At 51.0% G+C, this 70729-nt stretch overlaps 2 protein-coding genes across 2 annotated transcripts; both read right to left on the bottom strand.

Moving 5' to 3' along the window:
- Positions 1 to 34578: 34578 nt before the first annotated feature.
- On the bottom strand, positions 34579 to 46861 carry WNT10A (Wnt family member 10A). The gene is made up of 4 exons (XM_032857229.1): positions 46329 to 46861; positions 45023 to 45285; positions 37715 to 38094; positions 34579 to 35198 (listed from the first exon to the last, which is right to left on the bottom strand). Exons 1-4 carry the CDS (start codon positions 46439 to 46441, stop codon positions 34701 to 34703), a joined length of 1254 nt encoding a protein of 417 aa, XP_032713120.1. The 5' UTR covers positions 46442 to 46861; the 3' UTR covers positions 34579 to 34700.
- A 6725-nt stretch (positions 46862 to 53586) lies between these two features.
- Positions 53587 to 66430, bottom strand: WNT6 (Wnt family member 6). The gene is given in 5 exon segments (XM_032857958.1): positions 53587 to 54161; positions 55854 to 56057; positions 56059 to 56189; positions 56411 to 56631; positions 66329 to 66430. Coding segments are annotated over 5 exon segments (1098 nt in total). The 5' UTR covers positions 66409 to 66430; the 3' UTR covers positions 53587 to 53699.
- Between the last annotated feature and the right edge of the window lie 4299 nt (positions 66431 to 70729).

Here is a 70729-nt window from a genome sequence, read left to right as displayed (position 1 = left end):
GGCATGTACCAAGCAAAACTCTGGGGTCCAAATTCAAAAATAGAGGGAAAATGGGTATTGGGATTCAACTAAGACTCTATGCCACACAAGGTTTTCCACTGATTTTTATAAAAGTACTTTACATGTCTCTTGGCTTTGCCTTGCCAAGTTCCAGTCTCACCTCCTAACACACCTCTGTCACTCTCTACCCTCCAACCACACTGATGTTTCCAGTTCTTGAGTGTTCTGCTCTCCTGCCCCGCAACACTCTGGGCCTTTGCAAGAACTGTTCCTTCTGCCTGGCACACCCTTCTCCCACATCACTTAGTTAACTTTCACTCATTCTTCAGAGGTTTGCTCAAATGTCACTTCCTCAGGCAGGCCTTCCCTGATCCCACTCTGATATAGATAACCACTCTTATCTACCAGGAACCCTTCCTCTGTAATACTCAGCTCACTTGTAATTATACACCTATTTGACAATTATTCAATTGCCACCCCCTGCTCTAGATTACAAATAAGACTAAGGCCATTTCAGTTTTGCTCCCCACTGTATCCTTAGCACCTAGCAGAGTACAGCGGGAAAATACTTGTTTTTCTTGGAAGAAAAAAAAAAAAGGACAAATGAGTTACAGTGAGTCCTTAAAATTGTTTGAATGATACCAACAGGGCAATTTCAGCTATGTGGACAAGTTCTCAGACCACATGGCTTGGTCGAGACTTATCACCTCTGCAGTCATGACAGCAAGTCTGGATTATCTGGGTCCTCCTGTGCACAGAGAATGGTGGTTCGAATTCCATGGCGTAAGGTTTGATATAAGGTATTCAGTGCATTGCCCTCTTGCTCCCTGACTGCAAATAGATTCTACCAGGCTTTTAACGTTTTTGCTTTGATCAGGTTGTATTAAGAAAGAAAGCGGGCAGGTTGAACCCTGCCGGATAGTATTTCTGCACAGGAATCCCCACAGCTTTATCATGCGAATGACTGGCTTTGCTCAGAGGTCTGGAGTTCAGAACACCCAGATCCAGACACCAAGGAAGCACTTGGGAGTTCCCACTGAAGTTAAAATAAAATATCTGCAAGTCACAGATTTAACTCCCTCTTCTGCAGTATTCCAGGTCCTCTGGAATAAAGACCTCTGTAAACCTCAGAATTACGTGTCTGGATGCTTTTGGCTACAAGTCACAGAACGCTCCTTCTCAGCTGGCTGAAACAGGAAGGAGTTTCTCATCCCACATCACAAGAAGTCTGGAGGCAGGAAGTCCAGGGTTCTTTATTCACTGGAACACTCCACAGAGGCCTCGAATTCTTTCCATTCCCATTATACAGGAATGGTTCTGTCCCCTTGTTTTTTCATTTGACCATCATTGTAAACAGTATGCTGATGGCCACTTTATTTCTTTTTATAACAATGAAGAGTATCTCATTTTAAGGAGATATCATAATTTATTTAACCAGTCTCCTCTTGATGAATATTTGTTTCCAGTATTTTGCTATTACAATGATGCAATACATACTTGTGCTTAAGTTATTTCATGTGTGAGTGAATGCATCTGAAGATAAATTCCTAGAAGTGAAATTGCTGGATCCCAAGATATACACAGCATTTGTAATTTTGACATATGTGGCCAATTTGCCTTCCATACAGGCTGTACCGATTTATAGCCCCCTCCCCTAATGTGTACAACAGCGCTTGAAATCTTTCTGACACTGGAAGTTAGAGTGGAAAAACTATGGTAGATGTCTGAATGGTTCTTGCATAGAGAAACAGTAAGTGGGTTGCTTATCGACTCAGTCGTTTTAACTGGTAGCAGCATAAGCCTTGATACTTCTTTCCGATAAATCATTAATCCCTGTGGACGCCCCCACCTCCCCATTGTCTGTGCAGGCCAGGCTGTCCCTGCGCAGTCCCTGTTTCTGCACTTAGCCCTAAACTTGGCCGTTCTGCCCACAAATGACTCTTCCCTAGTCTTCTCCCCAGCTCCACCTGGCCATATCCTAGTCCTCCACTAAACATTATGTGACACCTGCAGACAGAATGAGTCACCCTTCTCTGCTCCTAGACTTTTGTTCACACCTCAGGGATAGCACGAATCACCTACAATGTAATCATCCACTTACCTGTCTCCCACACTATGCTCAAGGGTAGAAACTTCGCCCTCATCTTTCAACCAGCATCTCCCCACATGGTACCTGGCACATAAGGGGTTCACAGTAAAGGTAGGCTGAAACGAAATTCGGCAAGGACACAGTGAGGGAGTACCCACTGGCAAACCTAACAGTATTTGTCTTTCTCCTTTTCTGATAGTGTTGCCGAGAGGGTAAAAATACAGATTATCTGAGTATTTCTTTATTTTTATGTTTCTGGATTTCCTCCTTCTTCTGGAATCTGTTCTGTTCTCTGCTGTGTCCTCAGTGACTCGAACAGTGCTTGGGAGAAAACAGGCCTTTCATAAGCCAGTTGGGAAGGAATGGTTATCTCGGAGCAGAAGGAGCATCCACAGGGCAGCTGATACTTTTGTCCCTGTATCGCAGGTATGCCATCTCCTTTTCTGGGCGGTGCTCAGTCCCACAGTTCTTCTGGTTGACTGGAAAGCGTCAGCTGGTTCTGGAGTTGGGAGCATCACCAGGAGGTGACCATGAAGGTCCTGCTCTTCGCTTGATGCCCTCCTGCCTGAATATATCTATATCATTCCCGTAAAAATGTCTTCCTCTGATCCAGTCCTGAGAGCTGAAAGTAGGCTGTGGGAAAATATGGTGGCCCACTCTCTTTGACTATATTCGTGCCCATTGACCAGTATTTGGCTGACACTCCTAGGTGCCCCAATTCTGCTGAGTCTGAATTTTCACACACTCACTTGTGACTTTGTTCTGTAAACTTCTTCTGGGGACCTTTATCTGAAGTAGCAACTATGAAAAAAAAGTGGCAACTAGGGATTCTCCTTACTGATCCATTTTTGTGCATGTAACTCAGTTTTATTAAACAAAACAATATGTGGCAGAGGAATACAGAGGTGTTAAAATTATGAAGATAATTGTAGATGCTAGAAGATAACTAACATAGAAGACAGGTAGAGGTTGTCTTTGTGGAGGGAGGAGGATATGATCGCAGAAGGGCCCACAGAGAGCATATAAGACCCTTTTGGTATTCAGTTTCTTTTTTTTTTTTTTTAAGATTTTATTTATTTATCTGACAGAGATCACAAGCAGGCAGAGAGGCAGGCAGAGAGAGAGGAAGGGAAGCAGGCTCCCTAATGAGCAGAGAGCCTGATGCAGGGCTCGATCCCAGGACCCCAGGATCATGACTTGAGCTGAAGGCAGAGGCTCTAACCCACTGAGCCACCCAGGCATCCCAGTATTCAGTTTCTTAACTTGAGTCGTGGATGCATGGACATTCATTGGGCTATTAATCCTTAAACTGTACATATTCATGTAATATGCTTAAGTGTACATGATGTATTTCTTTTTTTTTTTTTTTTTTTTAAGAAAACCACTATAAAAGAGAAAGGAAGAGAGAAGGGAGGAAGGATGGAGGGACTGAGACGGGGAGGAAACTGGATCAGTTCATGGGAAAGAGCACGTCAATGTCGAATTCCCATTTTTGGCTAATATGATTCAGCATCTAGGAGGATAATCTCAACAATTATTCAGTGGATCAGTTTATTTAATTTATGAACTATGCATTAATTCATGCTCAAAATCAAACATTCTAAGCTTCTTTCCTCAGAATATCTTCCACACTAAAATTATCTATGCTGTGGTTTTAGGGAACAGAATTTCCTACAGAATCTTCACCTTATTGTAGCTACTCCTGGAGCAAGGGTGGGACAACCATACAGACATCAACTCTTTAGTTTTCGTCTTAAAATTAACTCTGCTCCCCTTCCCCCCTCAAGTTAACTATCACCTTCTACACATATCCCAAGTATAGACACTCTTGCTGACAATACAAAATATCATTCTCTGAATACTAGGGTTCTTTTAAGATTTTATTTATTTGAGAGAGAAAGGGAGCACAAGCAGGGGGAGCAGCAGAGGGAGAGGGAGAAGCAGCCTCCCTACTGAGCAGGGAGCCTGGTGCAGGGCTCAATCCTAGGACCCTGGGATCATGACCTGAGCCAAAGGCAGATGCTTAACCAACTTAATTCAGGTACCCCACAATACTAGGGTTCTTAATTTTGAATTACTTTCAACCATTTATATCAAAGCCTTGCTGAAACAAATTATTTTTAACCCCAGAAGTGGCCAAGGGGTAGAGTGCATGGTATGTCAATAGCCTATGGTTTCTTAAATATAGATCTCTGCCCTGTTACCACTCTATAACCTTGTCCTCACTCCATACAAACAGAGCTATTAGATCAGGATTGGGTACCTACCTTATAGATAGACAATCTAGAGGTGGGCTAGTGGCCTTTCCATATTTGTTAAATAAATGAATGAATGGATGGCTATGATGTAGCCTGGCACAAGAACTTTGCCCAAGAGAATCAACCATGTCTGAACTCGATCAATCATTCACTCTCTTGTGGAGCTGATACTGACATGCAGAAGTTGGAAGCTGATGACAGTTGAGAAACTGAGTGAACACACAAAGAGGTAGCAGGTCAGCACTTTTGAAGCCACACGGAAGAAGTCATGAGTAGGCAAAACCAAGAACAAACAATATTCAGAGAAGAGTTTGAAGAGGTTGGTTGCCAGCAGGAGTAGGAGAATTTAAAAAAACAAGGTAAGTTTCCACAATGTCAAGGAACGGAAGCCTTTCTGATATTGTAGGTATGACAACTATAATCTTGTCACAAATTTTACTTAAGGTCCAGTCACTCTGTGGTGCCTGGGTGGCTCAATAGGTTAAGCCTCCAACTTTTTATTTTGGCTCAGGTCATGGTCTCAGGATAGTGAGATCGACCCTGACATGGGGCTCTGCACTCAGTGAAGTGTGCTTGAGAAACTCTCTCCCTCTGCTCCTCCCTACCTTGCACTATAAATAAATTAATTAATTAAAATCTTAAAAAAAGAAAAAGAAAAAGAAAAAAAGGTCCTAAGTCACCTTGTAGTTCTCAAAATATGTCCTAGGCTACATAAGGATCAGCTCTTCTTAGTTTCTTATGAAATGTTCACTTATTTTCTTGCCCTGTGTAGTCTTAGAATAAAACATCATCCAACAGACAGAATGGGAGAAGATATTTGCAAGTGACATATCAAAGAGCTAGTATCCAAAATCCGTAAAGAACTTATCAAACTCAACATCCAAAGAACAGATAATCCAATCAAGAATTGGGCAGAAGTGAGGTGCCTGGGTGGTTCAGTGGGTTAAGCCTCTGCCTTCGGCGCAGGTCATGATCTCAGGGTCCTGGGATCAAGCCCCACATCAGGCTCTCTGTTCAGCAGGGAGCCTGCTTCCCCCTCTCTCTCTGCCCGCTTCTCTGACCACTCGTGATCTCTCTCTCTCCGTCAAATAAATAAATACAATCTTAAAAAAAAAAATGGGCAGAAGACATGAACAGGCATTTCTGCAAAGAAGACATCCAAATGGCCAACAGACACATGAAAAAGTGCTCAACATCACTCAGCATCAGGGAAATACAAATCAAATCCACAGTGAGATACCACCTCACACCAGTCAGAATGGCTAAAATTAACAAGTCAGGAAATCACAGATGTTGGCAAGGATACAGAGAAAGGGGAACCCTCCTACACTGTTGGTGGAAATGCAAGCTGGGGCAGCCACTCTGGAAAAGAGTATGAAGTTTCCTCAAAAAGTTGAAAATAGAGCTACCCTACGACCCAGCAATTGCACTACTGGATATTTACCCTAAAGATACAAAGGTAGTGATCCAAAGGGGCACATGCACCTGAATGTTTATAGCAGCAATGTCCACAATAGCCAAACTATGGAAAGAGCCTAGATGTCCATCAACAGATGAATGGATAAAGAAGATGTTATATATATATATGTGTGTGTGTGTGTGTGTGTGTGTGTATGAATATTATGCCACTATCAAAAAAATCTGACCATTTGCAACAACGTGGATGGAACTAGAGGGTTATGTTAAGTGAAATAAGTCAGTCAGGGAAAGACAATTATCATATGATCTCACTGATATGAGGAACTTGAGAAATAAGACAGAGGATCATAGGGGAAGGGAGGGAAAAATGAAACAAGACAAAACCAGAGAGAGAAAAAAAAACATAAGAGACTCAATCTCAGGAAATAAAAGTGAGGGTTGCTGGAATGGAGGGGGGTGGGAGGGATGGGCTGGCTGGGTGATGGACATTGGGAGGGTATGTGCTATGGTGAGTGCTGTGAATTATGTAAGACTGATGAATCACAGACCTGTACCCCTGAAACAAATGATATGTTGTGTATTAAAAAAAAAAAAAAGAACAAAGTGTCATCATCAGAATAAACCTATGGTGGAGGGAGGGTCCCCAACCCTTGCAATCAGAGGAGACTAACACAGATTTGAGAAAGATGATCTGAAGGATATGCTTGTCCTTTGCTCATTCCAAAAAAAAAATAAATAAAAAACCCTCTTGTACTGTACTAGTGTGGGAAACCCTAAATATCCTCTGTATGTCTGGTATAGATGACAGAAAACAGTTATAGTGCAACATGATATCTGATATAGAAGGGGTGAACCAAGATGCAAGAGTGGAGGTAGATCCTAGAAAACTTCTGAGTCAACATGAGCTGAAACTTAAGGGTCCTCTTTGCCATAAAAATAGGAGAATGCTGGAAACAGGCAGAAGGAACAGCATGAACAAAGGCATAAAAGTTGAAAATAGTTGGTTGTGTTTAGGGAACTATAAATGTATGCTTTTTTATGCTGAGTGGAAAGAGCCAGAAACAGGGGAAAGATTAAAAATCCAGGAGAGAAACTCTGCTTCGGGCTATGATGAAGTATCAGAAAAACTCTCCCACTGAAAATAAATATATACTAGATAAAATACAAATCATAGTTGTTTGATGACACCAAAGAAAAACAAAGGCAACCAGGACAATGGAGCAATCGTTTCCAGAAAGAAGGAAAATGCAGAAAGAATGAAAAGCAGCAGAAAAGTAAATTTGTCAGTAAATTTCATTGAATAATAACTATTCAGAACAAAAGTGATCTATTTTGAGGTTTATATTAAAACAAGATATATGACAACAATAGTATGAAAACAAGGTAGGTGCTAAATACAATGTGTTGTAAGGTAAGGACTAGGAAGGGGTAGAAGTATTAATTTAAAGGAGACTTTACTAAGTCATGAGTGTATGCTGTATCTAGGGTAATGAAATAATGAAAATAAATAGATGGATAGGTAGATAACAGAAAAAGAGTAAATAAAAATATTGGTTAATCCAAAAGGCTAGAAAGGGATTAAAAACAAAAAGCAGTCTGTGATCAACGTTGAGTTAATTTTTGTGAAGGGTATAATGTGTCTAGATTCATTTTTTACATGCAGATTGTCCAGTTACTCCAGCACCATTTGTTGAAAGACTATTTTTTCTCTATTGTAGTATTGCCTTTGGTCTTTTGTCAAAGATTAGTCAAACTATATGTGGATCTGTATCTGGGCTCTCTCTTCTATTCCATAGATTTATTTGTCCATTGACATACCACACTGTTTGGATTCTTGTAGATTTACATAAGTCTTAAAGTTGGATAGTGTCAGAAGAATGATTGTTCCCCTTCAATATTGTGTTGGCTATTCCTCTTTATAAACTTTAGAATTTCCTCTAATCTTGTGTTGGCTTTTACCTCTATATAAACTTTAGAATCAGTTTATCAATATCCACAAAATAACTTGCTAGGATTTTGACTGGGATTGCTTCAAATCTATAAATCAAGTTAGGAAGAACTGACATCTTGACAATATTGAATCTTCCTATCCACAAACATGAAATAAATCTCTCCATTTATTTAGTTTTTCTTCATCAAAGTTTTGTAGTTTTCTTTATATAAATTTTATACATATTTTGTTGGATTTATACCTATGTGCTTCATTTCAGGGAGTGCTAATGTAAACAGTATTGTTTTTAATTTCAAATTCCACTCGTTCATTGCTAGTATAAAGGAAAGTGATTGACTTTTGTATATTTACCTTGTGTCATGCAACATTGCTGTAATTGCTTATTCATTGAAGGAATTTTTGTCATTGATTTTCAGATTTTCTACATAAACCTCATGCTATCCTTGGACAAATGTTTTATTTCTTCCTTCCCAATCTGTGTATCTTGTATTTCCTTTTCTTACTGCATCAGCTACAACTTTCAGTACAATGTTGAAAAGCAATGGTGAGAGGGGACATTTTTGCTTTGTTCCTGATGTTAGTGGGAAAGATCTGAGTTTCTTACCATTAAGTATGATGTTAGCTGTAGGTTTCTTGTAGATATGACAGATATTATTTATCAAATTGAAGAAGTTCCCCTCTAGTTCTAGTTTGCCAAGAGTTGGGTTTTTCTGTTGTTTTTTAATCATGAATGGACATTGGATTTCAAATGCTTTTTCAGCATCCATTGATATGAACATGTGATTTTTTTCTTCTTTAGCCTGTTAATGTGATAGACTACACTGATTTTTAAATGTTGAGCCAGCCATGCATAACCAGGATAAATCTCACTTGGTCAATGTGTATAATTATCTATACATTGTTGGATTCAATTTGCTAATATTTTATCAAGAATTTTTGCATCCATGTTCATGAGATATTGGTCTGTCATTTTCTTTTCTTGTAGTGTCTGTCTGGTTTTCCTATTAGGGTAATGCTGGCCTCATGGAATGCTGCTTCTATCTTTCAAAAGAGATTGTAGAAAATAGGTATAATTTATAATATTATGGAATTCACCAGTGAACCCATCTGGACTTGGTGTTTCAGTTTTGGAAAGTTATTATTTATTGATTCAATTTCTTTAATGAACATAGGCCTATTCTCATCTATTTCCTCTTATGTATTGGCAGATCGTGTCTTCCAAAAAACTTACCTATTTCATCTAGGTTATCAAATTTGTGGACATAGAGTTGTTCATATTATTCCTTTATCATCCTTTTCTATTTATTTTCTTTTTTAAAGATTTTATTTGAGAGAGAGAGAGAGAACAAGAGTGGGGGAAGGAGCAGAGGGAGAGGGAGAAGCAGGCTCTCCACTGAGCAGGGAGCCCAAATGGGCTGAATCCCAGGACCCTGGGATCACAACCTGATCTGAAGACAGACACTTTTTTTTTTTTTTAAGATTTTTATTTATTTGACAGAGAGAGAGAGAGAGAGAGAGATCACAAGTAGGCAGAGAGGCAGGCGGGGGTGGGGAGCAGACTCCCTGCTGAGCAGAGAGCCTGATGCAGGCTTGATCCCAGGACCCTGAGATCATGACCTGAGCCGAAGGCAGAGGCTTAACCCACTGAGCCACCCAGGTGCCCCATTATCCTTCTTTTTAAAAGATTTTTTAAAATAATATATTTGAGAGAGACAGAGAACACAAGTGGGGGGGCAGCAGAGGGACAGGTAGGGGGACAAGCAGACTCCCTGCTGAGCATGGGGCTTGATCCCAGGACCCTGAGATCATGACCTGAGTTGAAATCAGATGCTTAATCAACTGAGCCACCCAGGTGCCATGCTTTATTACCCTTTTAAGGTCCATGGGATCTATAGTGATGTCTCCTTTTTCATTTCTGAATTAGTAATTTGTGTCCTTTCTCTTTTTTTCTTGGTTAGCTTGACTAGAGGCTTATTGATCTTATTAATCTCTTCATTTTTAAAAAAGATTTTATTTATTTATTTATTTGAGAGAGAGAGAGAGAGAGAGAGCATGAGCAGGGAGAGTGGGAGAAGAAGCAGACTCCCCACCGAGCAGGGAGCCCAACAGAGGGCTTGATCCCAGGACTCCGGGACCATGACCTGAGTCAAAGGCAGATGCCAAAATGACTGAGCGACCCAGGCACCCCCTTATTAATCTTTTCAAAGAAACAACTTTTGGTTTTGTTTATTTTCTCTATAATTTGTTTTCAATTTCATTGTTTTCTGCTCTAGTTTTTTTCTTTTTTTCCTGCATCCTTTGGATTTAATTTGTTCTTTTTCTAGTTTCCATCATCTAGCCTAGATGATGATTTTTAGATCTTTTCTTTTTTATTAATACATGCAATCAATATCTTTAAACTTTCTTCTAAGCACTGCTTGCACTCCATCCTACAAAATAAAAATGTGTTTTCATTTAGATCAAAATATTTTAAAATTTCTCAATTCTCTTTCTGTTGTTGATTTTTAACTTAAGTCTATTGTGGTCTAAGAGCAGACACTGTATGAATTCTCTTTTAAATTTGTTAAAGTGTATTTTATGGCAAAATGTGGTCTAATCTTGGTGAATCTTCCATATGAGTTTGAGAATGTATATTCTGCTATTGTTGGATGAAGAAGTCTATAGATATCCATTATTTCCAGCTTATTGATGGTGTTGTTGAGTTCAACTACATCCTTACTGATTTTCTGTCTGCTGGATGTGTCCATTTCCCATAAAGGAGTGCTGAAGTGTCCAACTATAATAGTGTATTCAACTATTTCTCTTTGTAGTTCTATCAGTTTTTGTCTCAATTTGACACTCTGTTGTTAGGTGCTGTTATGTCTTCTTGGAGAATTGACCCGTTTATCATTATGTAATGCCCCTTTTTATTCCTGATGACTTTCTTTGCTCTGAAGTCTGCTATGTTCTATCTGAAGTTAATATAGCTATCCTTATTTCTGTTTGATTATTGTTAGCATGGTATATCTTTCTCCATCTATTTACTTTCAATTTATATGTATCTTTATATTTAAAGCATGTTTCTTATAGGCAACATGTGGTTGAGTCTTGTTTCTTGATCCATTCTGATAATCTGTTTTAATTGGTACATTTAAACCATTAATATTCAAAGTGATTATAGAGTTGGATTAATATCTATCATATGTTACTGTTTAATATTTGTTATCCTTATTCTCCATTCCTATTTTCTGCCTTTGTGGTTTTGAGCATTTTATATGATTTCATTTTATCTCCTTTTTTAGTATATTATTTATACTTCTTTTATTTATTTATTTTGCCTTTTTTTAGTGGCTGCCCTGGAGTTTCCCCCATCCCTTTTGTTCTTTTCTCTCTTTTTTCTTCTGGTTTTCCAATTATGTTTATATTACACCTCTTGTAGTTGTCCTACAGTTTTGGATAATGTGTTCTGGCTTTTTCAGTCTTTTTTCTGTTTGCTTTTCAGTTTTGGAGGTTGCCATTGAAATATCCTCTAGCTCAGAGATTCTTTCCTCAACCATGTCCAATCTACCTATAAGCCTATCAAAGTATTCATTTCTTTTTTAAAAAAATTTTTAAGTATAATTTAAGCATAACGTGTCATTCTTTATTCCTAATACAATGTGTTTTTTTTTTTTATCTCTAGTTATTTCTTTTTGGTTCTTTCTGTGAATTCCCATCTCTGTTTACATTGTGCCTCTGTTCTTTCATCCTATCTGTTTTATTCATCAGAGGTCTTAGCATATTAATCATAATTGTTTTTAATTCCCAATATGATAATTCCAACATGTCATATCTGAGTATTGTTCTGATGCATACTCTGTTTTCCAACTGTGTTTTCTTTTTAATATGTTTTATGATTATGATTATTATTATTTTTTTGCCCAGGCACGATATAGTGGCTAAAAGGAACTAATAAATAGTCTTTAGTAATGTGTTAAGTTGTAGGGGGAGGTGAAGCATTCTACAGCCCTATGATTAGGTCTCTGAGCCTGTGCTTCTAGACTGAGGACTTCACATGTCCTTCTCAGTCCCTCCTACCCCACTTAGGTGGGACAGGATGGCCAGAGGGAGCTAGTGGGTATTTCCCTTCCCCCAGGTCAGTTAGGCTCTGATAAACCCTAGCAAGTTAGACTCTGGTTAAATAGTTTCTCTGGCAGCAGACTTTGCTAAGACAAATGTTCTGGGGTATTTCAAAATGGATCATTTTCCTCCTCCCCCTTCCAGAAGCATGCAGAACATTTTCCATTTATTCACTGTGAGATCCAAGTAGAACTACAGAAGGTAAAACTCACAAAAGTGTGGGGACCACTGGATGACTAGGCTCCCCTGGAGTTTTTAACTCTCAGGATTTTCTGTACTGAGGTCCCAGCAATTCATAAATTGCAGTTCATGTTTCCATACCCTAGCATTGTTCCTACAGAGGTTTCAGCTCATTGGGTTCCTGCTGCTGTCAGCCTGTTGGTCTCTTCAATGCAGGAGGCAACAGCTTGCCCTAATGACTTCATTTCTCTTACAAATCAAGGAAGAGTTGCTGATTCTTCAGTTTGTTTAGCTTTTTATTTGTTGTTAGGACAGAGTGGTGACTTCTAATAATCTTATTATTACTGATTTCCAAGTTATTTGTCAGATTTTAATCCTATAAAATTTGCAGAGATTTCTGTTATGGCCTAGCTTAAAACAAGACTCAAAAGGTTCAAACTGTTACCAGGCAACTTAAGTGCATCCCAGAACAGAGCTCAAACACAGGAATATTCTAAAGGAAGAAAAAATAACCCAACACCCAATAAAGTAAAATTCATAATGTTTGGTACCCAAGCAAAGATTACTTGGCTTACAAAGAAGCAGAAAAAATATCCTCTAAAAGGAAGAAAAAAATTTAATCAAAACCAACCCAGAACTGATATGGATTTTAGGATCAGCAGACAAGGTCATTAAAAGCTATTGTAACTGGGGTGCCTGGGTGGTTCAGTGGGTTAAAGCCTCTGCCTTCGGCTCAGGTCATGATCCCAGGCTCCTGGGATCAAGCCCTACATCATCGGGCTCTCTGCACAGTGGGGAGCCTGACTCCCCTCCCCTTCTGCCTGCCTCTCTGCCTACTTGTGATCTCTCTATCAAATAAATAGATAAAATCTTAAAAAAAAAAAGTTATTGTAACTGTATTACATATGTTCAATGGTTAAGTGAACACACAGAAGAAAGTTTTTTTTCCCCCCAAAGATTTTATTTATTTGACAGAGAGATCACAAGTAGGTAGAGCAGAAGGCAGAGAGAGGGGGGAAGCAGGTTCTCCGCTGAGCCGAGAGCCTGATGCGGGGCTTGATCCCATGACCCTGAGATCAGGACCTGAGCTGAAGGCAGAGGCTTAACCCACTGAGCCACCCAGGTGTCCCCAGAAGAAAGTTTTTAAAAGAACTAAATCAACCATCTACATATGAAACTACAGCGTGTGAGACTGAAAGGGATTAGCAAAAGATTAGACATTTTAAAAGAAAAAACTAGTGAACCTGAAGACACGGACTGTGATAAGTTCAAGATGTATGCTATAAACCCTACAGGAGCCACTAAAATAACAGACTTATATAGCTAATAATCCAATGACACAAAAAGTGGAATAATAAAATGTACTCAATCCAAAAGAAGGCAGAAAAAGAGGAAAGGGAAGAAAAGAACAGATAGGACAAATAGAAAACAAACAGCAAGGTAATAACCAACCTAACCATATTTTTAAAATCACATTAAATGTAGCTGAATTAATTAAATGGCAGAGATTGTCAGTTTGGATTTTTTTAAAAAAGACCCAACTATGAGTCTCCTAAAAGAAACACGCTTCAAATATAAAGACAAAGATACTTTGATCGAAAGCAAAATGATAGAAAATGACATATCATGCTATCAGTAAAAGGAAGCCAAGACAACTATATTAATACCAGAAAAACTGGATTTCAGAGAAAAAAATATAACCAGGAATAAAGAAGGTCATTACATAATGACAAAGGGGTCAGTTCATCAAAGGAACATGAGAAGCCTGAGTGTTTATGCACCTGAAAGCAGAGCTCCAAGATTCAGGATGCAAAAGCTAACAGGACTGCACAGAGTGACCCAGGGTTCTATTCAGAGATTTCAGCATCCCTCTGCCAATAATGGATAAACAAGTAGACAGAAATTCGTAAGGATATAGAAGGTATAAGCAACTGCTATCGACCACCTTAACGTAAGTGACATTTATAGAACATTCCACTCAACAACAGCATCATTGTTTTCAGTCAGATATGCCGGTCTGCAGCTTAGAAGAGCCATCTGGGTAAGAAAGGGACTTGAGAGTCATTAGCTTTACGATGGTTATCAAAGCCTTGAGAGTGGAGGCAAAGAGTGTGGGGGGTGAGAAGAGAGGATGAGTGAAGGAAGAGGAACCAGCAGAGCAACCTAAGGAGCAGTCAAGATGTAGAAGCCAGAGAGAGGCTATAATTAAGACCACTGGAGAGTGTTTCATGCAGGGACTGGCCCATAGGGTCAAGTCGGCACTTATTCATTCAACAATTCTGAGCACCCACTACATAGCAGGCACTGTGCTGGGGACACACTAGAAGAGAGAAAGCAGACTTAGACCCTACTGTCCTCCTGGTGGTCACAGTCTAGTGGGGAAGTCAGCCAAATAAAGCCACCAACAGATTGGTAATTACCAAGATGGTTTTGTAAGAGCACATACCAAAGGAATTCAATCTTCCTGGGGAAGATCTGAGCAAGATCAAGACAGGAGGACCCTAGATAAAACACCAAAAGCACAAGCAACCAAAGAAAAAACTGGACTTCATCAAACTTAAAAATTTTTGTGCTTCAAAGGACACTATCAAGAAAGTGAAAACACACCCTGAGCACAGGGGAAAATGTCTGCAAAACATTTATCTGAAAAGGTGTTTCTATTTAGAATATATTAATTTAAAAATTTTTAAAAAGATTTATTTGACAGAGAGTATGTGTGTGTGCGTGTGTGCATGTGTGTGTGCACATGCACACGTGAGTTGGGGGAGAAGCAGAGGAAGAGGAAGAGAATCTCAAGCAGACTCTGCCGAGCACAGAGCCAGACGCTGGGCTCTGATCCCATGACCCTGAGATCATGACATGAGCCAAAATCAAGAGTCAGATGCTTAACTGACTGAGCCATCCAGGCACCCCTAGAATATATTAAGAACTCCTAAAACTCATTAATAGAAGGACAAACAACCCAATTTAAAAGTGAGCAGAGGATGTGAAAAGACATTTATCCAAAGTTATACAAATGGCTAATAAGCATTTGTATGCCTAAAATCATTTGCACTAAGGAAATGCAAATCAAAATCATAATGAGATACAGCCTCACACCAGAAAGGATGGTCTTAATAACCTTTAAAGTGGAAAATACCAAGCACTGGTGAATGCATTAGTTTGCTAAAGCTTCCATAACAGAGTATCATAAACTGTATGGCTCAAACAGCAGAAATTTATTAACTCAGTTTTAGATGAGTTAAAAGATAAACTGAGGCACATTACAAATTCTAAGAGTTTGAGCAAAAATTGATTCGAATCAGGCAGCATCCAATCTAGCAGATAGAAGGCACATCTGAATTGCTGTACAAAATGACTTTCATAGACAGGAATAAGGAATAAGGAAGTTACAGCAGCAGAAAGCAGACTGGTTGTTGCAAGGTTACTTTCCTTTAGGGGACGGCAGAGGTCTATCTGGTGCTGATCAGGTGATTCCTGATTGACTAGTTTAAGATTCCATTTTTGGGAGAGCTGAAACTGTAATTAAGGTAAGCCTAAGTTTGGTGATGTGGGGCTCAGTATAAGTGACTCCATTGTGGGTCTGCTATCTTGTTTTTAACAGAGGCCAGAAGTCCAAGATCAAGGGGTCAGCAGGGCCATGCTCCCTCCAAAGGGGCTAGGGCAGGATCTGTCCCAGGCATCCCTCCCAGCTTCTGGTAGCTTCTTGCACCAATCTTCATACGGCATTCTCCTTGTGTGTGAGTCTCTGTGCCCAGATTTCTCCTTTAAATGAAAGACCCCCGTCATATTGGATCAAGAGTCCAGTTTGACCTCATCTTAACGAATTACATATGCAATGGCCCTATTTCCAAATTTCACATTATGAGGGACTCGGGGACTAGGCCTTCAACATGAATTTTGGAGGGACATAATTCAACCCATAACAGCAAGGATGTGGAGAAATTGGAACCCTCATACACAGCTTTTGGGAGTGTAAAATGGTGCAGCCACTTTGCAAAACAGTCTGGCAGTTTCTCAACATGTTAAACATAGAGTTACCATATGATTTAGCAATTCCACTCCTAGGTACATATCCAAGAAAATGAAAACATATGTCCATACAAAAAATTATGTACAAATATTCAGAGCAGCATAACTCAGGAAAGTCAGAAAGTGGAAACAGTCCAAATGTCCTTCAACTGATGAATGGATAAACAAAATGTAGTATTATCACACCACAGAATATTATTTGGCAATAAAACAAAGGAAGTGCTTAAATTTACACAGTATTCTATGTCAGTTATATCTCAATACAAAATTAAATGAGGTATTGACACATGAGTCAGCATGGCAGCACGGACGCACCTTGAAAACGTTATGCTAAGTGAAAGACGTCAGTCATACAAGACCACATAATGTATGACTCCATTTATAAGAAATGTCCAGAGCTGGCAAATTTGCAGAGGCAGGAAGTAGATTGGTTGCCCAGGGCTGGGGAATTTATAGAAGGTAGGGGGAAGTGACTATTAATGGGTACAAGGTTTCTTTGAAAATGTTCTGAAATTGAGTGGTGATGGGTTGCCCAACTATGAATATACAAAGTTTAACTGTATACTTTCAGTGGGTGAATTCTGAAGTACGTGAATTGTATCTCAATAAAGCTGTTATTAAAAAATAATAACAAATAAGTAGGAATAAATAAATAAACTCCTTACCGTGAAAGGAAAGGAGGAAAGGGGAAGAACATTCCAGCAAAAAACAACCACCAGAAGGTGAGTTCCAGAATGGCAGCAATTTTTGCCAGTTTTGTTCACTACTGTACTCCCGGTACCCCAACAGTGTCTGGTAAATAGTAGGTAGAGTGTGTGCACACACACATATTTATAGTATACAGTATAATGTATGATAGGGTAACGTGCAAAAGTCTTACGGCTGGCTCAGTTGGTAGAGCATGCAACTCTTGATCTTGGGGTCGTGAGTTCAAGCCTCACGTTGGGAGTAGTTTATTTTTAAAAAATCTAAAAATAAAATAAAAAGCCCTGTATCTGGAAAAGAGTACTGGCCTCTGGAGAAAAAGATCAGTGTGTGTGTGACCAGGATGACACTGAAGAGGACGGGTGGACCATGCAGGTCAGAGATTTGGATCTTAATCCTAAAAGCAATGGGGAGCCACTGAAGGATTTTAAGTGGAGGTGGAACAGATTTATATTTTAAAAGACCCCACCAGCAGCGCAGCAGAGTCATGATGCTAAGGCCTGAACAATTGGATTTAGCAACAATGAGGTTGTTGGTGACCTTGGACAAGATCAGTCCAGGTAGAGAGACAGGGTGACTAATTTTGGGAACTGGAAAGGAAGCAGAGCTGGCAAAATTATACTACACTTGGTAAGACCTCTCCATATTCACAAGTCTCCAAGGAAACCGACCAAAAATACACTTGGCTTGGGAAATAACAAAAGACATGCTCACATGAATATTCACACACAGCCGGTTCACCAGCTGATTCTGTTTCTGTTCAAGGATCCCACACTTCTCACCCTGACACAGAGGGAGCACCCATGGCCACAGTTCTTTATATTCTCCTACCAGATGTGGCCTTTCATTGTTGGGAGTGATGGATGGCCAGAGAGGGCTGCCATCATCTGAGACTTGGGGACACTTAAGAAACACAACTTGTCCCCATTTAGCTTCACTGGGTCTCACACCCGGACTGTGTACTACCCCGGAACCCAAGGGTAAGCCAAGTAGACACACTCAAGGCCTGTTCACTGGAGACTAAACGTGAAAGCCTTTGGAATAGGGCCCATAGTATGACCAGATGTCTGAACTGCAAACCAAAAAGGCTCAGTTCTAGTTCTCATTCTATCAGTCACCATAGCAAAGCCTTGGGCAAGTAACTTTAACCTTTCTGGGCTTCCGTTTGCTCAGCTCGAAAATAAAGAGAATAAACACATGACGCATAATAATAAACACAGGACATATCTGTCCTGATCAGAGTGGTCAGGAGGAAATGACAACCATGCAAGGGCATATCTAGATTTTGTGGGGCCTAAAGTTGATATCATTCCATGGGACCTCTTTAAGAAAAAGAATATAAAATTAAAAGAACAAAATTAGGTATGGATGTTAATATATGTTTACAATGAGAAATTAGGGGCACCTGGGTGGCTCAGTGGGTTAAAGCCTCTGCCTTCAGCTCAGGTAATGATCCCAGGGTCCTGGGATTGAGCCCCGCATCAGGCTCTCTGCTCTGCAGGGATCTTGCTTCCTCCCCTCTCTCTCTCTCTCTGCCTGCCTCTCTGCCTACTTGTGATCTCTTGTCTGTCAAATAAATAAAATCTTTTATATATATATATATATATATATAAAATGAGAAATTATATCAAACTATAAACTTTAAGAAGGTAATAAAAAAAAACTTTTTTTTAAATCACATATTTATTGGGGTGCCTGGGCAGCTGTCAGTTGAGCGCCGGCTCTTGGTTTTGGCTCAGGTCTTGATATCAGGGTCGTAGGTTCAAGCCTGTGTCTGGCTCACTTTCAGTGCAGTCCTTTGAGGTTGTCTCTCTTTCCCTCTCCCTCCCCCTCTGTCCCTCTCTGGGCATAAGCTATCACACACATCCTCTCTCTCTCCCCCTCAAATAAATAAATATTTTTAAAATCACCTATTTGTTTATTTAATTACCTGGCATACTACTATCCATTTTTTTCCCCACTACATTTTTTGGCTACATATTCTTTAATGCTTTCCTCAAAGACAACAATTTTGTAATGTTTTCTATAGAGAGAACAGGAAGATAATTCAGTCTTTCTCTCTCATGGTTGATCAAAATTTGTTGTTATCGACAGTTCAAAAAAAAATACTTTCAGCATCCCAACTCGTTATTTTACAATTGTTCTCAAATTTGGGGAAATGTCTATCAAACTTCTTTTCTTTATGAGCTATAAGATTTCAAGGAATTTCACATTCTTATACCATGATTAATCTTTTATATCTCCTCATTCTTCTAGTGCTGGACACACCAAGACCAAAGGACCTCTGGCACCTTCAGATCACCACGCTTGTAATTCAGCACAGCGGGAGTCAGTATTCTAGAAGCCATACATGGAAGGCAGCAATAATTTAACTATATACAAGAACCAAATATATCTATCCCGCTTAACTCAAATTAAGAGTACTCCTTACTCCAAAATGCCTACAAATGCTCCTGGCTCCTTCAGTGCCCCCAGATAGGAAGTCCTAGTGAAAAGAGACGTGATCTAAACAGATTTGGGCTAATATATCCTCGTTTTGGGGCGCCTGGGTGGCTCAGTCGGTTAAACCTCTGCCTTCGGTTCAGGTCATGATCCCGGGGTCCTGGGATCGGCCTCCATGGGGGCTCTCTGCTCAGCAGCGGTGGGGGGGGGGGGGTCTGATTCTCCCTCGTCCTCAAATAAACAAATAACTCTTTAAAAAAAAATAAAATGTCCCAGTTCTGCTAATTTTATAAAAACACGACCTCTACCATGACCATCGAGGGGGCGTGGGTGAGGCAGGGTCCAGAAGGTGAAGCTGCGTTAGCGCTGGGGCAAAACACCTCCGTGGTCACAAAGACTATTTAAAAGGCTGAGCCAGAGGCAGGGGATGTTACTCACGTTTGGAGGGAAGCACAGCGGCCCCGCCAGCCTGGCTCACTGCTCGTGGGCGGCCCACGGTAGTGCCCCAGTGAACGCAGCTGCGGCCACAGCCGGCCAAGCCTCACGCAGAGGTCCCCGCTGACGCACCTTCCCCCCAGCCCCACCTGCCGCCCCACTAGAAGCTCACGAGTGTCAGGTACCCCCAGCCCCTCTTTCCGCTGCGCAGGCGTCCACCTCCGGTTTCAAAAGAAGCGCGCCCCCTCGCCCCGCCCCTCACTTCCGGCCTGGAAACCCTTCAGTCCCAACGGGTCTCGCGATATCGCGAACTCCGCGGCTCCCGGAGCTGACCCCGGAGAGCGGCTGCAGAACCCGCCGGTCTCCCGGTGCTGACTTTCCCGGCTGGTGTTTGGGACCAGGGCTCTTCGCCCGGCATATTTTCTAGCAGCACGGACCAGGCTATTAAGCCGCACTTAAGTCCATCGGGCCCAAGGTTCAGATCAGGAGCGGAGGGGCGAGGGTCCGCCTTCAACCTGACCCTGGTCTGGTTGTGCGCGAATGTGTGATAAGGACTCAAAAGTATGAACGACTGCAGGACTCTGGGCTCTACGCACGTCATCTCATTTAATCCCCACAGTAACCCTGAGAGAAAGGCGTGGTTTTCACCCTCGTTATAGAGATGGGGAAACTGAGGGTCAATAGCGGAGGAATGCCAGGAGTCACAGGAGAGGATGTGACGGGACAGACAGTCTGACTGTAAGGCCTCATTTACTTGGTAAAGCAATTTGTCAACAGGTTCCTCTGACCCCTAGATTCCTAGAGGACAGTGTAGCTCCGTGAAAAGTATTCCACCTTTGGGTTCACACCCACTCGTGTTCATGTGAAAATCCAGACACTTCCCGTGCTGTGTGACCTTGAGCAACTGTCTCAAACTTTCTGAGACTCAAGGATAGATAGGAATAATAATACCTCCCGGGATTATGAGGATGTATATTCAGGGCTTACTCCAAAACAAGCACTCAATAAGTGGAAGCTATTGTTATTAATAATCTTTTTATCCCCTTACATGTTGTACAGTGTTCAATGTGTAGGAGATGCTTAATAAACCCTAAGTAAATGAGTAAATGAATGGAGGGAGAAATGAATAAGTCTAGCCAGACACCTGGTGGTCCCTGCCTCCAGTCCACTAATCTCTTATCCCTTTCCCTGATGTGGCTACACCTCAAAGGGTTTGAAGTGAGAAGTGACTATTCATCCTCCTTTCCCCAAACAGTTGTGTGTTCACTTGTTATTAAAGTAGCATACAGAAAAATGCACAAATCAAGGGGCATCTGGGTGGCTCAGTCAGTTAAGCATCTGCCTTGGGCTCAGGTCATGATCCCGGGGTCCAGGGATAAGCCCTGCATTGGGCCTCTCTGCTCCACCGGGAGCCACCTTCTCCCTCTCCTTTTGCCTGCAGCTCTGCCTGCTTGTGTGTGCACACTCTTGCTCACTCTCTCTCTCTGCCAAAGAAATAAAATATATATATATAAAAAAAAAGAAAAATGCAGGAATCTTAAGTGCACTGAAGTTCTTATAAAATGATCACACTGGTATAACCAGCCACCTAATGAAGAAGCAAAACATTACCAGCCCCCAGAAGGCCCTTCATGTTTCCACCTAGGCATATATCCCTCTGGGGTAACCACTATCTTGCCTTCTACTAATAGACATTAGTAGTGCTCATTTTTGCATGGGATGCGACTGGAATCAGATAGCATGTGCTAATCTGTAACTCCCAGATTCCCATGTCCCCTCCCTTCCAGTGGGAGTCCAAGAAGAAGCCCGATGGGGTTGACTTCCATGTGATCAGGGTGACTGCCCGATGCCACCCACCTCAACATCACAGCTAGCCTCTCTACCTGCTCACTGGCCCATGGATCCCTGTGCCCATGGACTCCTGGCATACTTCTCTGTCTCTGAGGTAAGAGAGCATCTTCTGCTGCTTCTTCTCAGCTCTTTCATAAGGGTTCCCATGGTAGAGATGCGTATGTTCCTGGTGACCCCTGTCTTTATCATTACACCCCAGATCTTTCCTCCTCCACCAGGAAGGGCTTGGGAGAGTGGAGGATGGGGATATGCTGAGCCACAAGGAAGACATGCCCAGCTTCACACCATTCCAAGTAATACTCCTCCCTTTGTTTTGTTCAGTGTGCCCCTTCCCCATCCACCAAAAACTGTTTCTCAGCTCAGGGAGATGAGTTCTCAAGGTCTCTGCCATTCCTCCCTGCCATCTAGCATCTGCCACATCCTCTCAGCCCACTAGACATGTTTGTTCTTTCCCAAACCCCAACTGAGGACCTGGTTTTTGTCCTCTTACAAAGGATTCCTGATGCCACGTAGACTGAAGGATGTGGCGTATGGGTTCTGGGCATTCTGCCTCGAGGGGGCAGTGTCGCCTAACACCACAAGACAGCCCAGTCCTTAGCCCAGTCAAGACGCCCCATTTCACAGATATTATCAAACCCATGTTATATATGAGGAGGATAAGGCTCAGAGAAGTTTAAGGGGTTTGTCCAAAACCATATAGTTCATAAGTGATGACAAGTAGACCTCGGGAATGCTGTTTGACGCGGGTCTAGAAGGCTTGGTATCTGCTAAAGGCCATCATTCAGTGAAACTAAACATGGGTATTTTACATATTTCGTATCTAGTCCTCAAACAACTCCAGGAGAAAAGTTGTTTTTTTTAATTTCCAGATGGCAGATACAGAAATTGAGGTCCAGAGAAATTAATTATTCTGCCCAAGGTCACAGGGATAGAGACTAAACTAGGATTCAGCCCTTCCCATCCCGTAGACTGACCCTAAAGCCTGGCTCTTTCCTTTGTGCTCTGCCATACTCATCAAAGGGATTCTGGCAAGTGCAGATTTGAGTGGGTACATGGGTAAGATAGGACAGTGGGGACTAGGTATTTACCCAAAGAATAGAAAAATACTAATTCAAAGGGATACATGCACCCTGATGTCTACAGCAGCATTATCTACTATAGCCAATTATGGGAACAGCCCAGTTCCATCAACTGATGAATGGATAAAGAATGTGATACACACACACACACACACACACACACACACACAATTGAAAATCACCCAGCCATTAAAAAGAAGGAAATCTTGCCATTTGCAACAACATGGATGGAGCTGGAAAGCATAATGCTAAGTGAAATAAGTCAGTCAGAGAAAGACAAATACTGTATGATTTCATTCATACGTGGAATTTAAGAAATAAAACAGATGAGTAAATGGGGGAAAAAAGAGAGGGGGGGTAAACCAAGAAACAGACTCTTTAACTATAGAGAATAAACTGCTGGTCACAAGAGGAAAGGTGGGTGGGGGGATGGGCGTAAAAGGTGATGGGGATAAAGGGGTGCTCTTGTCATCATGAGCACCGGGTGTGGCACGGAAGTGTTAAATCACTATATTGTACACCTGGAACAAATTTTACACTGTGTGTGAACTAGCTGGAATTTAAATTAAAAAAAAACTTAAAAAAAAAAAAAGGACAGTGGGAAAACATTCCAGAGAGAACAAAACACATACCACAAAGGGACAGTTTTGCTTCTCTATTAATGTGTAACAACCCCACACACACACAATTTAGTGTCTTAAAATAATTTATTTTTATCTTTCACAGTCCTATGGGTTGACTCCACTCAGCTGGGCGGTTCTCACTGGGGGGTTTGTCATGCCATTGCCGTCAGATGGGAAACTGGGGCTAGAGTCATCTGAAGGCTCATCTGGGCTGGATTTCCAAGATGGGTTTTTAAAAATACAAGCCTGGCGCCTCATCTGAACTGGCTGGACCAGATGGGGACTGACCAGGCATTCCTCCCTCTCTCCGGATCGTCTTCCCATGTGGCTCGCCTCGGTTTTCTTGCAGATGGGGGTCTCAGGTAGTCAGCCCCCATACGTGGTGGCTGACTTGCCCCACAGTGAACATTCCAGCGGGCTGAGACAGCAGCTGCAAGACTGCTTATGACCTCTCTTTGGAATTTACACAGCATCGCTTCCACAGCAGGCTATGAGTGAAAATGAATCATAGGGCCAGCCAGGATTCAAGAGGAAGGGACGATTCATAGGTATGGATGTGAAGAAGCATGCATAGTTCAATGGGGGCCATCACTGGAGATTAACTACTACAGGGGGTTAAGGAGGGAAGGATCGACTCAGGAACTGCCTGTTTTCCTGTTTCAGTGGGACATGGTGTGCTAAGGAGCAAAACTGGAAGTGATGGCTTGTGGCATATGGTGGAGGGGCTCGATGACATGCTCAGGAATCTGTAAGTGGGGACCTTCTAGGGTCCTTAGCTGCGGACCTTTAGCTGTGGACCTCATTGGCCTGGAGGAGCAGAGGGAAGCCATGGGGTCCCACCCCCCACACATCTGGGCGTCCTTCCTTTTTTGGAGGACCCTCCTTAGTGAAGGTATTAGTGAGAGGTCAGGATCCCCACTCTTGACCCCTGGTAGGGAGGTCATCAGAAGTGTGCCAAATCAATGATCCCACATGCGATTCTGATCAGTAAGTGACCCAAGGAAGCAGAGGACTGTTTATAAATCATCCCAGTGGCGGCCGCTGCCAGCTGCTGTTAGTGTATATAGCGGTATGCAAGAGAGGACCCTCCCCCGCCCAGAGCCCAGGGGCAGGAGCCCCCTAGTGAGGCTGCTCATAAGGCAAGACCTTATGAGGTTCTGACTGCTTAGCTCCTCTTTGTTCCTGCCCACTTCCTGAGACTGATGCTGGAGGCTTCATGTCAATTTTGTGAGTTTCCTGATATCATTTCAGTAAATTCCTCTTCTACTTAAGTGAACCAGAGTCCATTTCTGTTGTTTGCAATTAAGAACTGTAATCAACACAGAGACCCACTGACATCTTCAGCCAGAGGAAATGACATGATCAGAGCACTTTATGGAAGAGAAAAATAGAAAAATCTGATAAAGATGGATTGAAAAGAAAGAAACAGGAATGAGAGAGGCTGGTTGGGAGGCTGTTGTGATGTTTGGGGTATATGGTGAACTATAATATCGCCAGTGCCAAGGAAGTGGGAGAAACAGCAGCTTTTGGCCACTGAGTGAATATGGAAAAAAAGAAGAGAGGGGGAAAGTCCATGTTGACAGAGTTTTGAGTCTTAGCAACTAGGAAAATAATGATGTCACAAAGAGAAACAAACAAGTCAGGGAGAACTCATTTGGAGGGGGGAATCTTTCATTCATTTATTCAACAAATATTAATTGCCTGCTGTATGCCAGTCTCTGTTCTAGGCATTGAGAGGACAGCAGGGAGCAAAATAAATTCTCAGTCCTAAAATAACAAATATGTACACGAGAGGATGAAACTGCTATAATAAAGCTTTGGTTTGTGGTGCCACAGACACACACCAAAACATGTCTAACTGGCAACAGGCCTTCAAGAAAAATCCTAGGAAGCAAGGCTGAATCTGAAAACAAACTGACCATCATCCCCACAGACATTCATTCATTTCTTCACTCACTTATATTTATTGTTTGAGTACTATGTGCTCAGTACCATTCTTCCTGTAGAAATACAGCAAAGAAATAAAAGAGGGTCTTGGCTCTCATGGAGTTTCCATTCTAGAGTATGAGGCAGACAGTAAACAAATACACAAATATGTCAGATATGTGATATGTACTAAGAAGAAAAATAAAGCAAGGGAAAAGTAAGAGGAAGTTTGCTATTTTAGATAGGTTGTTCTAAAAAAGGGCTTCTCTTGTAAGGAGATATTTGAGTGAAGTCCTGAGTGAGGAGAGGCGACATCCATGTGGTTACTATGGGAAACTTATTTCAGGCAGAGGGAATAATAAGTGCAAAGGCCCTGAGGCAGGACAATTTGGTTCCTTCAAAGAAGTGCCAGGAGACCAGTGCAGCTAAACTAAATGGATAAGGGCAGGAGTAGGAGGAGAACAGGTGAACGTGGGAGTGGGAGTGGGAGTCAGATCTTGTAGGGCCTTGCAAGTCATTGCAAGTACTTTGGCTCTCATTCTGAATGAGATAGAAAGACTTTGGAGAATTTTGAGCAGAGGAAGCACACTACATGACTAACACTTTAAAAGGATTATTCTGGTTTCTGTGTATAGAATAGACTGGGGGTGTGTGAGGGCAGACGCAGGAAGACCAACTAGGAGACAGCTGCAGTCATTCAAGGCAAGAGACCATGGTGACATGGAGCAGGATGGTAACGATGGAGGAAGGGACATGTGATCAGATTCTAGAAATAAACAGAAGGAGAACAAACAGGATCTGCTGATAGATTGGCTGTGAGGTGTCAGAGAAATAAAGGAGTACAGGGACTCCTGAGTTTTTAATAGGACTTGCTAGAAGAGCAGTTGCCATTTACTGAAGAGAGGATTGAGAATTATATCTAGGGCTTCGAGAAAGAGTAAAATTGTCACCAGCCTTCCTGCCTGCCTGCCTGCCTGCCTTTCTGAATAATTTGACTCCAAAGCCATGGTAGGGGGCCAAAGCAAAACACCTATGTCGGGGGGGTGGGGGAGATATTCGGGTAGCATAGGTTATCAGGGCCAAAATGGGAGAAGGTGAAGACTGCAGGGGAAGTGGAGGGGGTTTTAGCAGTGGCAGGGAATAGGTTATTTATGGAGGGATTAAATAACCCTTCCAACATGAAGAGACAAGGAAGTCACAGAAATAGAAAAGGGGTAATTATAATAAATCTTGTGGTGCTGGATTGGAATTTAAGGTATGGTGTGCACTCGTGGTTTTCTACATAGAGAGAGTGAGTGATTGATTCATTGATTGATCAGTCGACAAATGGAAATGTATGTGTACAGTTATACATACATTTCCTAGCACTATCCATTGAGACAACCAAAAGCAGTGACACCTCAAGAACAATGAGCACACCTCGCACCCAGATCTTGATTTCTAAATATCACTCTCCATTAAAAAGAACAAAGGTGCCTCAGAAATGGCAGGTTGCTGGGCTGGAGCAGAGAAAGTACAAGATGAGCCCGGTATATCTTGTGCCAGAAAATAAGTGCTCAAAGAATCATGGCGATAGAAGCCAGCTTGGCAGTTGGCCAAAACTAGGAAATTTTTGAGTCTCATAATCAATAATGATGCAACAAGTAAAACACTCACATCTATAATAATGTTGCCAAAGATGCATCACCCCAATCAAATCATGAGGATACAATAGATAAACCCAAACTGAGGGACACTCTGCAATATAGTCGGGCCACAGTCTTTTCAATCGTCCTGATCCTGAAAGTGAAGGAAACCTTGGCACTGAGTCAGACTGAAGGACACTGGAAAGACAAGATAACCAAATGTAACACATAAGTCTGGACTTGATCCTTTCATCATTAGGCCAAGTGGTGAAAGTCCAATAAGGTCTGGGAGTTAGATGGTATGAATGTATTGATGTTAATTTCCTGATCTCAAGCATTGTATTGTTATGTAGGAGAATGCCCTTTTTTGTAAGAAATTTACATTCAAGGGGCACCTGAGTGGCTCAGTGGGTTGAGCCTCTGCCTTCAGCTCAGGTCGTGATCTCTGGGTCCTGGGATCGAGCCCCGCATCAGGCTCTCTGCTCAGCAGGGAGTCTGCTTCCCCACCCCCGCCTGTCTCTCTGCCTACTTGTAATCTCCATCTGTCAAATAAAATCTTTAGAAAAAAAGAAATTTACACTCAAGTACGAGGGGTAGATTGGGCATCATGTGGGCAACTTACTTTCAAGTGGTTTGAGGAAGGGGAGAGTTCTTTGCATATTGTAACTTTTCTGCTACATCAAATAAAAAGAAAAAAGACGAGGAGAGAATGGATGAAGTCCCTGAGAGAGTGGAGAGAGACAGGAGGATCAGCCAGTTTCCCAAATGGATGGAATATTCCTAAGGAGAGGACAGTCGGGGATGTTCAATGTTGCAGAGATGGGAGAGATCAAGACTGAGATAAAGGTATTAAACTTACAAACGTTTTCCTATGTTGTCAATCACGGCAAACTCTGTTTACGTATGCAGTACATTGGAATATAAATCAGCCACTTATCATGAGAATACTGAATGTGCATGGGGATTTCTTTTTTTTTTTAAGATTTATTTATTTATTTATTTATTTGACACAGAGAGAGAGAGAGAACAAGTAGGCAGAGAAGCAGGCAGAGAAAGAGGGGGGAAGCAGGCTCCCCGCTGAGCAAAGAGCATGATGCCGGGCTCTATCCCAGGACCTCTGCACCATGACCTGAGCTGAAGGTCGAGGCTTAACCCACTGAACCACCCAGGTACCCCATGAAGTACACAGGGATTTCTATCTCTGGGCCTTGGGATTCAGAGGTTGGAAACCTGCTTTCACTACAAACTATCACAACTTTGAGAAGAAAATCCCATTGCCATAATCATATTAGCTCTTGTCAGGATGGTCGGTCTCTGTAATTCCTAGTTTTAGAAGGGTTCTTTCTTAAATGTAGTGTATTCCAATAATATAATTCAGTGCTCACATTTTGGTCCAAAAATATTCTGGATATGAAATTATTATTGTGTCCAAGTAATACATGTTCATTATAAACTAATGAAAAATGTAGCTAAAAAGGAGAACAAGTTTTAAACCACCTATAATCCCATCATCCCAAAATAATTTCCGTTACCAATTTGCTGCTTATTTTAGAGTTTTAAAATGCAAATCACATCTCTAAATTTTTGTTGCACTAAAGGAGGGATCCTGCCCTATGCTATTTTGTATCTTGCACACACCCACCCCCCCATATAGAGCAAACACCGGCTCAGTCACTAAATATGTTTCAACCACCTCATTTTTAAGGACGCTGCGAAGAATTCCATCGAGCAGATGGACGATGATTTATGTAATCATGTTCCTATTTGCGGATTTTTACATTGGGCGCAGAGAGATCGCTCAGCAGAACTTGCCCATGGAGCACGGACGCCTAGAGAAGATGGGAGGTTGGGGGGCTGCCAGGTCACCGAACAAGGTTTTAAGTACACAGACACGAAGGAGAGGTCATCGAGGCCACGACCGGCAGGAAGCAAAGGGTCGAAGGAGTCAAATTGTGCCCCAGGACAAGGCGCGCGGAATGAGTGGACTCCGAAACCCATGGAAATGAAGCGAGACCCCAGGCCGGTGGCGGTGGCGGCGTTAGCAGCGGTTGCGGCTGATGGTCCAGGCCTAAAAGCCGGTGCAGCGCGGTTTCTCACCAACAGAGGGCGCGGGGGGCCGCAGCAGTTCGCAGAGGGCGGGTCCCAGCTGCCCGCCAGATGTGGACAGCTGGACCGCGGGAGACGCGAGCTCTACCCCAGTCGCTGCAGGCCCGCAAGGCAGGGGGAGAGCAAAGATGGGATGCAGGGGCAATGGCGATGGCAGAATGCCCATTGCTGCTCTGCAGGGTCCAAGATTACCTTCCCTTGTGGGGCAGAATTCGGGAGGAGCCTCCCGCCCAGAGGGGGCGCCGTTTTCTGATTCCCACAAAAGTGAGGCAAGGGCTTGGCAGCCGCCCTGGGGCTGGCTCAGCAATACCGAGCCAGGTCCACTGGGTGGGGCTCCCGGCCAGGGGAGACCCACGCGACTGTCTGCGGCGGGAAAGAGAGCCGGCCTTGAGGGCTTTGAGTTTCTTGAGTACCCAGCCCTCGAATCCAGACGCTCCAACACACACACACACACACACACACACACACACACACACCACACCACACCAGGAACAACCTCCCTGCGCTCTGTCTGCCTTGGGTGCGGTGTGCATTCAAGAAGAGAGCAAGTGAGGCACAGCAGGACGGAGCACTGAGTAGACCCCCCTCCCCATATTGTCTGGAGCGGAGAAGAGTTGGACTAGAGGGCGGCAGTCCGAAGTTCCAGTTAAGGATCCCGGGCTAGGGACAACCCCAAGGACCCCGCCCCCTTGGCCTGCCTGCCGTCCCCACCCCGGCCGCTTCCCCGACTCCGGAGTAATCAGCTGCTGCGCGCGGCTGTAATTGACGGTGCAGGCCCTGTCTGGCAGAGAGCCGGCGGGCGGCGCAGGGGCGGGCGAGGGGCTTAATTGCAGGGCTTCGGGTGCAGTCTGGGCTGCAGCTCCGCTTGGGGCGAAAGGGACAGACACTAAGCTCGGAGAGCCTGGCCTCAGAGGAAGCTAAAAGACCTCCGAGTCGGTGGTCGGGGAGCCCTACCCCGGAAGCGGGATCGAGGGTCTTGAACGCTAGCGAGAGTGCGGGGGGGTGGAGGGGGGGCGTGGGATGTCTCGGGAGAGCTAGGAGGAGGGGGGCAGATTCCAAACTCCCCACCCCAGCCCCAAGGAGCCCTGGTTCATCTTGTCCGAGACTCCTCCCTCGTTCAGACCCTCCCTCCACCACCAACCCCCGCTCCCCTTTCTGCCGCCCCCGTCACCCCCCTTCTCGTATCCCCAGGGCGCTCCCACCCTGGGGAAGAATGTGCCCTCCTAGCGCACCCTTGCCATGGTAACGGCACACCCCCACCCCCGCGCACCGCAGCGGCCGGGCCTGGCCGGGAGGGCGGCGAGAAAAGGGGGAGTGGGCGCCTCCCAGCCCCGCGGACACACCTCGACAGCCCCGGTTGCCACAGTAACCGGGGGCGTTTCGAAGTGCGCAGCCGCAAAGTGGCACCGGGCACTCCTCTCGCTCTTTCACCCCTCTAACCCACCAGCAGAGGACCCTGGCTCCTAGGAGAGACTGCCGCCCACCTTCCTCCACCCCCCGTGCAACTTCAAGGACAAAGTCCAGAGAGGGATCATGGGCTGTTCCAGCTTCCACGCACCGAAAGCCTAGGGGCAAAGGCGGCCGGAGGACCCGGAGAGCCTAAAACCTGAAAAGGGATCCCCCTGTCCCCAGCCCGCCTCCCTCCCCCAGCAGAGCCCGAGGGGGGCGCTGGCAGCAGGAAGCCGGGAAGGGCCCCGGAGGCGCTCAGGGCCCACAGTGGAGCGGTGATTACAGGGACCTGTCCCTCCCGCCCCCGGCTCCCACTCTCATTAAGTCATTTTTTCCCCTGTTGGAAAGTCCCCGTGCCTTGAGCGCAGAGGTTGGGGCGACCGCAGGCAGCTGCCGGCAACCACATGAGAAGGGGGGGTGGGAGGGGAGGAGGGGGACCGCGACTAGGGCCTGGACAAACTCCAACGTGGAAGGCCCCCTGCCGGGGGGCTAGCTGGGGGAGCGTTAATTCGAGAAGAGGAGGGCCTGGATGCCGCTGACCTTGCTTCTCACTCACCAGGATCCTCCTGCAGCTGCCAGGGCCCCTACCTTTGCCTCTCTCTTTTTTCAGCCCCGCGACCTTGGGTAACAGACAAGCAGGATGCCTGGGTTCCGATCCCCGCCCCAGTCTGGCTGCCTCTCCCTGACCCTTGACCCTACCGCTGCCTGCTGGTGTGTTCACCACTCTCTTTCTCCGTTCCCTCTCTCCCTCCCTCTGGATCCGGCCATCCAGGCTCCATTAAACCATTCTGTTTTTTTCCTCCTGCAAGGAGGTGATCCAGGGTCCATCAAGGTGAAAGGTTTTGAGGACCAGGACTATTCCCTCCCCTTCTGGTCTATGTCTCACCATGTTCTTATTCCCAAATTGCAACCCTAGTCCTCCCCAAGCAACCCGGCAAGTTCTTCCTCCCATCTACCTCCACCAACCCCTATTTCCAATCAGCACAATGATTCCTGGTGCACCCTTCAGCCAGTATGCCTAAGCCGGGTGCCCCTTGCCTCCTATTTTCTTGCCCTTCCTCACCTCCACGTGGCCCATTAGGGCCTTTGCCAAATCCCACATTCCCCTTTCCAGCTGCGGGGTCCAGCTTTGATTCTCAGACTCTAGTTACCTTCCAGCCCAGAGAGAGGATGTGGAGCTCGCCGCACCTTGTTTGTTCCCTTCCCAACTTTCCCTTTCTTCCTTTATAGGTCAGGCCAGCCTCTATCAGCTCACCAGGACTTGTCTGGGACATGTCCCTCCCCCACACATGGTGTCAAGCCCCTGCCCCAGCCCACCACCCATCTCTCCCTCTGGCGGCAGCATGCTCTGCAGGATTCCTGCTCCTACCTCCTTATCACAACCCTGATCCTATAGCTCTCCTCTTTGGTCTTTCCTCCCCCAGCTGTGTCCTCCTTCAGCCCAGAAGGCACAAGAAGGTGACACCGGAGCTAATGCTGTCGTGGTGATCACTCCTGGGGTAGGAGTGCCCCCCCCCAGGCCTTCATTTCCCTCCCCCCCATACACACACCTCTTCTCTCCTCCTCCCTGGGATGGGAGGGAGCGAGGGGGCGGGGAACCCAGCCCCCACAGCCCTCTCCCGGGTGAACAAGAGGAAAGGAATGAGGCAGGTGTGTCTGGCGGCTCCTGCTTACCCCTCCTCCCCTGGGGACTCTCACCCGCCTGCCTGTGGGGCTGTCTTTTGGGGGTTGGGGAGAGAAACCCTGTCCTCCGCAGTAGCAGCAGAGCTGAGCATGCGGAAGGCCCCGCTGTCTTAGGCGTGTCCAGGAACTGCTGGGAAGCAGGCAGTTGGAGGGAAAGAAGCTGAAGGCGAGCTAGTGGGGGCAAATCTCCCAGCTGGTGGGCCTACAGGGGTACATCATCATGAGAGCTTTCTTTCCTTCTCTCTCCTGCCCAGAGGGCTAGGGAAATATGGGGATTTGTGTAGGCCAGCCGTTGGGAAAAGGAACAAAACTTCATCCCCATCTGGTTCATTGAGAAGGATGACATTCTGAGTAAACTGAGGTAGGCAGCAGGATCCTCAGCTATGAGCAACAGGAGGTCCGGAGGAATTAGGTGAAATGTTTTTTTCTCTGAGATCCTGACCCTACTTCCATCTCTACCACCCTTCCTGAAGGTTTATTCCAAGAAAACATCCGACCTGAGAGCCAGGAGAGTGCAGACCCAGATTGCCAGCTCAGCGGTGTTCTTAGGGGTGTAGGGAGAAGGAGGCTTGCCGACCTGCCATAGGGCACCTTGAGCTGAGGATCTGGGTGCCCAAGAGGTGTAGCAAGGATGCCGCTCCACCTCTGGCCTTACCTACATCCCCCACCTACCCTGCGTGGACTCAGAGAGACCAGAATCTAGACAGTGAGTCTCCTAGCCCTCCCCCGCCACCCTCCTTCTGGCCGCACCTCCTAGCCCCACCTGCTCCCCGGGGCGCTGGGCTGGCTGGGTTGAGCTGGGTCTTGCCCAGGATTACTCCTCTCAGAGCGCCTGTCTCTGCCTAAGGGAGCTGCTGGGCACCGCCACTCGTCCTGGCTTGTGGCAGAAGGCTCAGGCACAAGGTGGACAGCTAGAGCTCTGGCATTAGAAACTCCTGATCCAGCTTCTCGTCAACATCCCCATGGCCTCCATCCAGTTGGGCCCTGTCTCTGGTCTCTGGTTCTGGAAAACAGCTGCGGTTTCCTAACTGGCCCCCTTGCTGTCAATTTGTCCCCGCTTCATTCAGTTCCCTGTATAGCAATCCATGTGGAAATCAGACCAAGACACTCACCTGCTTAAGGCTCTCCTAAATTTCTCATTCCTCTTAAAAACCCCAGCTCCTTACATTGGCCCAGAGGGACCTGTGATGGGACTCTCGCCTGCTCTCTGAGCTCTGCTCCTGATAACCTGCCCTTTGATTCCTTCATTTCCATCACACTGGCCTCTTTGCTGCTTCTCCTGAGGACATCTTTCTTACTACTGAACTCTTGTCTCTGCCTGGAAAGCCCATACCCTCAATCTGTGCACAGCTGTCCCCATTGTACTGGTCTCTGCATGAGCAAAGCAACTCAGAGAGGCCTTCCCAGACCAATGTCTTTATCTAAAGGGGCCACACTCCTACCTATGTATCTATCAATAAATGAATAGTTTAAAAAAAAAAAAGCTGTGGGCTGTGTGTGTGTAGATACACACACACATACACACACAAATGGAATATTATGCAGCAGTAACAAAGGAAGACAGCTTGGCATTCGCAATCACGTGGACAGAACTTGAAAGTATTACACAGAGTGAAATAAATCAGACTGGGAAAGACAAATACCACAGAAGTTCACTCCCATGTGGCATCTAAAAACAAAACAAAACAAAACAAATGAATCAACAAACAAAAGGCAGAATGGAACTATAAATACAGAGAATGAGCTGATGGTTGCCTGAGGAAAAGGGGCTAGGGGGATGGACAAAATGGGTGAAGGGGAGTGGGAGAGGAAGGATTCCAGTTACGGAATGAATTAGTCATAGGAACACAAGGCACAGCATAGGGAATACAGTCACTGGCATTGTAACAGCACCCTATGGTGGCAGATGGTAGCTTGTTTGTAGTGCACACAGCTTAATGGATAGACTTGTCCAATCACTATTTTGTACATCTGCAACTAATGTAACATTGTGTGTCAACTGTACTCAAAAAGGTTTTTTAATGCAAACAAAAAATAAAGGGGCCCCACTCCCCACAAATCACTCTACATCCAGCTCCAAGCTTTATTTTCTTCACCGCACAGAGCATCGTCTGAGATGACCTCGTTCATGTGTTTACTTGTTTATTGTCCCTCTCCCCCAACCAGAATGTAAACTCCAAAAGGGCAGGTGCTGTGTCTCTCTTAATCACATCTGTATCCTCAGCACTCTTCGTCCCCTGCAGAGTGCCGGGCCACAAAAAAGTGCAAAATAAATATTTGTTAAATGAACATGAACGATGAGGAGAAGAGGCCCTTGGGGGAGGGCATCTGAGGCCTCTACAGAATCACTTCAGCTCAATGATGTCCATTTTTTTCTTTTCTAATCATCCTCCCCCTGCCTATCAGCTTCAGTCGTTCACTCTCTCTCCAGGGGGAAGAGGTGAAGACAGGAAATGGAAAAGGCCCAGAGACTGCCCGGATGACAATCGCCCTGGCCCCGGGTGTGGGTCAGTTCCCAGCCCAACTGAGATGACTGAGCCTGGGGCAACGAGCGCCCACAGAAGTGAGGGGTGGCGTCCAGGCAGGAGTGGACTGCCCCCTAATTGCCGATCTGACCCTCCGAGCCGGAAGGTCCCTCTCCGATCAGAAGGTCCAAACTCCTCTCCCAGGAGTCTGGACGACGACGCTGTCCCGGAGCGCCAAGCTGGCAAGCGGCAGAGGGCCGGGCCCCGGCTGGGGAGACCTCCGCTCACTTGCAGACGCTGACCCACTCGGTGATGCGGCACTCCTCGCAGACGACGAAGCAGCACCAGTGGAAGCGGCAGTGGCAGCGCTCGCTGCGCGTCTGGCGCAGGATGTTGTGGCCGCGGCCGCAGCACATGCTGCCGCAGCCGTCGGGGCCCGCGCTGCTCTTGTTGCACAGGCGGCCCACGGTGCCCGCCGAGTCCAGGCGCGGCTCGCGCTCGCAGAAGTCGGGGGACTTCTCGAAGTAGACGAGGTCGGCGGGGCTGGCGCGGCGCCGCGGCCCCGGGACGCCCGGGGCGGGCGAGGGGGCCCCCGCGGGGCCGGGCTCCAGCTGGCCGCCGTTGCGGTTGTGCGGCCGGATGAGCGTGGCGCGGTGGAAGCGGCTGCGCAGCAGCGCCCCCACGGCGCGGAACTCCGGCGTCACCTGCCAGCACGTCTTGAGCTGGCAGCTGCCCGAGGTGCCGTGGCACTTGCACTTCCGCCGCATGTTCTCCATCACCGCCTGCGGAGGGAGGCACGGCGAGGGGTGACGCCCGCGGCCAGCCCCACGGCCCTCCTCCCAGCGCAGACACTGGCCTTCCAGAATCTCGGAGAATTCTGAAACTGACTCGCATCGAACACAGGCAAAAGCTGAGGCCCGAAACAGAGCGGGGCGAGGGGGGCGGGGCGGGGCGGAGGTGTGTGGGTGTGTGTAGGGTTGTGGGCTGTGGGCGGCACAGCTCCTGAGCCAGGCACTACTGAGAAAAACTCCCGCCTGCTCTTCAGGACTGTTCTCCCATCCCACCTCCCACCAGGCCAGGTCCTGGGGGAATTCCCTCCTTCCTCCCCTCCTCTCCTTTTCCAGCAGCTGCAGGGGGCCCTTGGGGCTGGAGGCTCTTGCTTCCTGAGGGGGGATCCCAGATCCTCAGGGAAATTCCCTCTCCTTCCACCCCTCAGGTGTGGGCCAGGGGTGGGTGCTGGCCCCAATATATCCCATCCGCAAAGCTTCTGGCCTCTATCCAGGCATGAGTGGGGGCTGCAGAGAGTCTGAGAAAGCCCCTCTCAGCCTCTGGGCCCTGCAGCCCTTTGCAGGGAGCCTAAGGAGGGGACAGAAACTGGGGAGACTCCTCTCTCCTCCATTATACTGGCTGGGGCTTATTCTGCCCAATGCTGAATGCCACGGAACCTCCTAGGGGAGAGTGAGCATCAACAGGGGCCAAAGGCTCTACCTGAATACAGAATGGGAAGAGTCCCAGAGAACCAGACTCCCTGCAATGAAAATGAGGACAAGACCCCATGCCTCCAAGGGAAGTAGTTACATGAATACAGCCTACCCACCGCCTCTGCTCAGCTCTCAGCCTGCTCTAGAATCTCCTCCCAAAGAACCCCTTGCCATTATTATCCTCACTAGAGACACCAGAAGCAGTTGGCCACATCTTCTCCCCCCCACCCCCAGACTCCATTCCAGAACACACCCTCAGGTCAGGAAAGCAATGATCTGGGGCCCTCCAACCTGGGCAGTTAAGGCCACAAAACAGAGATCATGCCCTCTGAGTCTTAAAAGGCGCCTCTGCTGGTAGGTGCAGCCTGTGGTGTCAGCACCATGGAGGAACCAGCCCAAGCCCCCCCACCCCCGCCAACAGCTCCAGAATGTTTGCTTCCCACAGGCAGCAGCCATTAATTAAGCAGTTTAACAAGGAGGAGGAGGTACTGTTGGTATGGGCTGGGATAGTATGGAAGCTTGGGAAAGAAGCTGGGTGAACAGGGCAGGGCTGGGTGGAAGCTGGATGTGACCTGAGGGTGCGTATGCCTCAGTTTACTTCACCTCTAAGTCAGGCTGGGAAGAGCTGAATCAGCTCCGAGTCTCTGGAAGGAGAAGGCGAATGGCCTGGGCTGAGAGGCCCGGAGAAAGGGGGATGCAGAGGGGCAGGTGCGAGCCAGAGCGAGGAGAAGGCAGAAACAAGGCCCGAAGGCAGAAACAAGGCCCGAAGGCAGGCCAGGCAGAGCCAGAGAGAAGGGATGGGGGCTGAGCAGCCAGGAAAGGAGGGTGCAGAGTTATGAGAGGGGGCTAAGGGGGCATCTCAGTGGAGGCAGACGCGTAGTGCAGACAAGGCCGCAGCTCAGCTTGAGAGAGCACAGGCCCCTTGCTCAGCTGCCTGCAGACCAATCCTCCTCTCCCACTTCCTCGCCAGTTGCATGGCCTTGGGCAAGCTCCTCCATCTTTCTGTACCTCGGTTTCCATATCTGAACACGAGGCTAATACTAGGACCCTCAGGGCTAGTTGTAAGGATTAAATAGGCTGCTAGGCACTAAGGTGCTCCAGGCAGTCCCTGACACATAGGAAGGACAAAATAAATGCAGGAGATTATCTATTCCCTTCCCTAAATGCAGGTGATTATTCCTTTCCTTTCCTTTCTTCTTCTTCTTTTTTTTTAATGAATGATCTTTGAGTAGTATGAACATTCAAAGGAAGGGAGGTAAAAGAGAAAGGCAACCATGCAACCCCCACACAGGGCCATGCTGGCCCCCAGTCGCCTCCCCTTGCAGGAATCCCTCATTCTGCACGGAAAGGCTGCAAGAGGTCAAAGATCACGGCATAGGATAGCACAGAATCATGGAACATTAGAGCTGGGCCAGGGCTGGGGGGATGTAGGGGACTGGGTGATCCAGTTCAACTTTCTTGCTTTATATGGGAGGTGGCAGAGCGGCAGAGCAGGGCCAAGGCCCTCAAGGCCCTGACTGCACCCCAGTGCCCCTTCCATCGCTCACTGCAAGGTAAGGAGAGGACCAGGCTGCCCAGCATAGTGGGGAGCTGATCCAGGACAGGGCAGGTCTCATCCCTGTCTCCCCCGCCTAGTCCAGTGCCTGGCACACAGTGGGCCTCCAATGCATGTTTGAGGACTGGATTAGGCAGGGGGCAATGAGAAAGCTGCTGAGCTGGGGGAGTGGCTGTGTTGCCTAGAGGAGAGGTCGGCCTGGGGTGGGGGAGGGGAGGAGCCCTAGGCAGAGGGGTCTGGAACAGGCGGGTGGGGCTCTCACCTGCCTCCCAACTCGGTTGTTGTGGAGCCTCATGCGCGCGTGGATGTCTCTGTGAGGCTCCCGGGAGTCCAGAAAGTCCTTAGAGAAGCGCTCCCCGAAGCCCACGTCGGGGCTACAGCCGCCCCACTCCCAGGAGTCCTGCAGGCCCGGGCTGGCAGGGGGCAGGGCCGGGTGTTCCGGGACCCCGTGGCTCAGGCCCTTACCACGCTGGAGCGCGTCCAGCTGCAGGCGGTGCAGCTTCCGGCGGAAGGCCTCCTCGTCCCCGCGCCGGGAGGCGTCGCAGCCGCACGCCCTCAGTTTACCCAGGGCACAGGCGTTGGACACGGCGTGTACGACCCCGGCTGCGGCGATGGCGTAGGCAAAGGCGCTCTCTCGAAAGCCTGAGGGTGGAGATCCAGGAAACAGACTCTGGGGGGCTTCGATGTCTCATGCCTCCGCCCTCCCTGCCCGACCTTCTCACCATAAGAGGAGGAAACCGAGGCCCAGTGTTGGGGGAAGGTCTGGTACAAGGATCCAGACTCAAAGAGGGACAGAAATCACCCCCCAGAAGTTCGGGGTACAGAGTGGAGTGGGGGAGGCCTCCCCCAGAGCCCTCTTTTTGTTTGACACTCCATTCCTGGTTTCATTAACATCACCCTTAGCAAGCTCAGAGTCTGTGTCTACCTCTCTCCTGTTGGACAGAAAGTATCTGGTAAACATTCTTTTGAAAATCAGGGACTGAATCTATTATCTCTCATGCGATATTTGCAATTTAAAAAATAAGCCTGCAGAAAGAAGACAAAATTTAACCTAAAAAAAAAAAAAATCATTCGTGATGAACTTCCAGGCCCCAGAGGATGTTAAATGTGCAGAAGGGCAAGGAAGAGGAAATGTGTCCTCCTAAAGCTCCCGGCCCCAAGGCTGCCTGCCTGGTGTCACTCGTTTCTGCCGACTACAGAACATTCTCCGATGGCCAAGTTCAAAAGCCAGAGAAAAGAGCCCATGAGTTTTCCCTTTCCCTGTCCACAGGCATCCCAGAAAATCTGAGAAAAGGGCACCATTCCACTACCTGTCCTGTCTAGGTCAGCTGAAGGGGTTGTTTGAGGGATGCTGAAACACAGCCCAGTGCCCTGCAAGTAGTGTTGAAAGTTGAGAGGGAGGGGTGAGCTAAGGCAGACACCTTCCTTGAGATGCTCAGGGGCACGGACTCCCTGATGAACCACTCTCAGGGGCCCAGGACTGGTCTCCACTACTGTTCTCCTCAGTGTTTCCCAGTCTGACCCATCCTCTGGGAAGGCCCTGGTAGGTCTGGGCCTCCTTGGCAGAGGGAGGTCTACTTGCAGAGGATGCTCTGGCTCGGGGACCCACAAGGAGATTCTGGCTTATTCTGCATCTAGAAGGGACCAGCTAGCAACATTTTCTGGTACAAGTCTCTGACCAACCTCTGAAACCGAGAGAGCGTGGGCAGTGGGACAAGAAGCCAGGAGCAATCAGGAGAACTCACCTGCGCCGAAGGCCAGACCCTAGCAGGAGACCGGAGGCTTGCAGGAGACCAGAGATTCAGAGGAAAGAACTCTGGGTCCTTCCACGCTAGCATCAAAGACTGAAAGGACATGCTCTGGGAGTTCCCACAACCTCAGAGAGCCAATGAGGACTGGACAGAGACCCTAGCCCAATCCTGCACCCTCCATGCTCACCCTCTGCATCACAGGGTCCTGTCCTCCTGTCCTTAGCTAGCCACTCACCCACCCCCTAAAAAACAAGATGTGTAGTCATTGAAAGTATGAACTCTGGAGGCAAATTGTCTGTGTTCAAATCTTAGCTCTTCCATTTATTAGCTATTAATAGATACATGACCTTGGCCAAGTGACTTGATCTCTGTGCCTCAGTTTTCTCATCTGTAAAACAAGACTGTTACTAACTGCTTCATTGTTGTCCCAAGAATTAGTAAATTTCAAGTACTTAGAAGAGTATGTTGCTCATAGTGAGTACTGAGCAAACATTAGCTATTTTTGAGAAGTTCTTCATGCTGTCTCATTCCACTCACAACAGCTGTAGTTTCAGGCCATTGCTTCTTGTTTCCCCCAATCAGGGACAGAGCCCAGCGGCTCATGACCTACTTTAGGATCAATCACATGGGCCACCAGAAGCCCGAGAAGCAGGCCATCCCTGTCTATCTTCTCTCTCCATCATCTCAGGATCTTTTCTGTAATGAGCAGACAGGAGGAGATGAGGATTGGCCTGAAGCCTTTTAAGGGGATGTTGGGAATTGGTGGGAGCTGGAAAGGAGTAGACACTGACATGGGAGGTGAGGCCCAAGGGAAAGGAGGGCAGACCCAAGTCCCTAGGGAGCGCACCCCTTGCTTATTCACTGCCTTTTAGCTGTGGAACTCTCAGCATTTCCCCTATTGCTAGGGAGCTCATCAGCCCACTGCTAAGGCCAAATGGCAATACTCAGATCTCCAGAAGCAGCCTGGGCCTCAGAAACCATCCCCCGCTTCAACACACACAGTGCAAAAGGGAGATACCCAAGGTCACAGGGGTTAGGTAGCCCACCCAGCCCCAGCTCTCTCAGCTCCCAGGCCTGGTAACTTTCTGCTAAAGGACAGTTGGCTCTAGGGAAGACATCCTCCCGAGTAAGAAACCCAAGTGTCCCAGGTCCCAGTTCCTATGGCCCTATCTATGCATGCCACTAAGAAAGGGCAAGAGGCTGGTCCAAGGGGATATGCTGGGCCAATCACCATCTTCTGGCTTTTGTGACATTCAGAAGCATGTCCAGAGAAGTCTGGAAAAATGTAGTTCACAATCTACAGAGAATACCCCTACCTAACCCAGGCAGCCAAAAACGCCAAGCCATGGCCTCTGGCAACTGTCATAGCCACGTGCAGGGGCGGCCAGGCAGGGCCCTTGTGACCACCCTCTGCTCCAAGCATCCAGGATTCAGAGAAATCCAGCCTCCTAGGTCTGCCCCCAGCTCCCACTCAGGGCCCCAGTTTCGGTCCTGGCCCTGTCTGGGGCAGACACAGGCACTGTGCCATCTGGCCAGCTGGAGGGGGAGAGGGGTGGAGCCGGGGCCAGCTGGGCTGCCTGAAGCATGGAGGGAGGGGGGGCTTGTTAAGACGCACAATTAGCTGTCCTGCCTTTGATCTGGGACAGGGACTGCCAGCATCTAAGTGGAGTCAGCTGCTGCTCCAAGATGGGGCTGGGGGAGGAGGGTGGGAGGGCAGGGGAGCATGGATGAGAGAGGGTTCAGGAGCCAGTGGGAACTAGGAGGGATCAGAGACGCTTGAGCCCCGCCTATTTGAGTCAAAGAGGGAGGGAAGGGGAGAGATCTGGTCTCCATCCCCTCCATGCAAATCATCTGTGCATTGCTCCTGTGCCTGGGCTGAGAGAGAGAGAGGGAGAGAGAGGGTTGTGTGCATGTGGGAACACTTAGGGGTGACACTGAATGTGGCTACACGTTTGCACAAACAAAGGTAGGTGTGTGTGTGTGTGTGTGTGTGTGTGTGTGTTTATACGTGTCAGTTTCATTGCCTGGTACTCAGGGAGGCAGTGGTTGAGGGCAGTCTTTAAAGTCAGCTGGCCCACACTTGAGTCCTGGCTCCATAGCTCCCTTAGAAGCTGTGTGACTAATGGCAAGTTACCTAACCTCTCATTGCTTCATTTGTAAAATGAGGATACTAATAGCACCCATTGCATGGGGACTCTTTGAGGATCTTAAAGTACAGAAAAAGTGCTTCAGAACACTGCCAGATAGGGGTGCCTGTGTGGCTCAGTGGGTTAAGACTCTGCCTTCAGTTCAGGTCATGATCCCAGAGTCCTGAGATCAAGCCCCACATGGGGCTCTCTGCTCCTCAGGGAGCCTGCTTCCCTTTCTCTCTCTCTGCCTGCCTCTCTGCCTACTTGTGATCTGTCTGCCAAATAAATAAAATCTTTTAAAAAAACAAAGACAAAAACAAAACAGTGCCAGACAAACAGCAAGTATTTAATATGTATTAGCTAACTTATTGGGGGCTATTAGAATAATGGAACATTAAGCGATCCTGGGATATGATTGCCCAAGCCTCTGTCTCCCTATCTGCTTGTACCAGTAACCCCAAACCTGCAGGCCTAGGCATAGAACCAAGGCTCCTCAAGGATGGCTGTAAAAGGGAGGTGGGAGAAGAAAAAGCCAGGGCTTTGGAGAGCAGACCCTGGACTCCCAAACTGGGCTTCCATTGGGCTGAGAGCCTGGCTGGCTGCTGGGCCTCATGACCCCTCTTTCCATCCATTCTAGATGGGTCTGGGCCTTGGGAGAGGGCAGAACTAACCTGTGTGGGTGTTCCTAGGGCCTGCTGCTGGAATCTCCTACACTTGCCTCCACCAGCCTCTCCCTGGCCCCTACCTCACCCTCCTTTCCATTCCATTGTCCCCTGTATCCAGAGTGAGAGATGGATGGGTGTTCTAGTACTCACGATGAGGGGCTTCCCTCCAGATGTGTTGCCAGCAGATTCCAATGGTCTGGATCCTCAGAACAAAAAAGCTGGGGATATCAGTGCCCTGGACCTTAGGTCAGAGCCATCCCTGGGTTGGGGACCTTCCCACAGCTTTTTTTGGATTCTAGCCCCCCGAGAAGCCTCTCTCCCTGTCCCCTACCCACCCAGGTTCTAGCACCCTGTCATGCCCTCTCCTGGGCTGGGTAAAGCCCTGTTATATGCCCTGCCTTCCCAAGTATGTCCACTCTAGATGTTCAAGCGCCTTTTCCTCCTACACTGGAACCCCATCCCTTTACCCAACCCATTTCTGGGGACGTGCCAGGACAATCAGATGCAGTAACAGCATTAAGGTGGAAGGCCCAAGGGACCACCTCCTCCTAGCAGTCTCTGAACTCTAGATATGGCAGAACGAACCTTTAAGAGAACCCCACTGGCAATCTGGGTTGGAAGAGGGGTCAGTGCCCTGTGTTCCACTTGGGGGAAAGAGGTCACCTGACCCAACATGGGACAATTCACAATTTGAAAAGGACACTGGGGGAAGGACCCAGCACAGGGACTGGCTGCCACCAAGAACGGTCCCACAGAATTCAAATTTAGCCAGTCTTTGTGGTGATTGGCAGGGGATATAACCCCACAGGAGGATGAAGGATGAATCCAGATACAGAGTGAGGGAAGGGTTGTAATGGTGGTCGGTGGCAGGAGAAAGTGGCAATTTTTTCCAGAAGCCCAGAGTCCCCAGCGAGGAGGGAGAGGTAGAAAATATGATGTCGCAATGCCGGAGCAGAAGTCACCTAGTAGGACAGTGTTCCAAGGCCAAAGGAAGGAGCCCAGCTCCACTGCCGGAGGAGAGCCCAGGAGCCGCTGTCCCGCCCCTTCCCCCCCGCACTGCGCACCGCCCCGCCCTGGCTAGCCCCGGCAAGTCTCCCCCCTCCACCCCTAACCTACCCCCTACCCGTCCCCCCAGCTCACCTCCCGCGTATTAAACTGCAGGTGAACCCGGGAGCGCCTGGCGCCGCGCCAAGCCCACGCGCTTCCACGACTCCGAACTCACCCCTGACCTTCAAAGACCCCACGTCCTCTACCGGGCCCCACGGACCTCTCGCGGGCGAAGTAATCAAGACGCTTGGGCTCACTCTATCTAGAGGGAACAGGAGGCCCAGAGGGGAAGAGGGGACACCGAGGCCGGGAAGAGGGATGAAGAGCTTGCCTTGCCTTTCCTCACCAGAAGCGGCTGGGGTGAGAACCTCAGCGCCTGTCTAACGCCCCCAGCCCACGCGAGCAGAACCCAAATCAAGGCCTGGGGTGGGGGTCCCTCATCGCGGGGGCCCGAGCGCTGGAGGGAACACGGGGCGTCGGGGAGCTCACGGGTCACCTAAAGACCCGGAGTAGGAGCTGCCGCGCGGCGGCCGCGGAGAGCTCCCGCCTGGCCAAGGCAGGACAGAGGCAGAGGCCTGTCCCGTGACGTGGGCGAGCGCGGGCGGCCGGGGCTGGGCGCTAGGCCCGGGTCCCCCCACAGCCGCGGTCTGCCGGGCCTGCGGGGCTCGGGTGCGGCGGGGCGCGCGGGCGGGGCAGGAGCGCGGGGCAGGGGCGGCGGGGGTGGGGGTGGGGGGAGCCCCTTGGAGGGCCGCGCGGCTAGGGCCGGGAGCCGTCTGCCGCGGCCCGCGGGGATTAGTTCGCGGCTGCATGCCGCCACACGCGTCGGGCTGGGCTCGGCCGGGTAGAAACAGCGCCCCGGGCGCGCGGGGGAGGGAGTGGGGAGGGCGCGCGGGGGCGGGGCGGGCGGCCTGGAGCTGGGCTGGGGGAGGCTGTGTTGGCCCCGGACTTGTCCCCTGGGAGCCCCTGGGGATGTAAGGAGGGGTCCTAGTGAAAAGGGGATTGTCCCCGGCTGGCCCGAGTTCTTTTTGAAATTAGGGTACCTTGGAGTCTGACTCTTCCAGAAGCCTCTGGGCCCCAAGGCCACAGGGTATAGGAGTACCCCTCTTCCTCCACTGTCAACTGAGAATTAGGCAAGTCCCAAAGAGCCAGGTCCCCACACTGTCCCACTCAGGCAGCTGAGAGGAAAAGATAGATAAATCCCCCATCTTCCTGGAAGATCTGAGTCCAGACCTAAGATACTAAGGCAGGAGGTGGGTGTGAGCAGAAACTATCTCCAGCCCAAGCTCCTCTAGAGGTTGTCAGGATGGGCCCTGGGTCACCCAGAAGTCCCAGGGGGAGGACAGGGAGTGGGCTGGGGCTTCTCTGGGCTGTGAGGGGAAGAGAGGTTGGCAGAGCTGTCAGGCCTGCTGGGCGGGAGGCATGCACACACCCAGGGCCTCTGATTCAGAGAAGGTTCTCGGGGGCGGCGGGAATGACACAGAGGCTGGTGGTGTACCCTGACTGCCGGGAAGAGCTTTTGCAGAAGTACAGACATTTTACCTGTCCGGGCTTCCCTCACCCACACCTTTCAGCAAAAGTCCTTCCTGCTGGCTCTGGGCGCCTTATCCCAGGCTCTCCATCCTAAATGCTGTTTACTAGGGAGAGGGTAGCTTGAGGAAGGTGACAGATGTGGATCTTTCCTGAGCCTGAGATATACAGTGTCAATGACAGGGCAGGCTAAGCCAGGAGTCAGTTCTCAGGCATGGAACCCGCTACCCTCAGCCCACGCAGCCCAGGCTGGAGACACTTCTGCCCCATTTGTCTGGGGCCCGATAGACCAGCCAAGACCAGATAGGAGCAGTCGGGCTGGTAGGTGGGCACCTGGGGGGCGGGGAGGGGAGTTGCCAGCTTGAGGGAGTGTGTTGGGGGTAGTTGGCTTTCCTGGTGAAGGTGCTGGATGGGTGTGCAGAAGAGCAAGGGTGGGAGGAGGGGCAGCTACCTCTGCTGAAGATGGGGCTCTCGTAGGGGATCTTGTTGCGAGTCTCCAGACTGGAGCAATTCCAGCGCTGGTCCCGGAACTGGTGCTGGCACTCATGGATGGCGATCTGGATGCCCTGGATGGCCGAGGCGGCCACATCGGGGTGACGCACACACACTTCCATCTGCCTCCTGCTCAGGCCCGGCAATGTCAGGCACACCGTGTTGGCATTGAGCACGGGCTCCGGGGGCAGGCGGAGGCCCAGAATGTCGTTGGGTGCAGACCTGCAGGCAGTGAGGAGTGGGTGTGGGTGAGCGTTTAGGGGAGCTAGGAGGGCCCCACTTAGCAATCCACACTCTGTCCCAAAGGCTAGAGTCCCCCTGTTCCAACCTCTGCTTCTAAAGGTTAGGCTTACAGGTAGAGTCCTAAGCCTTCTCCTGTCCTTGGTCCTCTTATCATCGTTGCTTCCAATGCCACTTGCCCAGCTGCACACCTACACAGGTTAACGTGTAAATGCGCACACGTCCAAAATGCCTGCACACGTATTTCATAAGGATCTGCTGAGGCCCTGATGCTCACGTCCATAGCGTTCCCCAGGAGACCACTCCCAATGCCTGTTTCAGACAGTCCCATTCACACGGACACACTTCTCACACATTGAGGGGGCCACACAGACCCAGGAATACTTACACACATGCACACTTCAGACAGAGCAAAACATGCATACACACAGACACAAGAATGAACATGGGCACATCTTAACATGTATCTGATCTGTAAACTCAGTCACACACATGTGCACACACAGACTGCTGTTTACAACATAACCCACAGGGTTCACAAAATCACACACACACACACACACACACACACACACACACTGAGAACCCTTCTGGCTGCAGCTGTCTCAGTGACCCCACCTGAACTACTCCCTTCCAGACCCCCCCCCCCCGCCGTGCCCCTGGTGGGGGGGTCATCTCTGAGGTGGAGCAAGGCATTTTGAGCTCTCTCCTGGGGGTGGGGACGCATTCCCCCAGCCTGGGACGGACTCCAGTTTGGCATTTTCCCCCTCACATATACACACACCCCGTCTGCTAGTAGCCTTCACTTTCCTGGGTACAGCCTTGTCTCCCGGGACTGCCCGGATTCTGTCACCAGTTCAGCCCCCTCCTATGAGGGCAGTGTCTTTCATTGGGTACCAGCACTTTCCTGCGACGCGGTCCCTCCCTCCTTCCAGGGTCCCCTGCCCCAGCGGGAGCGCCAGAGGCCCCCCGCGGCTGGGGGGTCGCAGCTCTCCAGGAGGGCGGGGCGGAAGGTGAGGGCTCACCTGGGCACGGTGGTAGCCAGCAGCAGTAGGAAGAAGAGGAGCGCGCAGAGCGCGGGCCGCGGCTGGGGCCGAGGTCGGAGCCGCGGCCAGGGACAAGGGTGGGTGCTGCCCATGGCGCGCGGGCCGTCACGGGCCAGGAGTGGGGGGCTCACAGCCCGGCGGGACCGGCGAGCCAGGGGCGACGGCGCATGATCCGCGGGGGTCGGGGCGGCTGCGACACACAGCTCCGACTCGGGTCACGGCTCCGGGAGCAGACGGCGCCCGCCTCCCCGCTCCATGGGGCAGCGCCCCCGGGCACCGCCCTCGGGGTGGGGGGGGCGGGCGGGCGCACCGGGCACCTCCTGGCACAGGGGTCCAGGGAATTTCCCAAGGCCCCCCTGCGACAACTCCTGGTGCCTCTCGAGGGTAAGGAGGGGGCCGGAGGTGCTGCGGGCTGGGGACGAGAGGTTGGGGTGCCGGGGAGCCCCCCAGAGCAGCGCCTCAAGCCTGCGTGCTTCCGAGGGCGTGCGAGGCGGGCGGCGGGGGGGGGGGGGGTGGGGGGGGCGGCGCTGCCTGTGCCCGGCCCCACCGCCCAGAGAGTGAGTGACTGTCCCGGATCAGGGATCTCTGCCGCCTCCCCTTTCCTCCCCCCACCCCGCCCCCCCGCCCAAGTGTCTCAGGGCTCTACCCCAGGTGACGTCACGACGGGGGAGTGTGTACTGGTCGTGAGGCCACCGCGACCGCTCAGGACTCGGGGTGGGAGCGGCGGTGCGGAGGGCAGGGGAACGAGAAGTATTGGGGGTCCGTGCGCGCGCGTGCACGTGGAGGTGCCAGTGCCAGGGGCGCGCTGGTTTGTGTAAGAAGCTGTGTGTTACTGCGAGGCCTATGTGTCTGGCGGAGACACAGCTGCCCGGGAGGTGTCCTCCCAATATACACACCTGCAGGGGCTGGAAGGGAGGGGCTGGCCCCCCCTGCTTGCCTCTCCCACCTCAGGAGGGACTTCCCGGGCTTGGCTGGAGTGGCAGGTGTGGGGGGTCCCGTGAAGAGGTTTAACAGCCTCTGGATTTTGTTCTTCTTCCCTGGGTGACCTTAAACAGGTGCCTCACGCTCACTGACCCACCCTCTTCCCCTTTGTGAAAGGAGGTTATAGAAGCCCACCTCATCTAGTCATCTAGTCAGTGAGCCAATGAAGGTAAATGCTTGTTTGGGAGCAGAGCTCCCTGGGGTGACACGCCCTGGGAGAGGGATTAGTGAGCCCTTTAATCCCCAAAGTGTGCTTTGGGGATCATCTTATTTTATCCCCTTTTATTTCAAAAGAAAATAATGAGGGGCATCTGGGTGGCTCAGTGGGTTAAGCCTCTGCCTTCAGCTCAGGTCATGATCTCAGGGTCCTGGGATCGAGCCCCACATGGGGCTCTCTGCTCAACAGGGAGCCCGTGTCCCTCCACCTGTCTACTTGTGATCTCTCTCTCTCTCTCTGTCAAATAAATAAATAAAATCTTTAAAGAAAATAATGAGGCTCAGAGAGGGCCATGACTTACTCAAGTTTACACAGCAAATTAGTCCAAGAGCTGGAATTGAGCCCAGTTCCGTTGACCCTACACATAGTAGCAGTGGCCCCAACACTGAGTGTTGCTTGCCCCGGGCCTTCCTGCAGATACTCCGGCTCTTGGCTGGTCCTGGTACTTGTACTTGGCTCTCTGGGAGCCACCCAAACCCAGGCTCCTGGCTCAGGCCCACTCCTCTTTGGGATTTTCCTCTTGTCCTCCCACCCCAGCTGAACACTGAGCTCATCTCACTATGGAGTGAGTATAGGAGACCCAGGCAAGGGCCTGAGAAATCAGAAGGCTGGAGATAGAGGCTCCAGCTTCTGTTTCTGGTTCCAACCTGGACCCTGATAGGGAATCGTACTCCTGCTGTGGCCTTATCCTCCTCCTCTGTAAAATGGGCGTAAGGCTTCCAGTCTATATACACACCTCCCTCCCAACCTCATTGTCCTCTCCTGGTTTAAGGACAAACTCTGGGCTCTGAGACAAAAGGGGCCCATTCCTGGAATTGCCCATCCCTGGGGAATTGGAGAGGGGTGGGGCCTTCCCTGTCCCCAGACTGTCAGGTGGTAGGGGCAGCCTGAGCAACAGCAGGCTGACGGCATCCTCCCACCCCCCTTCCCCCCCCCATCTCTGCCGGCAGCCACCGCAGCTGTCAGGAATTAAGGGCTTGAGGCTGCTGGGGGTGGGGGTGGGGCGATGGGGGGGGGCAGTCTGGCTGGACAGCAGGAAAACAGCCGGGGGCAGGAAGCAGTCTGCGTCAGCCAGAGCCTTGTTTGACCCCAGCCGCCCCCTGCCCTCCCCACTCTTCCTTCGCCATGCTGCAGGGACAAGGACAGCTTGGTACTAGAGTTTGGGAAGAGTATGGGGAAGGTAGAGCAGGACCAGACTCAGCACAGGAAGGAGGCAGTGAGTCTGGGTTGGGAGAGGGCCCCACAGGGACAAGCCAGGCTGGGAGTCATGTACCCATTGGCTGTTGGGGAAACTGAGGCAAAGAAAGGATTAGGAAGAGGCCCAAGGTGGGACAGGGAATGCATTCATGACCTCCTTACTCCCTGGATAGAGCTCACACCAGCCTTTCCATGCTTGATGCATCGTATGTACCCCCTGGGATAAGCCGTTGTGCGGAATACTGATTCTGGGTCCATGCAGCAGAATCAGCCTGCCCAGGGGCAAGGCCTAGGTTATCTCAAGTGATTTTCATGAGGACCAAATTTGGGAAATTCTACTGAGCTGCTCGAGAGGCCATTTTTTTCCCCCTTTGACCTGCCTCTGCCTAGGGAAGGTCTCTCTGTCCCCCACCCCCACTGTTCATGAAATATAGAGGTGTAAAAGAGAGGGAGAAGACCCTTTCTTTGGAAAACCCCAGGAAGCAAATAATGACTCTCAAGTCTTGTTTGCACTTGGGCATAGTTCTGGCCTGATGTCACGAGGGTCTAAATGTGCCCCAGCCTGGGGCACTTCTCAGGACAAGGAGAGGCATATGTAGGCACAGGACCTTGGCATATGCAGAGATCAGGTCCAGAAAGAGAGTGTGCAACTGGAGCCCGAATCCCAAATGACCCCCGGCCAGTGGGCAAGCCCCTATCAGCAGCCCCCAGACCCCACCCTGGCCTTGCCCTGGGCCCTGGCCCTCAGCCCAGCCCCAGCCCCCGCAGCCGCCAGCTGAGACCAAAATTATAGGGGCCACTGGGGGTGGGGGGGAGCAGTAGGGATGAAAGGCAGCTTGGAGAATGGTTCCAGCTGTGGCAACTCTGGAGGAAGCTGCAGGGAAGGGAGGGCAAGGGGAGACATCAGGGTGAGAACAGGTGGGCCCCTCATGGCCCCAACCTGGTCCAGGCCAGGCTCAGTCCTGAGCCTCTGCAAGAGAAGTCTGTCTTGGTGAAGAGGAGAGGGAAGGAGCCCCAGACCCATAAGGGAGCTCCTTTATCTTATCCTTCAGGCCTCAGGGACCAGCACCCCTCAGCAAGGGGATTAACTTGCTGCTTTAGTCCCGAACTCCCCTCCAGATGAGATGGTCATCAGAAGCAGGGGGAAATGAGCCCTTGGCCTTATTCCAGCTGCATCCCCACCCAGCTGCCTGCATTCTGGCTGTTCCTGATGTGGTCATGCACACATCTGGGGTGCCTCTGTGCTCTTCCACCATCTCCCCGGTACCACATGTCCCCCCACCACTCAGCCAGCAGGGAACCTTCATGGCTCAGATTGTGCCTGGGGCTGAGCAGGAGATGAGCAAGGCGTGGTGGTGAGGGGGCATTTCTGAGCTCTGCATCCAGCCTTCTTCCAAGGCAGCAGTGCAAGGGCACAGAGCTGTCTCTGAGCTTAAACATGGCCAAGATAGTGGTCAAAATGGTGCCTTTAAAGCCAAGGCTCTCACCCAGCACAGAAGCCATTTCCCAGACTCCCACTGAACTTGGTCCCAGAGGATGGACTGAGAGCATACAACTAGCCATTTGAAGGTTGCAGTGTCCTCTTACTAGGTACTTCAAAGCTATCAGGCACCCCCATTTTTTGACGGGAAAACTGAGGCTCAGAGAGATTTATAGACTTGATCAAGGTCAAGCTAACAGTAAGCCTTTTGTTCACTGTATCATACTACTTTCTCTGAATTCCTTTTAACCTGATTGGGGTGGTATCAGTTCATGCCACTGCCTCGGTTTCCTTCTGTGGCATCATGGAGTCCAGCAGCACCCACTCTGTACCACTCACTAGGACCTGACAGTAGAGATCGGGAAGCAAGCATCCTAGCCCTACGTCCGGGTCAGCCCCAGAGGCCCCAGACAGTCTGGAACCCTAACAGCTTGACCCAAGCTGTCTGTGGGTGTCCTTGCTTCTTTTCATCCCACCCTCTCCTGCCTATGGCTCTCTGAACTCCCCAAATGTCTTGCAGGTCTTGTCTATAGGGCTCTGTTAATAGGGAAGCTGGACTCTATGCGCCCTCTAGTGGTCTATGATAGAAGTGCAGGAGATTGTTATTACTTATTTATAATTTACATATTTTGAGTATTGAACCCAGCTCTGGGGAAGGCAGAGCTGTGTATATAAGCTCCTGACGGAGCTTCATTTCTTCTCTATGTGGCCCACGACGCCAATTCTACTCTCCCCCTTGGTAAGTTATACAAACTTTGTTGAGTAGAGAGGTGCTGAGTCAAGATTCTCCATGACACTTCCCAGAAGCCCGGGGCCTTTGACCTAAGGGAGCCAGGAGGAGGCAGGAAGGAAAACTCAGATGCCCTTTCCTTCCCATTGCCACCCGATACCCCCTCTCCATACATGCTTCACTCTGGGGTCGGAACGTGATTCTCTGATTCTTGAGGGCCGAACCAGGCTGTGTCAAGAGGTCCATGCAGAGGCATTGTGGGGAGGGAGGACAGATGCACTGGAAGGCATGGGTTAGGTCTGTTACGTCCAGGATGAGTTCCCCCTTCCTTTTGTTTCATTTGAAACACTCTTCTCTCCTCCCTATGCCCCCAATACCTGCGATCTTGGGTGGGGGTTGGGGGGCACCAGTCCCAGTCATGGTAATGCATCTTCCTGGATGGTTATTGGTTTGGGGATGGGCAAGTGACCCAAACTGCCAGATCAGGGTCTTCCTTAGGGCTTTTGCTGGGAAAACCATTCTATTTTAGACCACCAGCTCTAAGAATGTGGGCATAGGGCTGGCATATAGAGAAAGTCTATCTGCAGCAGGAGGTAATGAGGACAGTATGAAAAGAAGAGCAGAGATAAGGTAGAAACTATTGACGTGGGCATAGTAATGAGGGAAGAAGACAGGGGAGAAAGACCCATGACATTGTTTGGGCCCCTGGGTTCTGTTGTGCTTGAATTCTGTCTTACCTCTGGACTTCCCAGTTAATTAATTCCCTTTTTCATTATTTTTCCAGTAATTCATTCCTTTGACCTAAGCTAGTTTGAGTTGGGTATCTTCATTTGCAATGAGGGTCTTCCCTGAGAACATCAGCTATACCCACTCCCACACTAACTGCCATTTATTAAATATAAGCTTGACATAAATTATTGTGCCCAAGGTTATGCTAAGTGCTTTCCATATCTCAAAAAAAAAAAAATCCTCCCCATGATTCTATGAGAAGGTGAATGGGTTATGATGGTGTTGACGCTTTCCCATTGAGTGGTGGAGTCAATTTCCCCTTCCCTTGAATTTTGGCTGGTTCTGTGATGTGGGTCCACCAATGGCAAGTGACAGCAATGTTGTGGACCTTAAGGAACTTCTGCCTTCACACGAAGCACCACCTATTCTGAAAGCCCATCTGGAGAAGAGGTCTGACTCTGCCAAAGCCACCATGCTGTGAGGAGGCCCATGTTAGCTACACAGAGAGGAGGAGGCCAGGGCAGAGGCCTGTGACACTAGACACATCTGAGGAAAGCCTCTTAGACTGTCCAGCCCAGCCCAGCCACTGCAGGAGGTGGCGAAGTGAAGGACCACAGCCAATAGTTCTGCCATAAGGAGCAGAACCACCAAGCTGAAATCTGGCAAATTCCTAACCTACAGGATTATGAGAAGTAATTATTTGGGGGTTGTTTGTTATGTAGTAATAGATAACTGAGACATGACGGTGTTCCCATTGTACAGCTAAGGAAACTGAGGCTAGCGTGCCTATATTGTCACCTTCTAAGCAGCAGCAGTTTCCAACCCAGAGTGCCTCAATCCAGAGCTCATGCTTTGCCTACATACCTTGGTGGGACAGTCATTCTCAACTACAGTATTTGGATGGTGGGAGAATTGGGGGCCCCGAATCCCAGCCATTTGCCTATGCCCTCCCCCATCCACTGGAGGAAGATGGAGGCATGAGATTCAGTTCTGGAGAACCCAGAACCCCAAACCATTTCCTCTCTGTCCCTTCAGCCTCAACATCAGCTTCCTGAGAAAGAATCAGAAGGAAGGAAATGTGGTTGGGTGCCAAGAGAAAGCTTGGGACAACTTTGTTTCATCTCCCTCTGAGTGTAATTAGAAATGCTATTCAGGGCTGCCTTTTGGACGCTAATGCAGGTGAAGTTAGTTTTGATGGTAACAAAGTCTGATGTCACTAATAACATCATTTCATCACATTCCACAGTTTATAAAGTGCTTTAATCCTGTGGGCTTGGGTGGCCCTGAATGTCTACCCTTGAATTCCCCAGGGGCCACAGAAACAGAAGGGCAGATGAAAGTGTCGCAGTCCCCCAGAATTAAGATGAGGGCTGATCTGAGAGCTAAGTACACTACCGGAGGCTTCTGATCTGCTTTCTTAGACCTGTTCAATCTGTTCCTTTAAAGAGGGATGGCTTAGGTCTTCCCCAGCTTGCAGATCCAGGTGGAGAAATGTGACAAGAGTGGCTCATCACCAGGTGACCAGGAGAGCCTAATCCAATAGGTGAGAAGACGGGGACCTAAGGATGCTAGTTCTGTCAAAACCAGCTTCCTTTACACACTCCTTTGGAAGCCTGGCCCCATGGCAGCCCCCCAGGAGCCCAGCTCCCCTCCCAAACTGTGGGCCCAGTCCTATTGGCTTAAATACTTTTATTGATACGAAACTCACCCACCCACCCCATGGCCAACAGTTCTAAGGATTCCTGCATCCAGAGGCCTAGAGATGGGCTCTTTGGTTTCCATATAGGGGCCAAAGAGCGAGAGGGACTGCGTAGCCTCCTCCCAGAAGCCCTCCAGAGCGCTCCCTGGGGGCGGGGGGGTGCTGTTCTCCAGCGCCATGGGCCTTCCTGGGCAGCCGTGTATCTCCAGCCCCACCGCCTCTCAGCTTCCGGAGGCATGGAAGATGGCCTGTGGCCAGGAGAAGGTGGGCAGCGCCCCCGCTGGGGTCCAGAGGTCCCGCAGGCGCCGGGTGGCGCGTCAGAGGCAGAGGCTGAGCTCCTTGCGCACGCGGCAGCGATGGCACTGAACGACGCAGCACCAATGGAAGCGGCATAGGCAGTTCTCCTCGAGTTGCACGCTCTCCTGGCGGTGCCCGCGGCCGCAGCACAGCAGGTCGCAGCCGCTGAGGTCCGGAGCGGTGCTGTTGCAAGCGCGGCCACGCGTGCCGGGCGAGCCGGTGCGCCGGTTGGGAGCGCAGAAGTCGGGCGAGTCGGCTGCGTAGAGGAGGTCGGCGCGGCCCGGCGGCTTGAGAGTGCGGACCGCGGGCAGCAGAGCCTTGCCGTCGTTGGTTCCCATAACACGCGAGGCGCCGTGGAAGCGCTCGAGCAGCCGCGCGCCCACCTCGCGGAACGGGGGCAGCTTCTGCCAGCAGGTCCGCAGCGCGCACGAGCCCGACAGCCCGTGGCACTTGCACTCGGTGCGCGTATGGCTCCGCACAGCCTGCGGGGAGCAAAGGAGCGGGCGGATGGGGACAGATCAGGGGTGCGTGGTTTGGAAAGGCCCAGAGGACCGACCTAGAATAAGGGGGGGGGGGTGGGAAGGGGGGGGGTGGACAGAAGAGAGAAAAGAGCAGACCAAAGATAAAAAGAAGAGCGCACGGTGGAGAGGAGGAAATCCACGGAGCAAAAGCTCTGAAAGAAGGAAAAATGATCAAGATGGAAGAGTAAGAGAAGTGGGGGGAGTGGGGCGCTGTACCGAGTAGCACAAAGACCGCAGAATCCAAAGTCAGGGAATGGGAGAGAAAGCAGAATGGACGGCAGGGGTGAGATTCTCCCTGGAGGGAGGCGGGGAAGGGTTGCAGCTGTCGCACTCTCTTCCTCCTACCACCCTACCAACCCGCCCCCCTCTCCTCGCTGCCCCTCACGGCCCCAGGCAGGGCTGAGCAAAGTCGCAGAGACTGCCTCCTGGGCGTCTGTCTCTGCCACCCCTCCCCACCCGTCTCTGACAGGTATGTGGGCCTGTCCGGACATTCCTCTCTGGGCCCCCTCTTAGCCCCTGCCTGATGCCTCAGGCCTGAACCCTGGAGGACACAGGATGTGTGTGGGGGCATCCCCAGAGTACCCTAGAACTGAGGCCTAGGGTGCTGGAGGGCCACTGTGAATGCATTACTGAGAACTGGAACCCAGAACTCCTGCCCTTTATTTGCTATTTTGTGTCTGAAGCTGAGGTCTAAGATCACAACCTCTCTAGAAATTTATGGTGTCAGATGACCCAGAAAGATCATCTCTGGAAGCTCAAGAGTCCAGAAGCCAACCTGATCTACAGACTTGTGTGCCCCGCCCCCTTACCATGCCCCACTCCCACCCCCAGGCCTCTGTCCTTCCTCACACGGGGGGCTGGAAACTTCTGACCTAGACAGCTTCTTGTCTCTAAAAAGGAGCTCGTGGGGCCCTCCTCCTTGCAGAGGGAAAGGGAGAGGCTGCCAGGATCCCCAGAAGGACCCACTCCGGGTTTGGTGGGTAGCCAGTTGGCAAGTACCCAGATTCGGTCACAGCTTTCCTGGCCTCTGCCTGACTCCCTCCTTCCTTCACCAATTTCTACTCTTAGTCTTTCACAGCTTTCCAAGCCCATCCCTCTTGGGCCTGTTCTAGCCCCTCTCGGCCTCACCGGACCCCTCCACCTCCAGACCCCATACTGTTGCCCCAACTTCTATCTTTTCTTTCATCCCCAGCTTTTGTCACCCTCCTCTGCCCCTACTGGGGAAGCTAGGTCTCTACCTAGCCCAAGCTTTGTCCCATCTGTCCGGTCTCAGAGGTTTGTCTGCCCTACCTGAGGTCCCTAAAGGCCCAGAGTCTTCTTCCCTGGCAGTCCCCTCCCAACCCTGCCCATTAGACCACCAGCGCCAGGCCCTCCCAGCCTCCCAAGGGACTCCTTCTTCCAGGCTGGCCCCCTTACCTCCCACGCACCCCTCCACACCCCAGCCCACCTCCCCAAGTGGTCCCTCTCTACCACGTGGCTTCCACACCCCTAACACACTCCCACACCTACACGGCCTCACGCACACCCCCACTTCCACATAAGTCCACCAACAGGCTCCCACAGACGCTACCCTCACCCACGTCTGCTCACACCCACCCATACTGGCACATTCACACCCACACAGGCTCTTAACCCAGCCCTGCCCCCACTCACCAGCCGGCCCGCCTCGTTGTTGTGAAGTTGCACTAAGGCACGGATGTCTCCGCGTCCCCGCTTGTGCCGCGCATCCATGAAGAGCCTCGACTTCTCGTCCCCGAAGTCCACGTCGTCGCCGCAGCCTCCCCACTCCCAGGCGGCGCTGCCGTCGGGGGAGCCGGCGGGGCCCGGGGGCCCGGGGGTGCCCGGCAGACCGGGGGGGGCGGGGCGGGGCCCGCCCGCGGGGTGCCTGGCAGCCGCACTGCAGCAGCTCACCCATGGAGCAGGCCTGCGTGACCGCGTGGCTGGCGCCCGCAGCCGTGATCGCGAACACGAAAGCCGTCTCCCGAATGTCTGCGGGCGCAGGGAGGGGCAGTCAGCGGGCAAGACCGAGGCGGGGGGAGGGGTGCGGGGTGCGGTGAGGGGCAAGGCTGCGTGGCTGGGAGACAGGGTCGGGACAGGGTGCGCACAGACTCGTGGGACGGGTGGGGCTCAGGCAGGCTCCTCCAACTTCCCTCCCCACTGATCCCCCAGAGAAGCAAAAGCCGTTCCCTGGGTGCTCTGCCCCCACTGACCCTGCTGCAGGATGCGCCCAAAGGCCTTGCTGTGGCTGGAGCAGTTCCAGCGGCGGAAACGGAACTGGAACTGGCACTCTCGCACCCCAAGCCGGGCGCCCCGGGCTAGCTCCGCCACCACTTCTGGCTCGGCCTGGCACAGCTCGGCTTGCCGTCCTGCCAGCCGCCGAGCTTTCCTGCAGATGCTGGTGGGGTCCATGACCAGGGGGCTGCCCACCGCCCTGGAAAGCAAAGAATGGAAGGTATGACTCAGAGGGCTTGGGGCGATGGGGAGGGAGACCAGCCCGGCTCAGCCCAGGGCTAAGGGCTGGCATGCGGCTCTTGTCTCCCCCACCCGAACGGGATTTGAGATTGTCCTGTCTGGTTCTCCTACCGTTCCATGTCCCCTCTTAAGTAGATTTTATTTCATTTTTTAAAAATATTTTATTTATTTATTTGACAGAGAGAGATAGCTAGAGAGGGAACACAAGCAGGGGGAGTGGGCAAGCCCGCTGGGCAGAGAGCGGAGGCGGGGCTTGATCCCACGACCCTGGGATCATGACCTGAGCTGAAAGCAGACGCTTAACGATTGAGGGGCCCCTCTTAACTAGATTTTAGACTAAAATTGCTATAAGGCAAGTATTCGTCTTATCCTTCTGTGCATATCTTCATTAATAAATCCTTATAGGAATTTGACTCAAGGTCAAGCACAGGGCACCAGGTGAGCCAAAAAGCAGGCAAGGAAGAAATGAACAGGAGGAAGATCAAGAAAACTGTCAGAGTAAAAAACAGTCATAAATCATAAAAAGATGCAGAGAAAAGTAGGCAGTATCAAAGAAGGATCTGGTCTTAGTGGACAACAAGCTGGTTTTGGCTGCTGAACAGCCCTGATGCAGGAAAGACAGGGCCAATCCCAGAGATATGGAAGGCCATAGGATTTTAGAATGGCTAGGAAGGGGAGCTCTGCAGGCAGCCACAACCCCCTGGCCAGGTCAGCTTGTCCTGGAAAATGGGAAGGTTGGGCTTTTATCTCTACGGTGGGCCCCTGGCACCATGATAGCTTGCTTCCCTGAACTGGAGAGCAAGAGGAAGTAGCTGGGGACCGAGACTCTGAAGCATGACTGTGAAGTAAGTGACACCGACCCTTCTGCTCCAGGGTCTGCGACCTCTTCAGAGCAGCAGGGCAGCAAGCCAAGCCCTGACGTCTCTGGCAGTGACTGGTTTGGAGAGAGGGAACCCAGTGGAACTGCTTTAATCTGATTGCTCGGACTTGACCGCAGTGCTCACTATAGGAATGAGTGGGGGGAGCATTTGGACCTGAGCGTCATTCAAGATCCCCCAAAACCCTTCAGCAGAGGGCAGATAAAGACTCCCCACTGGGGAGAAGTGGCACCAGGAGATAGAAAACGTAGAGGAAAGTGGGAGCTAGGTGCCAAAAGTCAAGGTGGCCTACTTTTCAGTTCAGCTTTTGTGCCCACCCCCACCCCATTTGCTCCGAAAGTACAGGCTGCCCAGGCGTGTTCAGGCCCCAGGACAAGGAGATGTAATGGGCTTGAACAGCAGAGAGTGGAATTTAGGTCTTAAGATAGAACGTCTTAACTCTGGGGAGTGAGATGCTTGAAGAGGGAGTTCCAGGAAAATGTATAAGCTCTGTCCTCTAAGGTCTCCTACTCTCCCCCCACACCAGACCCCACCCTGTCAGATCATTGTCAGTCTCCCTACCCAGGTAATCCTGAAGCCGTGATTCTTCTCTCAGTGAAGAGACTTACAGTCCAGACCTTCCTTCCTCCACGCTTAAGACCTGCTCGTCACTGCGTTCCCACGTTCCCACCGCAGCTTGGAAGGGTCCAGCTCCAACCCCTTCCCAACTCTAGAGAAGTGGTGGATGGAGTGATGGGGAGTGGGCCACGGGTGGGGTACGGCAGCCCAAGCTGGTTTTCAGGGGCCCAATGACCTTCAAGTGTAGATCAGTCCTTATCTCTCTATCTAGCCACAGATTATCTATCCCCCCCAACAATCCACTTATCCACCTCATTACAACAAGGATTTGAGGCAGCTTCCAGCATGGCTGTATAGCGTCATAAAATAAGACAATGAGCACCGTGGGAGTTAGAAGTGACGTTTTCTTTTGCTTCCCATAGCAGATTTTTAGGTGCTTACTTCGTATTTCCCCCAGTTTTTATTATGAAAGTTTGCACGTTGTGAATGATCACTATAATAACACAATGAAACCCTTTAATACATGCTTTTGAATGAATGAACATTCATTCAAATGTTCATTCTAAGCTAAGGACAATGTCCTCAACTGGAGGCCAGGCCCCTGTCCACATGTGATTCCAGGACTCCTGATTAGCTTCCTCTCTCCCCAGCCCCTCCCCCCACACTGGATGCAAAGGCAGGGAGTCAGCCTCCCTGGGGCTGTCCAGGTCCTTGCCTGCCACCTGGGAGTCTGGGGCTCTGCAAACTCATCTTCCCTCCCCTCCACATCCCCCCCATGCCACTAAACTCCCCAGCCTCCCCATCCCAACCCTGCCCTCTGCTAACTCCCTACTTTCCCAAGGTTGACTGGCCTTATCCTCTCAAGGTTACTCTGACCCCATCCCTCTCCTCTCACTCCTCCTACCCTGGGGAAGCAAGAGAGGGTGGGGGTATGCCAGGAGAAAAGCAAAAAGCTCCAGACCTTGTCTGCTTGCCACGGGCTAGAGATAGGAGAGGATCCGGAGGAGCAGGAAGGGTAGGGCCCTCCAGGAGGCGGCGCCAGCCCTTTTCAGGGCTGAGGGGCTGCCCCAGAGTTAGTTGCTGGTCTGGGTCTGGCTCCCCAGGCTGGCTGGCTGCCTGGGAAAGAGGCTTGTTTACGAGCTGGTCAGGAGGAGGGATGGGCAATAGTAGCAGCTAGAATCCCAAGGGACCAGCTTCCTCCCTGCCCTGCTGTCCTCGCTCCCATCCCCAAGTCACAGGAAACAAAAGTCCAGAAGAGTGGGGGGGGGCATCTCCCCATCTCCCCTCTTCCTTTATCCTCCTTTCTTCCCTTCTGCTTCCTTAGGGAATCAACTCTGCTTTTTTGGTCTTTGAGTCAGCATTGGCCCCGGGTCAGCCCAGGGAAGATGGGCCCATATGGGAGCATCTGCATGTTTGGGGGGCTGGAGCCCAGTGGTGGTAGGAAACAGAGAATGTGTAGTATGTAGGATCTGAGATCCTAATCAAATAGCCATTCCTGGGCATAGAAAAAAATGAGGCTAATCCCAAGAGAAATCAGTATGCAGACAAGAAGGGACAAGCCTAGGGTTGGCCATTCTAACTGGCTTGGATGGTGCCAAGATATCCTTCCCAGGGACCTTGACTGGTAGAGTCAATAGCCAAGTGAGGTGGCTTTAGGGGACCAGCCAGTTCCTACTGTCAACATCTGTAGATCTAAGCCCTGGGGGCCCCAGATTCTGGCCTAAACTGCCTTCTCATGCCTAGATTCAGAGAGCCAAAGGGAATGCCAGAAACCACCTAGCCCTGTTCTAACCACCTCACCCCTCATTATACAAACAGACATCCAAGGAGGGATGAGACTCAGGCCACTCAATGGACAGATCCTTACTGCAAGGCATTCAGGTGAATATTTAAAAAAAAAAATTTTTTTTTAAATATTTGTTTGCAAGAAAGAGAGAGAGAGAAAGGATGAGCAGGGGGAGCAGCATGCTGAATGAGGAGCCCAGCATGCCCAGGCTCCATCCTAGGACCCCAGCATCATGACCTGAGCTGAAGGCAAGTGCTTAACCCACTGAGCCGCCCAGGTGCCCCTAGGTAAATATTTTTGAAACCAAAGGGGCTGGAGGGTGATGACCACATGAGATTATCAGAAGACCTCAGGGGCCTTCACCTGCCCTCCTCTCCGCTGCCCTTCCTCGCTCTTAGCAGGGTTGGCTAACTCTGCATTCATCCCAGATTACACCTCTAACTTTCTGGACTCAGAGCCACGCCCTCCCAACCCTGAAGTCATTGTAATCATGTCTCCAAGCTCACCTCAGATCTTATTGCCGCAAGGAGCCACCCCTGAGCCCCAGCCCTCACTGACCTCGCCCTCCTGCATCGCATCACTCCGGTGTCGCTCATTTGACTATTTTGTCTTGTTTTCTGGTCATATAATGTCATCAATAGCACACCTTCAGAGTTTGGGAAGTCTGCAATTGGGGTTTGGATCTGGGCTCTGTCATTTGCTTGTTCTAGGATGTTAACGAGTCCCTCACACGTGAAGCTGGAACTTAATATTTGTTGAATGAATGAGTCCTAACCTTCTGAACCTCAGTTTCCACAACTATGAAATGGAAATAAATGACACCTGCCTGTTTCTCTGGTACACAGGAAAGGGGTCTGTCCCAACCGTGAGCTCCAGCAAGAGGGTGTCGCCTTCCCGGCCACACCTGGGTTTATCTCTTGAGCCTGCCCAGTGCAGGACAAGGAGTAGAAGCCCAGGCAGCTTTTGTGGGCTCCTGAAAACACCCTTTCACCAACTCTCTGCCCTTACTCCTCAGCTAGGATCCCTGCGTTATGTCCTCTTTTGCCGGCTGTGCCACTGGACCAGAAGCGTCCACCAGGATCCCTCCCTTTCCCCCAGAGAGCACTCTTGGGTGGGTTATTGAGGCTGAGGAGATCACAGACCCTTTTTATGCCCAGCCTCCTCTGAAAGGCCTCACGCCCCCCCCCATTTCCTCACACTCACCCCCAGGGTCCCTCGTCTGACCCCCACCTCCTAGAAGCCAACAGAGGGAGCCCTGAGCCCCGGGGCTATGGGTGGGGGCTGCACGGGGGTGGGGGAGGTGGGTGGTGGAGAAGGGGCAGAAAAATGTTGCCTGACGGCTGCTTGAGGCGGCTGGGCCCGGGCCTGTGCCCGCCCGCCCGTCCTGTCCTGCTCTGTCTAACTCGGTAATTACTGCTCCCTCTCCCCCAGCCCCTACCCCCACCCCCACATCAAAGCCAGTGATGCCCCAGCTCCTTTTTAACCCCTACCTCCCCACCGCCCATTCCACCAGACACCCCATGCCACCCCTCTCCCACAATCTGGTTCCCACTGCCCCATCCTGGACACTGCCCTTTCCGGCTCCTCACACCACTCCCCTTCTTGTGGCTCTTGGAGACGCAGGGGATCTCCCTTCCCTGAAGGCCTTCACCCACCAAGAAGGCTTCCTGTGGGTCAGGGCCGTGGGAGGAGAAGGAATGGACGCACTGACCCTCCAGTGGGTTCTCTAAGAAGAATCTGTCATGTCCCTCTGCTCTCCCATGCTGAGGTGGGGAATAACCATGGGAAGAATGGCCCTATACCCTTCTCCTGACCCCCCACCCCTCACTGAATGAATGCAGGGAAGAGGTACTGAGCAGGAGGCCGACTCCCAGCCCTGGTCCTCACTGCCTGCTCCTGGGTGGCCCGAGGCAAGTCCCCTCCTGTCCCTGGACTTTGCGGGACTTCTAAACGTAAGTGAGAAGATTGGCTTAGGCGATCTCCAGGTCCTTCCTCGATTTCATTTCTGGCTTAAATCAGGGGCTTGGAACCAGAGGAAACAGCTTTTGAGGCCAGGTGGAAAACAGAAGATCCCTCCCAGCGACCTTTCCCTCCCTCAGCTCCGCCTCAGGCACATCAGGGGAAGCACCCAAGGTTTCACCCCACCCTGCCCCGGGCAGGAAGGAGGACACAGGCTAGAGGGCGCTCTGCCCAGTCCCCAGGCACAGGATATTGTGTTCCCTGGTGCCCCCGCCCCTCTGCTGGCTGGGAGCCCTGCTGCCAGACTGACCAGGGCCTTGCTGCCCACACCCCCCGCCCTCGCTTCATCCCGTCCACAGCTGCATTTCTCCATCAAAGTACACATTCTGGAATCCCCCTTACTGGGCCCTGGTGATCAAACCTCCCACTGACCTCTCCCTCCACCAACTCCTGGCTTCTGATGAGAATGGGGCAGGAGGGGGCTCCCCCCGCCCAGGAAATGCCCCAGTGCCAGCCCTCTGGTGGGCTCTGGGCCGAATCAAGCCAGCCTCCTTTTGCCCCTGCCCTTTTCTGCTCACAGCCCCATTGTCTCCCTCCAGGGGAAGCTGCCAAGGCGGGAGGCTGGAGGGGGTACTGGATGGCCACCCCACCCCCATTCTCCACCCCACCCTGAGCTCAATGGGGGCCAGCTACCGGACTGCCCACAAAGGGTCAGTTAAAGATGCAGTGGAAGAGGGTGGCCAACCCCAGCCTGGAGCTGGTGGGGGGGCTCTCAGCTGGAAAACCTGGGTATCAGGAAGAAGCCTGGGTCCTTTCCCTGACTCCCTGTGGGGCCAGAGATGAGACTGTTCTAGGCCTCTGGCTCCTATTTCCTTTCCATAAGGGGCGGGAGGGGGGAGAAAGGCATGATGAGATAGCAGAAGGGAGTGAGACTGGGTGCTGTTTTGCATGTGGAACAAGGGGGAGGGTTAGTTTCTTTCATAGAAAATATAAAACAGAAAGAGGAAGGGAGAAGAAGGGAGACTGATATGGCTATTCTGTGAGTGAGCTATTTTCCACAACCACGGATTGAAGGCATAAATAAAGATGGGTCAGACATTGAGAAGAACTTCCTGGGGGAGGGCGGGAGGGGTTCAGAGCAGGCTGGAAGGGTGCCCCCGGAAGCCAGACTTTCCCTCTCTGCCTCACTCTCAGAATGGGATCCGTCAGGGCCAGAGCACAGGCTGGATGGCCTGGAGGCAGTGGGCTGGACAAGATGACCTCAAGAGAGCCTGGCCAATGTCTTGGAATCTGGGATTTTGCGATTTACAAAGATATGGTTACAGATGGGAAAGACACAGACCGAGAGGCAGAGTTTAAAAAGCATGCATTGCATGGAGGGGGAAGGAGGAGGGGGAAACAAGGTGGAAGGGAAACTTTTCTGGAATCCAGAGCCGGGTACCTGAGCCTATTCCAGGACCTGGATCACTCCCCTACAGGACCCTCCTTTCCTAACTGGGCAGTCCAGTCACTCAGAGTTCCTGGGGTCCTCTCTGTCCCCAGCCTGGTTGCTACCAGAATGTCAGAGTGCACTACAATGGCTTCCACCTTTCTGTCTGCTAGAGCTCTGGTCTGGCTAGCATTCTCTGAGAAGCAAGGACAAGAGGGCCAGCAGTTAGGTCCTAGACATCAGGGAACAGCCTGGAAGCCCCAGGCCTGATAAAATTCCTAGCCAAAGTAAAGCTGGCATGGGGGGCAGTGCTGGGGGGGGGGCGAGGGGTGGGCAAGGAGTGTCAGGAGCCTTAGGCCACCGGGGATGCTGGGTCCACCCCTCCAGCCCAAACCAGATCTTGGAGAGCGATGGTGGGGTGGGGACAAGAGAGTAAGCAAGTAGAGTCGAAGGTCCTGAGAAAGGAATCTGGGATCAGACCAAAAGAATGAAGTGTCAGAAAGAGAAAGAAGAAAGTGAGGGGGCCTGTGCAGGTGGGAGAGGCAGTTTCTCTCTGAGAAGCAGCTGAGAGTGGCAGTTGCTGGACACCTTATCACCCCAGCCCCTCACTCTTCACCCAGCTCGCCCTGCAGCTGCAGCCATGAAGGCCCCTGTGTTCTCCTACACCTGCCCTCCTCACCTCCTCCCCCACTCCCGGCTTCCTAGCTCCAGGGTCAGTCTCCAAGCGACCAGGCCTCTCTTCCTCTGGCTTGTCACCCATGCAGCAGCCCCTCCTGAACAAAGGAACCCCCACAGACACAAGTCTCAGGGAATCAACCAAATCAGCAACACTCTGCAAAACTTCCCCAGCCCCTTTAGCCTCCAGGGCCCAAAAACAAAGACTCTGCCTTCCAGAAGCAGGGAAGAAGGACCACAGAGGGGATGGTTGTCAGTAAAATGAAGTAACTAGCATAGTTACCCAGTGTGTGGCGCGCAGTGGGAGCATACAGAAGGCAAAAGAGGAAAGACAAAGAGACAGTGTTATGGAGGATGTGGTATTTTACCTGGAAGAATAAGAATGATTTGGAGAAGTGGAAAAGGAGTAGAAGGAGGACAACCACCATCAGGGAGAGACCGGTCTCCAGGCCTTGAGAAACGGCAAAATGAGAAAGTAAGAGTCTGTGACACTAGACAGAGATCCCTTTACAAAGTTTTGCTTGGGACTCTGGATTTTAAATTTATTGTTTTAAAAGTTTTATTTATTTATTTGACAGAGAGAGAGAGTGACAGAGACAGTGAGAAGGAACACAAGCAGGGGGAGTGGGAGAGGGAGCAGCAGGCCTACCCGCGGAGCAGGGAGCCCTAGGAGGGGTTCCATCCCAGGTGCCTGGGATCTAGATCTGAGCGGAAGGCAGATGCTTAAGGACTGAGCCACCCAAGAGCCCCTGGATTTTTAAATTTAAATTAATCCTCCTTTTCACCCCTACAGACTCTGGCCAGGAAAACCCGAAGCGTGAAGGAGGGGACTTAATATTTACAGAACACCTCCCAACGTCAGATCATTTTGTAGGTCCCCGCACCAAATCCTCCTATCCCGCCCCATTAGGGGACTGTTTCTCACTTTTATAGTTGAGACGCTGAGGTGTAGGGAGAACTGATTTATCCAAGGTCACAGATTTAACAAATGGCCGAGATTAGATCTCAGAGCTATTTCAAGACCCATACTATCATTATGCTAAATTATGCTAAGCCAGGATCTAAAGCCGCAAGTCCCCTAGCCCGGACCTGGGTCATCCTCGATTTGCTCCTTCCCTGACACCCCCAAGGGACATCTCTCGCGCATCACGAAACAGGGATCGCAGCCAGCAGCTCCCTGTGTGGGCATCCAGCTCCCCATCTCCCTGGAAGAGAGGGATCTGCCTGCCCCACCCCTCCTTCGAAATCGGGGGGTGGGGTGGGGGAGGAGTGGAGGATAGAGAATCCAGCCAATGATATGGCGCTATGCAAATAGACCAGACCCTGCTTTCTTAGGATTGGCTGATGCACCAGTGATATTGTCCAAGTCCCCCCTCTTTAAACACCCCCCCTATTCCGGGCGGGTCTTTGCAGCTCTGGAAAAACCGGGAGGGAAAAAAAAAAAAAAAAAGTCTACGGACTCCAGATCTCTGAGAGGTCCCGACCCGGCACCCACTTTCCTAGTTGCTCTACATCCCCAAGACTCAAAGTTCCTTAGCTCCGTAGGTGTCTGCTCTAGGTAGGGCCAGGTCTGGAGGCTACGTCCCCATTCCCTAGTTGGCCAGGCCTCCCTCACTTCCACGAGGACCCTTCACGATTCCGGTACCTCCGAGGCTGTATTTTCTCATTCCTGACCCCCACATCTGGAAGGACCGGGAGCCCGGGTCCCTTTCCTGTCTTTCTTCCTCTTCTTTGCTCCGGAAGGAGGATGTAGAGAAAGCCGGGGGTCCTGACTCAGTTTCCCTTTACGTTTTTTCCCGCCACTACTGTCCACTTTGAAGTAGCACTCAGAAGCTGGCGGGTTGTTGAGCAAAGTAAGGCGGGGAAGAGACAGCTGTTTGACCCTCCTTGCCTCGTGGCTTCCCACCTTGTTCCTCTCTTTCCCACAAATCCAGCCCTCCTCCCCTAAATCCAGGGCCTTCCTTACACATTCTTTTCTTCGGATCTCTGACTACAGATCTTTCCCCTGTCTGCCCGGTAGCTCTTTCCTACCCACGTGCCAGTTCCTTGAGGACCTGGATTGAGCGCATAACCCGAGGGGGAAAGGGGAGGATGGGGAAGGGTGTGTGGCAAAGGTAGGAGGAAGTAACAACAGAATGTGCGGAGTGGAGGTTGAGGAACGTCTGAGTGGCAGTTTAGAAATGACCCAGATAGGGGCTGGCAGGAAAGCGGCACGCACCTCCGCTGCGGGGGGCTGGGCTCCGCTCGCAGGTAGAGCCGGAGGCAGCTGGAGCGCGCTTCCGAGCGCCCCCCCGCCCCCAGTCAGTCCCGAAGCCCCCACCCTTGAGCTTCGGGAGCCGCGCGGGGACAGACAGCCCGACGCAGCACTCACCACCACAGTCCACCGACGTGCGCGGGACACAGGAGCAGCAGCAGCAGCAGCCCGAGGAGGGAGGGCGCGGGCGGCAGCATCTTGAGCACTCTGCCACGGGAGGGTGCGGTAGGGGGCGAGGCTGCGGGGCCAGCCGGTGCGCGCGGGGGCTCGGGCTTCAGCGCGAGCGCGGCGGTGGCGGCTGCGGCGGCCGGGAGGCGATGACTCCGGCGGCGGCGGGGGGGGCCCATCGCGGGCGAAGAGGGCGCGGCGGAGGCGGAGAGCGGACGGGGCAGCCAGCGCCTGTGTCTCCCGCCGAGCTCGCTCGGGAGAAGAAATCAGAGCCGGGGGCGGGGGTGGGAGGGGAGCGGGGCCCGGGCGGGGGCGGGGGACAGGGGGGCCGTGGGGTGGCAGTTGCGACAGTCAGGCGGCGGGACTCTCGGGAGAGAGCCGTGCGCCCCGGGGCTGCAGGCGCGGAGCTCTGCCGAGGGAGGGTGCGAGGTCCCGGGGCGGGGCCCGAGAGCGCCCGTGGCTGCGGGACCCGCCTGCCTTGCCCCTTTCCTTCGCCTCTCGCGGACTGGGAGCCCCCCGCCGCCGCCCAGAGTCGGGGGCAAGGAGGGGCGGGGAAGCAGGGTGGAGAGAGGGGGGGTGGAGAGGAGCTGGGGAATGGGGGACGGGCTGGAAGGGAGACGTTTGACAGGTTTGTTGACTGTAAAGAGAGAAAACTTCCCAGGAATGAGGGAGCTGGGGGGGGGGGGGGTTCGGAGGGAGATGCTGGAGCGGGGGCCGGGAGAGGAAGTCCTCCTGGGTCGCTGGGTGCTCCGGGGAGGGATGCCGAACTCGATCGTCGGACCAGCGGACCCAGGAGGGGTCACCCCTTACCGGCCCCGCCTCCGCGCTGCACGCCCCTTTCTCAGTCTTTCCACGAGGAAAGGAGGAAGCCCTAGGCCTCCACTCTCGCTCCCCAGCCACCCCGCCTCTTCAAGCCCGCGTTCGGGGGAGGGCTGCGAAGGGGGAGATTAGACAGCCAGAGGAACCTCCTGAATGGCCTGCGCTCCAGCGCTCGCACGTGTGAGCGAGCGGTAGAGCTGAGGTTGCAGACTTACAAGAGGGTAGGAGGGCAGATCTCGCCGCAGCCGGCCCTCGCGTGGCCGCGCATAGCCTGCCTCGCGTTCTTTCCCCAACTTGGCCGGGGCCAGAAGGGGTGGAAGAGCCAGCTGCAGGTGAGATGGCGTTTATCTGATTCTCTAATGCCACAAAAATGTCTTTGATGCCCCTGCATCCCCCCCCCACGAGGGGGGCAGATCAAAGGCCCCGTGGGGAGGAGGGACAGCTCCATTCATCACACCCGGCGGACTGGCCGTGGCTGCAGTCCCTGCTCCGCCCCTCCGCCTGCTTGCCCCAAGGGTGCCAAGGGACAGGTGGTGCAGGACATTCCACAGCAAGGGCCAGTCTCCCTATCGCCAACATCTAGAGTAGCATCAACTTTTAAGGGGGACGGGATGGGGTGGATCTCCTAAGTGGTAGAAACTTTAGGCACACAGAGGAAAGCTCCTGGTCTTTTGGGGGTGGAGATGGCACCCGAACTCTGGGAGTGAGGCTGCTGCCCAGAGAGATAAACATCCTTGGTGAGCAGAGAGAAGGCAAGATTGAGTCCCCCAGAGAGTGAGGACAAGTGAATGGTGATGAAGCTGGGGGACTAAGGGGATGCCACAGAAGATCATAGATGCCCTAACCCAGGAGGTGAGGCTGACCTGGGGAAGGGTGGATGAGCACATGGGGAAGCTCCTAGGTTTGCTGTGAGTCCAACCCCATGGCCTGAGGTGTCCTGGCTGTGTCAGTCTAATCCCCTGTACTGGGGACAGAAAATTTTGGTGAGGGAGCTGGAGCAGTCTAGAGAAGGGGAAGGGGAAGGGGAAGGGACCCTGGGTGGGTCCCCTAGTGGCGGGAGGGAGCCAATGAGGAGCATGGGGCCCAGGTGTCGCCCCCTCCCATTTTGGCCTTTCTTGGCATCCGGCTGTCACCCGTGGCCTCTGCCCCTCAACTGTGTACACAGTTACTGTTTCTGCAGGGCAAGGCCAATTCTGGACACAGCACACTCAAAGACATACCCAGGTTGGACACACACTCAGGCCAGACGGTACTAAACAGGCATCTGGAGAGTTTTGGGGGTTCCTATAGGCTGCAGGTGGCCAGTGACCAGACCCCTGGGAACCACTGCCTGGGTTCTGAGTCCCCTACCCACCCCTGCCCCCACCCTGCTACTGTTATTGCAGATTATGAAATGCTCTCCCTATCCTGCATTCTTCTCCGAGGCAAGAATTTTAATGTATTTGTCTTTGTCATCAGGGGACCAGGGCTCTGGGACCGCCCTGCCTCTGCCTGAGGAGGGAGCGCCCCAAATCTAGTCCCTGCTGTCTCCAGACCCCAGCCTCTTTCCATTACCACCCCCTCATGCCCTGGCCCGGCCCCTTGCCTCCCTCTCCAAAGACACAGTCTCTCTGTGGGGTGGATAAAAATGATGTTATTGAAACAACAGAATTGGGAGCAGTGGCAGGGAGCGGGGATCAGCGCAGGAAACTGGGGCGTTTGCCAAGAAGCCTTCTCCCCCGCAGGCGGCCCTTCTGACCCCACCCCCCACCTTTCCTACAAACACACACAGATCGCCCCACCCCTCCTGCAGCACTCTCTCTGGCCAAATCTTTCAGAATATTTGGCCATCCCTCGATTCCCCCAAGCCCTCACCTCCCCATCCCCCAGGGTCCTGTTGCAGAATCCATGGGCCCTGGCCTCGGTGAGATGACAGTGCCTCTGCTTACTCTCTTTTGCCTTCTCTGCACCTTCACCTAGGGGTTGGCTGGCATCTGGGCAGAAACCAGAGCAATGACTTCTGTCCTTCCCTCCATCTCCCTTCTTTAGAGAGACTGAGTTCAGATGTTCCTGAGGCTTTGGTCCCCCACTATCACCCTAAAAGACTTTTCATGGAGCAGGGCTGGGGGACAGAGATGGAGGTACACACAGATCAAGATGCGTGCACACGTGTGCACACTTGCACACACCCACACCCGGGCAACTGGCGTCCAGATGACCCCATAGAAACCATAGGACACCCTTGCCTCCCCTAGACAATGCTGAGTCACTTTTCACACACAGGTACAGATAGACACACAGATGGGCTGGCTCCGGCTGAGACACGCGCCTGCTTTCAAGGAGATTACACGCGCACCCCCCCCAACCCCCACCGGACTCACACCACCTCCGCTCAGACACACATGTGGAGGGACCGTCACAGAAGACTGGAACTCGGCAGCCCAGAAGGGGGCAGCATGGAGGGCAGTGTTGCCATTCAGACCCGGCTCTGTCTGTTCTCTGGGCACTGGGCCCCCCTCCACTTCTTCCTATGTTGCTCTGCCTTTAGTGCTGAGAACCCTTTAGCTCCACGTGTAGGCCCTGGTGCAGAAGAAGGAGGGGGAAGGAGCCCGGGGATGTCTGGCTGTGGGATGGGAGAGGGGGGAGGAGCAGAGGTGGGGACTGGGGAGGGGGAGAGAGGCAGCTGGAGAGAGATAACATCGGAGTCCCTGCAGGGGAAAGCAGAGCCCTCTGTCTGTTGGATCCTTTCTTGCTGTCTTTCTGTGTCTTTTCACGTCTCTCCCATCTCCATAGTTCGGTTTCTATTTGTGTCTGTCTCTAAATCACTTTCTCTGCTTCTTTGTTTCTCAGAATGACTGAAGAAGCTGCAGGAGCCCAGGAATTTGGGCCTGTGACCCTTCCCCTCCCAGTAACCTCCCTCTCTCCCTCCCTCTGCACCGCCTTCCCTCCCCTCTCCCCAGCAAGGGGACCTGACCGCCATTCCTTCTGGGTGGTGAATGGGTCTTGAGAATTCCTAAGGGCCCCTATCTCTAGTCCCCGGAGAACAGGGAGAGGAAAGCCTAGCCCACTAGAGAGATGGAGGGAAGGAGAAAGAAAATGGTCACTTTCCTCTCCCTTCTGTATCACTGTACTCCAGCTTTCCCCAGCCCACCTGAAGTCAGGAGAGTATGCCTTTCCAGCCAAGGGTAGGAGCTCAAAGGACTGGTTCTCACTTGCGCCCAGGGATCTCTGCCTTACAAGCCAAGTTTCCTCTGAGATCCCCTCTGGGCCTTTGTCCAAGGGATCCCCCCACTCCAGGTCCCAGTTCCCCACGGAGCCCACCTTCCCCACATCTTCCATAGTTCTCAACCCTACCTATGCCCTAAACTTCCAATCACCCCATCAATCAGGGAGAAAGAACTGGAGGGGGGTTGGGGAGGGGCCCCAAGGAGGAGAAGGGGAACAGGGGCTGAGAGGGAGGGGCTGCTCTCCAGGCCTGAGCTGAAAGGCCAGAGAACATTTGTTTCCACTTAGCTCAGCCCCAGTGGCTCCGGGTGGGAGTGGTTGGCCCCA

Source organism: Lontra canadensis, unplaced genomic scaffold (assembly GCF_010015895.1).
Source record: "Lontra canadensis isolate GAN:19392208 unplaced genomic scaffold, GSC_riverotter_1.0 scaffold13, whole genome shotgun sequence".
NCBI lineage: Eukaryota > Metazoa > Chordata > Mammalia > Carnivora > Mustelidae > Lontra > Lontra canadensis.
Note: the sequence above shows the minus strand (reverse complement) of the source record. Positions and strands in the feature narration are given on the sequence as shown.

Bases quoted from the DNA above. Each gene is read 5' to 3' on its own strand.
- WNT10A (XM_032857229.1), bottom strand. From the start codon at position 46,441: ATGGGCAGCACCCACCCTTGTCCCTGGCCGCGGCTCCGACCTCGGCCC. The intron at 45,286-46,328 runs GTGAGCCCTCAC...CACTGCCTGCAG, and splicing joins CTGGCTACCACCGTGCCCAG to GTCTGCACCCAACGACATTC. The intron at 38,095-45,022 runs GTAGCTGCCCCT...CTCCACCCTCAG, and splicing joins GAGCCCCATCTTCAGCAGAG to GCTTTCGAGAGAGCGCCTTT.